This window comes from Zingiber officinale, chromosome 2B (assembly GCF_018446385.1).
Source record: "Zingiber officinale cultivar Zhangliang chromosome 2B, Zo_v1.1, whole genome shotgun sequence".
Taxonomy (NCBI): domain Eukaryota; kingdom Viridiplantae; phylum Streptophyta; class Magnoliopsida; order Zingiberales; family Zingiberaceae; genus Zingiber; species Zingiber officinale.
In genome coordinates this window covers 82,843,486-82,910,601 of record NC_055989.1, presented here as the reverse complement: position 1 = coordinate 82,910,601, position 67,116 = coordinate 82,843,486, and the positions used below count along the sequence as shown (strand labels likewise).

Sequence of the window (67,116 nt, the reverse complement as noted above, 5' to 3'; positions counted from 1 at the left end):
GATGCTGCGATGGTTAACACTGGAAGAACAACTAACAATCATGACTTTGCTAGAGAGAGAACCTGCGGCAAAGTTGTGGTCGTGACACAAGAAAATATCAATCAACTAGTCTCTAAGGTGGTGCAAGAAGTGCTACAACGACACCCGCTCATGTAGTCACCACCAGTGGGAGTTCCTTCTCCCTTGGTAGGCACACCCCCTCCTCCTCGGGGCTAGGTGCCACCACCATTCCTAGGGGCTTCACCAGCTATAGTCTCAATCAACGAGGATGCAACCCTCTCGGATGAAGATTCGCATCAGTGATGAGTCGCTAGCAGGGGAGACACCTCCTCATGGCCGCAAAGGAAAGACACATGCTTCCAAGGAGGGTGGTGCTCAAGGAATGCCCTACTCTAGAGAAGTCCTCGAACAAGAGTTGTCTCACCATTTTCGGCATCCATAACTGGGTGAATACATGAGGTCGTTAGATCCGGAAGATCATTTGTGTCACATCAAAAATGATTACCTACTGCATCAATACACGGATGATGTTAAGTGTCGAATCTTCTTGACTACCTTATTCAGCTCAACTCAACGATGGGTCAATCAGTTTGACGACTTGAAGGTCATTTTTTACACCAATTTACCAACAGTAAGAGGTATCAAAAAACACTTGTTAACATGTTCTCCATGAAGCAGAAGCCTTGAGAGACTCTCCGAGAGTATATCCAATGGTAAACCGAGTCATTTGGGATGTTCCATTGACCCTTCAAAGATCTTAACCAACATATTTTCCCAAAGCCTGGTTGATGGAGATTTATTCAAATCCTTGGTAAATAAATCTCCGATGAATAATGAAAGATTATTAGAACATGCTAAGAAGTACATACACTTGGAAGAAGCTTAACTTGCATGCAGGGGTGACGTCCTCGCGGCCCCTTGGCTGGACAAGAAACCTTTTCAGCTTCCACCTAGGAATAAGATCCTCTAATAGCTCCTTGATAACGATGTCTGTCACACTCGTAAATCAAATTAATAATGTATATTCACTGAACCCCTTAATTTCACAATAATGTTATAGTAATGAGCCCAGGATCGAACCTCGAGGAACCAACGGTAGGATGTAATGTAAGATTATATTTTATTCCTATTTTTGAGGTTTTTAATATGAAAATAGGGGTTTAAACTTGAATTTAAATCTAACAAAAGTAAAGCACAACAATAAAGAAATTAATCTAAAGCAATAGTGAAACCTAACTAGGTGCCAATGATCAAACCATAATGCATTGTCACCCTACGTCATAATTAAACCATCAACACACTTAAACTAAATATGAAATGACGATACACAATTAAATTTGATCTAAAACAAGATGTAAACCCTAACTTAGAACTTAAACATTAAACAATTAACCAAGCATCAAACAAGAATTAAATTAAATTGTATCAACAAAATTACAACTACTAAACATGAATTAAACTTCAACAAAACAAAGAAATGCTAAATTACTTGCATAAAAACATAACAAACATAAAAGGAATCTATTCTAAGCTATAAAACAGTAATAAAAGGAAATAAAATGGTAAACCAATCTATTCTCACAATCAATCCAACAATCCTCACACTCTTGCAGTCACACAAAAGTGCCGAAGTCGAGAACACCCAACTCCGGTCCTCAATGGAGAACCTCAGTTGCGTCTCAGTTCGAGGTATGCTCAACAACGTCGGCGGACCACCTCCGGCGAGCTAGAACAGCCCTAAACCCACTCAAGTGCCTGAAAATCTAGTCTCAGAATCTGGATGCCAGCTGTGGTCTATGGATGGTCGTCGGATGAAGCTTAGTAATGCCGGAGGACTACCTCCAAGCGTCACTGATGGGAATCGGAATCGCCGACTAGAGGAACACCTCCAAATCTGGAGAAAACAGAGGCTTGCCGAGAGAAGACTTCCGCCGGAGGAAACACCCAAAGACGGTTCCAGAGAATCAGGATGAAGCTGCTAAGAAGCCCTCCACCGAGGTTGAAACTTGAGAGGTTGATCGGAGAAGGATTAGGGTCGGAATCTCGCTGGAAAATGCCGCGGGACGAAGCTGTGCGCGAGGACTCGACGAAGCAGAAAGAACACTATAGCTTCCCTTTTGAATCTGATCCAGATCTGAACAGACGGCTGTGATCGATTTGGAGCTTGATCAACGGTGAAAAGTCACCTAAAATCTGATCAGGAGGTGCTGATCTTGATCTAGGGTCTGGATCTACTCTCCCTTAGGTCGGATGGACCAGATCTTCAACGGATGGTTTAGATCTCTCCTGTTCTTGATGAACGACCCATAATACTCCAAAGCTTGATCTTCTCGTTTAAACTCCGATTCGAGGCCAATTTCGGTTCGAATAGATCCAAATCCAAGATCCTTTGATGCCTACAAAATAAGAATCAAATATTAGCATCAAATAATACAAAAATACAATAATTTGTAATTAAGTCCAAAATTTATACAATGCATAAAATGTGATGTAACCATGATTTAAACATATAAAATCAACATCAAACCATGCGTATATGAATCAAAATAATACAGTAAAATCATGGTTATCAAATCCCCCACACTTAGTCTTGAACGTCCCGTGCAAGTAAAGAACTAAAAATCATCTCCATAAAAAATTTCCTAGCAATACCTAGAAGATAGTAAAAGGAATTTAAGTAAGATCATCTAAAGATCATAAACAATCATAAATACAATTCAAACAATAATCAGTAGGTATGGTAGTTTCAATCCAATTGAAAAATTAAGCAAGTTGCACTCTCACAAGAGATTTACCTATTCTAACTCTTACACTCAAAATTCTCAAAAAAAAATTCTCAAAATTTTAATTTTTAATATTAAAAATTTTCAAAAAATAAATCTTCAAAAGTATATTTTTTCTACCGATATGCTTTCTATTTTACATACTCAAAAAATTTTGTAAAATTTTTTGAGCTCAAAATCTATTTTAAAACATTTTTTAGGAAATATACCTCTTTGTAAAGAATAATTATTTACTACTTATATTAATTTTGTTTATTTGTGAAAATTTTATCATAATTCTAGATTATTGTATTTAATAGTGACAAAAAATTTTAAAATTTTTCAAGAAGTAAAAATAATTTTAAAATTATTTTTATAAAAACTAATTTTTTCATAGAAATTTAGTTTTTTCAAAAAATTAATTTCTATATTTTTTTAAGTCTTAGTCACTATTTAGATAACCCTTAGGGTACGTTTGGTTCGGGGTTATCTTTGATAACCTTGGTTATCCATCCAAGGTTATCAACCAAAACCTTATTTGGTTTTGGTAATTGATGATTCCTAAGTTATGATAGATACCTGACACATCAACAATTTGGGCATTTAGCCCGGAATCAGAAAACCCCATAAACCTGGGGTTTTCCTTGATTCCCTGGTTAACCAAAAATTTAAGACAAAATTACCCTTCACTATTTACACTTTGTGACAAAAATAACCTTATAGATTTATCAAATTTCAATCTACCCTCGAGTATAATCAAACCCTCCCGATTCTCCTCTCGCGAACACGCACGGAAACCCGCCGCTCCTCCCTCTCCCGAACACGCACGGAAACCTAGCTTTTCGCCGCTCTTCCTCTCGCGAACAACACCAACCTAGCCTTTCGCCGCTCTTCCTCTCGCGAACACGCATGGAAACCTAGCCTTTCGCCGCTCCTCCTCTCGCGAACAACACCAAAACCCTAGCCTTTCGCCGCTCCTCCTCTCACGAACACGCTGATCCTCCCCCTCACGCACACGAAGCTCAGGCCTTCTAGCGGCGTTTCTCTGCGACGATCCCGACTCGGCTTCTTGGAAAAGGTATGATCTTATACACTGTTAGCGATTGTTGCATCATGATTTGGTCAATTTGAACTGATCTTATACATTGCTAGAACTGATCAACTTTGATTTGGTCAATTTATCGTCCCATCTTGTTCTTGTTTGGATTTATTTGTACCTCCGGGGGCAATTCTGTGGAAATTGTTTGTTTACTAGGTAATTTTTTTTTCTACAAAAAGATAGGAGGAGAAATCAATAAGATTGTGCTTATACATTATAATCTGGTCTTCTTGCAAAACATTTGTTTCTGTTATCCAATTCATTCTTTTATCTTGTATGAATAATCTTCTTGGGCATCATTTTAAAGTTTGTATCCTGCAAATATGGTATTTAGTGCAGTAGGTGCTATGACATTTGAATGATTTAACTTGTTACTTTGAACCAATAAGTTTATGGTTCTCTGTTAACCTCCATAGTTCCTAACACTTACTCATTTATATCATATGCTAATCAGTTCTAAGCTGCACTGCCCTTTCTAGATACGGTGAAAATATTCTGGAAACAAGCAAGAATCCCAATTGGATTGTTACAATGCATACTCAGCAATTAGTTCTGATTCTTCGTAATCTACTTGATGATGACATGAAGGAAGCCTTCAAGGAGAAGCTGATGGTTGTTGGTGATCTCATACTTCATATGTAAGTTTGTATATGCTCTTACTTCTATGCATATTTTACAAATTAGGATTCTGCTACTTCATATGTAAGTTTGGATATGCTCTTACTTCATGATTTTTGCATAAACAATTAACCAAAACGTCCTAAACTTGCATGTAATAACAGGTATTCTATGTTTTTATTTTCTAAACAACATGAGGAATTGGTTGGAATATATGCCTCTCAGCTTGCCCGTCACCTTTGTGTGGATCTTTTTGTCCAAATGATGGAGCTCAGATTAAATAGCAGGAAATTCTGAAAGTTACAAAAAACTAGTTGTTACATTTAAGTTCATGATCATTCTTTAGTGCGCTAAGGATTATGATCTGGTTACTGGAACTTGTAGATTATCTGCTTATCCTTTCAGTGATACAACCTATTTATTTGTCAGGATAAAATATACAAGTCATGTGGCATTTTACTAAACCTCAAGTGACTTAGTTATAGCTATGTTTTTAGTATTTCAATAGCTTTGTGCCTTCCGACTTAGTATTTCAATAGCTTTGCGCATTTTGTGTATTATTCATTTCTATGTGTTTATTTATTTCCTTTAAGTAACTGATGAAAGAATTGTACTGATGTCAAGAATACTTTTCTATTGAAGCTGGGGTAATTAGCTCAGATGAGCACAGTGCAAAGAATGCTGCGGCTAAGAAGGCAAACGAATCGCTTGAAGATGTAAATCCTGCCATTGACAGCATTGCGAGCAGATTAAGAAAGCGGAACATTGGATGAAACATGTTTTTCAAACTGTTTCAGTATCTTGTAGACGTTATTGCACAACTAGGAAATCAGATATTTGAGACAGATGTTTCGATGATTGGCTAATTTTGTGGCTTTTGAAGTTACACTTGTAGTGCCAATTCTGGAAGCATTTCCAGTTCCCTATTTAAATAGAATCGTCTATCAAAGTTTAGGCAGAGAGTGAATTGTACTGTTGTCATATTTGCCGTCATTGCACATTTTAGTATCATCATGAATTTGTAATAGTTCTAAATACAGCTCAGCTACTTGGGTGTAAATTATTTTCTTTCTGTTCTTCTTTAACCAAATAGAGTAAAGCAATTATAATTAAAATCAAAAGATATTTTCAATTATTAAAATTATTTTAAATTACCTTTTATTTTTTAAAAAAATAAAAAATAATTCAGTATTTATTTATTAATTAAATTAAAATGAATTAAATTATTTTAAAACTATTGCTGCAATATCAATTTCACAATTTTAATTTTTTAACATGATATTTATTGATCAAATTTAAATAACATTTGACCCAGTTATTAAGTAATTTTTTATATATAATATTTTTATCAAATTGATTAAAAAAATCATGTATTTTATAATAAGGTGCATTTTTTTGTTTTTTTTAAATAAGAGATATTTAAAATTCTGATAGTTTTTATATTTTAAAAATGGGCCCACTTATTATTATGACAGCGCATCAAAAGGAATACAACATATATATATAAAAACGATCTGGACGCCCTGAGAGGGTCCAGACGCCTGGACATGAAAAAATTCAATCTCGAAGTCGTTGCGAAACCATTGTGTGGAGATAGAGTTTGCCTCGCTGGGGGTGCCCGGAGAGGGTCCAGACACCCGAAGTTGCCACACCAGCAAATGAATAGTTTAGATCAGTGAGCTATAAATAGAGCTTTGGTCTTCTTCACTAAACACAACACTCACTATAATCGAGTTTTCCATTATGTTCTTCATTTGTCTGAGCTGTCAACATTTTGTACGAGGTTTCTCCGCCTCCGACTTATGTTGAAGAAGGAATCAATATATAGAACTTCATTTGCCTTGGATTAGTAACCCTTCCGGTTACAAACCAAGTAACCTCGGTTGTCTCATACTTATTTTATGCATTTGTTTCATTTAGTAAAGTGTTTATTTTAATAAAAGTCGAAAGTTTCGAAAAAAGATATTTTTATAATTTCAGGTAATTCACCCCCTCTTACCGGTCGTACTGGGACCAACACCACGTTTGTGACTTATCCTTACGATAGGCCTGGAACTCCTAGTTCTGAACTAGCGACTCAACCTTACAAGATATTCAAAACCTGTAGCTCCGCGCTCATGACGCAACCTTACGACAGGCTCAGAACTCGTAGCCCCACATTCGTGACTTATCCTTACGATAGGCTTGGAACTCCTAGTCCTGAACTACCGGCTCAACCTTACGATATGCCCGAAACTCCTAGCCTTGTGTTAGCGACTTAGCCTTACGACAAATCCAAAACTCCTAGTCCTACACTAGCGATTCAACCTTACGATAGGCCTACAACTCTTAGTCCTGAGCTAATGACTCAGCTTTACAATAGGTCTGGAATTTCTGGCCTTGCTCTAGCGATTTAACCTTACGACAAGCACGAATCCCTAGCCTTGAGCTAGCGACTCAATCTTACAATAGACCCAAAAGTCCTAGCTCCGCACTAATGACTTAGCCTTAGTAAAACATGGATCTCTAGTCTCGAGCAAGCGACTCAGATTTACGACATGTATGAACTCCTAGCCCCGAGCAAGTGACTCAGAACCTATCTTTCCACCTCTCCAACATCCACAATTGCAAATAGATAATTTCGGAATTAGCTGATCTGAATTTGGCCAAGAAATCTTAAAACCCATTGCAGTCACCTAAAGATCCAAGGAATTCACCCGGCATTCTCCGTTCGTCGACTAGGATCAGTGTAGCAGCAGACCAAGACTGCAGCAGCCGGCTTCGAGCACTCGAAGCAAAAGGCTTCCCACGCATATCAGTCCGTGGCTGCACGGTAGCTTTGCTTCACACTGAGCACTCTTCCGGTAAGCATCACCCATGCTACAAAGAACATAAAACTAAGCACTCACAGTGGACACGGTGCGTTGGCGATCGAGTGCTGTAGGTCTCCGCTTTGGTCCCGATGCGACCGACTGCATGCAAGATTCCATGGCCAGCAAAACCAATCTTCAACGGGAACATCACCAAGAATGAGTACAAGAGATAATGGGGCTCCTTGGGACCACGTTCTTTACCGGTATTCTTCAGGTCCGATCAATCCACTTTATAGTGTGCGGATGAGTACAACATCGATGCTCACGGGCCTTTCCCCTGTCCCTTCTCCTCTTCCTATGCCTCGTCTCTTGTAGTAAACATAGCCTTAAAGTCACTCCCTCACTCACTCTATGAAAACATCAAGCTCCAGCAACAATGAAGCTCACTAACATGTCTGAATTGTTGCTTCTGCTCCTCTTCTCTTCCATGGCTTCTTCCTCTGCCTCCTCCGACGATGACTTCGTCTACGCCGGTTGCTCGCAGCCCAAGTACGACGCTGCCTCCCTGTACCAATCCAATCTCGATGCCCTGTTCGCGTCCCTCGCCAACTCCGCCGCCTTCTCCTCGTACGCCAACTTCACCTCCGCCGCCGCCAGGGGAACGCCGGCGGCCTACGGGCTCTTCCAGTGCCGCGGCGACGTGGCGGTGTCTGAGTGTGCCGCCTGCGTCCACTCCTGCCTCTCCCAGCTCTCCGCTCTCTGCCCCTCCGCCGCCGGCGCCTTCGTTCAGCTGAGGGGATGCTACCTCCGCTACGGCAACGACTCCTTCCTCGGCAAGCCTGACACCTCCGTGCTCTACAAGAAGTGCGCCTCCCCCTCCGCCGGCGGAGGACACGGCGACGACGAATCCGGCATGCAGCTCTCCATGCGCGACGCTGCGCTCGCTGCCCTGCAGACGAGCAGAGGCGGGAGCTACAGGGTCGGCGCCGCCGGGGAAGTGAAGGCGGTGGCACAGTGCGTCGGCGACCAGTCAGCGAACCAGTGTGACGAGTGCACGGCGGCGGCAGTAGCGCGGCTCAGGGAGGTCTGCGGGCTCGCCGGCGCCGGCGATGCTTACCTCGGAAAATGCTACGTCAGGTACTCGTCCGAAGGAGTCGACACCTCCCATGACGACCACGGTGAGTTCATCTGTTGATTTTCACAAGACATCTGTAAATTTTCTTCTTCTTTTTTTTTGAAAAAAAACAAAAAGATTCACAATCCATCAATTTCGATTTTTATTCATCTAAAATTGGCCATTGATTCCTCTTCTATTCATTTTCGTATACATGTGTTCCCTTTATTTTGGTCTTTTAAAATTTAAAATTCGACGGTTGAATCCGAACATTTTTTTCTTGTATTTTTTTTTTTTCAGGCGATGAGGCAGGAAAAACAGCGGCCATCATAATTGGCCTTATTGCAGGAATTGCTCTCATACTCCTCTTCCTTTCCTTCGTCAGAAAAGCAGGAAATCAAGGTAGTTTTCATTATAATTTTTTTCTTCATTTCTATATGCATTTTAGTTTAATCATTTGAATCCTTAATTTGCAGGTAAATAAATATTAGTAAAATTGAGGTGGCGGTATTCTCCGACTTGTTTCAGAACCTTTTATTGATCTGATATGGATGAGAAATTTCTTTGAAAGAAGTGAAGTGGGGAAGTTGCAGAGATTAATGGAGATGAGCTGATAAGATTCCAAACAAATAAGCCCCACAGATTTCTAAGCTGCATTATTATTGATCTCTATCTGTTTATCAAACTCAATTGTTATAGACTTATGAACTGAGGAACAAGTAAGAAAACAGATGGAACAAGATTTATGTTTGAATATTTGATGGACTTTTAGTTTTTGTTTTTCAAAATTGAATCAGAAAAGGAAAAAAAAGGAAGTCTAGAGAAAGGCATATGAATCTTTTTTGATCTCCTCTATCCCAACAAACATCTTGCTCGAGTCGATCCACATCGACACCTCCAGCACAACCGATCGCATCACCAAGAAATCATGCTCGAAGAGAACTTGGATCGCGAGCAAGTATCTCGGGTGGTTGTAAGGATCGAGATTGAGCGTTGTTGGAGGATTGAGCAAGCAGCCTCACAAAACGGTCATAAGGATCAAGTAGGCAGCCTTGTTGTAGACAAAATTGTCATGAGCGATCAGAGGGAAAGAGAATCCCAAGTTGGAAAAAAACAAAATTTTTAATCACAACTAAATCAAGAAAAATAATCAAATTTTTCTATAATTCTTTTCTAAAAGATAGAAAATAAATGGACCTTTAATCATTCAAGCAAATTAAGACACGTCGTTGTAATATAAGCCTTTGATTATATGATATTCGAATTCGACTTAAGCGAGTTAAATAAATATAAGTACCTTATAAAACAGTGTCTATCGCTTCACTGATTGCCTTCTTCAGTCCTTTCGTATACAAAAGAAAAAAAAAAGTTACTGAATGATAAGGACAAAGTGATGAGCTAAATAAGATGGATATGCTATGGTGCATCACTGATTGCCTTCTTCAGTCCTTTCCTACAAAAGAAAAAAAAAGTTACTGAATGATAAGGACAAAGTGATGAGCTAAATAAGATGGATATGCTATGGTGCAGCGATAGAGATACTCCCTTGTTGTCTAGGTGGATCTAGGGATCCACGATTTGATTTCTAGTTATGACGTATTTGACATATGGAAAACTTCTATAGGACAGAACCAGTCACCCTAGGCTCAACGTTGTTAATTCTCTTGACTCCATTAGACCCCTAGAGCTATGGTGCAGCGAAAGGAGCGTCAAGTTATCACTCACACCCATGGTTCGATCCCCAAATACAACACATTTATAGAGATTTTTCTTTTAAATGAGGTATGCAATCACATAATGTTTGACTTCTAGGCTAGGGCAGTAATCGAGCCGAGCTCGAGCTCGAGCTCAAGTTCATGCCAGCTCGAGCTTGAGAATGTTAGGGTTCAAATATGCTTGGGGGGGGGGGGGGGGGGGAATAGCTCTTCGCGCTTGTTGATCTGCTTCTTCGATGATGTGCAACGGAATAAACAACAAGAAACACACTCATAACGCTAACACTAAGGATTTACTTGGTATCCACCTCAAGAAGAGGTGACTAATCCAAGGATCCAACCCTCACTTACTCATCCACTATAAAAACACTCCTTTACGGTAACTACCGAAGGCGGAGAAGCCTTGTACAAGCTTACACACAAAGATATACAAAAGAAAAAAATACAAGCTAATACAATATCAAATCTTACAAGATTTACACGGCAAAAACCCTAGCTTGCTTTTCTTTTTACTTGAATACACCTCTTGACTTGCTTAGAAGTGCAACAACACTCCTCTCTAAGCCTCCAAGATCTGGTGTGTGTCGGTGAGTTCGGTGGAGAATAGATCGTGAAGATCGGAGAAGAAGCGCTCAAAGCCGTGTCGAAGAAGTCGCTCACAACAGCTTTAAACCTATGCAACGGTCGGATCACAATCGATTAAATGACTCTCAATCAATTGGGGAGACTTTGAATCGATCGATCGATAGATTCAGAGCGCTTCTGTGCTCTCTGGAAATGGCTGAATCGATCCAGCCTTTCTCGCGTCTGCTCGTGAGAAATCCAGTCTCCAATCGATCGACCGATCGATTGGAGATGCCCAATCGATCGGCTGATCGATTGGGAAAGGTTTTGTGCTTGCAACAATTACTCCAAATCGATTGACCGATTGATTTGGCCAAACCTTCTTCGCGACACACATCCAATCGATCAACTGATCGATTGGACTACGGTTCAATCGATCGGTTAATCGATTGACTCACCTTTGACTTGCCTAAATCAAGTACAAGGTTCTCAAACCCAACATCCGATCAACTGTGACCTGTTGGAACCTCATGCCTAGCATCCGGTCAACCTTGACCTGCTAGGTCTCCTTCACCAAGTGTCCGGTCACCCTTGACCTAATTGGACTTTTCTCCTCGTGCCAATTATCTGATCAACCTTGACCCACTTGTACTTCCACTAGATGTCTGATCACCCTTAGCCCATCTGGATTTCCTCATGCCAAGTATCAGGTCAATCCTTTGACCTACTTGGACTTCCACCAGATGCTCAGTCACCCTTGACCCATCTGGATTTCCACGTGCCTGGTTTCACTCACCAGGACTTTCACCTAACTTCACTCACTACGATTTTCACCTGGCTTCACTCACCAGGATTTTTCCACTGCCCAGCTTCACTCACTAGGACTTTCATCTGCCTGACTTCACTCATCAGGACTTTCACTTAGCTTCACTCACTAGGATTTTCACCTGGCTTCACTCACCAGGATTTCCCATTTGCCTAACCTCCACTTAGGACTTTCTCAGTCAAGTATTCAGTCAGCCTTGACCTACTTGACTCTTCTTCACATCAAACTGGTCAAACTCTGACTAGAGGAGAATTGCACCAGTAATCTCCCCAATAGAACGATTGCACCTGCAATCTCCATATATTGTCAAACATCGAAACTCAAACATTAAGACTCAGCTTGAGCCAACTCAAGCCTAATCAACCCGGTCAATTTTGACCCGGGAGATATTGCACCAACAATCTTCCCTTTTTGATGTTTGACAATACCTTTAAGTTAGACTAATCCATAACCTCAACTTCTTCCTCATGCCAAAACATGAATGAGGGTTTCCTTCATTCTCTCCCTTTCCTATAGGGCAAACTCCCTCTTGAGGTAATGAAGGCATAGTACAGATCCTACATTCTCTCCCTAACTTTCCTAGAGGGGTAAAGACCTAACTTAAACCCTACATTTCTCCCCCTATTGACACACATAAAGAAAACTCTCCCCCTGAAGAGTGGCCCAACGTTGTTCACAACTTCACATGTTATTCACAACACCACAATGAAAGTCTCATACCCCCTTCATTTGTATCCAATGCTCATCCGTGAGCATTAACCTTTTCGCAAACACAATGAAGGTCTTATACTGTTCATTGTATCCAATGCTCACCATTGAGCATACACAACTAAACAATGAAGATATCCACTCTCCATTATTTCCTAATGCTTAACCTTGAGCATTTGTCCAAAAGAATGATATACCACCTTCCATAGTTTCAGAAAATAATTTCCATGTCTTTAAAAAGTAGCTCCCTCTAAAGACATGCTCGAAACTTCTGTCATTGCACCGACAATGACTTAGAATCCCTAAACCTTTAGGAAACCCAAATTTAGAAGTTTTGAGGTTCAAAAATCTAATATTGAAACTAAACCTCAACCTAAACTTCTACTTAGTTTTCCTTAACCAATCCATCCTTATTTTCATCATGAAAACTCCCCCTAAATGTATACAAATGTGTTTCAAAGGGTTAGAAATGGTTACCTAGACTAAAAATGATTTAAAATGCTGAAATCAGGCTTTCCCAACCAAAATCAGCATTCTCAATCGATTGAAGTTGAATCTCAAACGATTGAGACCATTTCAATCGATCGCTTGATCGATTCCGCGAGCTTTTGTTCACGGAAATTGCCTCTGAATCGATTCAGGCAGGGTGAATCGATCGACTGATCGATCCAGTGAGGCTCTGCTCGCGAAGAAACGCAGTTCAATCGATCGGTTGATCGATTGAGGCTTCTCAATCGATCGGCTGATCGATTGGGTTTCTGAAATTCTGAAATCCAATTTCAACCGAATTTCAGAAATGCCCTAAAAATTCTACAAAATTCTAAAAATCATGAAAATTCTTGTAGACACTATTTAGGATATATATTATCATGGAAAAATAGTTTTCTAAGAAAATATATCTTATTTTCAAATATTAACACAAAATTGAAAACTTGTAAAAACTTCAATGTTTCTTCCAAGTTTGTGTCTAACTCTTTAATGATGATTACTATCAAAAGATAATTTTTACCAAGGTTTTCCAAAGTATATTTAAAGTGTTTTTCAAAATCAATTTCCAACCATGTTCCTTGGGCTCAATGCACATGACTTGTACATTAACTTTCCCAATTATTAGAGTACACATAACTGTGTGTTTAGATGAAATCAAGATTAAAAAAAATGCACTAAATCAACATCTTGAGTCTTGCTCATCACCCTAACATCTCACTTGTATTTAATGTACACTAAAACACATACAAGTCACCTTATAGTCTTTGTGAGATGTAGATTTTGGTTTTGTCCTAAACTAGCGATTATGCATATCTCTATCTAGGCATTTTAGAAATTTTGAACATCCATCTAGAATGTCACTTGTTAGTAAATGTCATTTGTCCTTAATTGCAAGGAATTAAAAATAATGCATGATGAGTTATGACATATATCAAAATGAATAATTTTTAAAAGAAAATATACTATAGCTACATAATGTATGTATGACATGTCATGGTATTTTTGTATTTTTCATGATAAAAATGAATGCTAAATATGATATCATGGCATATAGTGGGCAAACAATCATGACAAATTTTAGCATAAATAAAATATACCTAGATTATCTATCTACGTATCCTTAAACCTTAGCCAACTTAAAATTAAATCCTAGATTGCTCACTTTTTCTCAAAAAAATGTCAAACTCCCAATTTTGACATTTCTTTTGCTTTTCTTAATTTGTGCCAATTTAAATTAAGCATAATTCCTCAAGGTTGGACACATTTTATTCTTTCAAAGAGTAAATCAATAATCCATTTCAAAGGTTAATATAAACCTTGCAAATGCTCTCCGAGTGTCAACTTCATCAAGGTTGGGTTAACTACCCTTCCAATTAGAGTTGACACTCTCTAACCCATCTAAGGGGTAGAGAAAATGCTCCTAGGAACCCAAAATCTATTGATGCTCCTTGGATGCTCTAGGTACTCACTAGGGATAACCTCCCTAGTTACCTTCCTAATGACCTTCCTAGGCTTTCTTAGAAGCCTGGGTCACCTCCTCTAGGTCAACCTCTAGGGATTGCTTCCCTTGTGACATTCTTAGTGGCTTCTTAGAAGTCTTAGTCACATTTATCGTTGCAAAGATATTCCTAGGGATAACTTCCCTTATATCATTGACTTGACCCCTAGACCTAGAGTTGGTTTCATAACTATATGGAACTCTATGGTAAGAAGTTACATCCTTCTTAGCCTTAGGTTTGTATCCCAAACCTCTATGACCATTGGATGACTTTTGTGTTCCTAGCCCTAGGTTGTGCCCATTTTGGCCCTTAAGAAAATCTTCGATTCTCTTTAAGGTCTTTTCCATGTTATCAAGCCTTGACCTCAAGACTTTATTTTCCATTATTAAATCCTTAGTTTTGGATTTTTTTTTTAAATCCTTGAGCATTTCTATTTTTGGGCTTGTATCTACTATCCTTAGTGTTCTTGCCTAAATTTTTATCTACCTTCCTAATCCTAGGTGTGGTAGTCTTGGCATGAAGAGTCATATGATTTTCATTAATTCTATCATGCCTCCTATTTTTATAGTAAATAGCATTAAAATGATATAAATTAGAACTAGCATGCTTTTTACTATGATTTAAAGGGGTAGGCTCAATAGATGATACCTTGGATTTTACCTTGGAAGCTCCCCCTTGACTTGTGCTTCCTCCCTTAGGCTTGACCAGCTTCTTCCCCTTTGGACATTGGCTCCGATAATGTCCTTTTTGATTACATAAGAAGCACACAATGTGCTCCTTGCTCTTCTTTGTTGTGGGGGTGGTCTCCTTGAGCTTCTCCTTGCTCTTTGGTGCCACTTGGCCCTTCTTCTTGGCCAATTTGGGACACTTACTCTTGTAGTGCTCATGTTCCCTATACTCAAAGCAAATAATATAATTTTTGTTATTTACAATTGAAATTGTTATACCTTTGTTTGTAGGGATGACATTTTCTCCTTTTGATCCGGATGTAGAGGTTTCCTCTTGATCTGACAATGATGATCCTCCAATTGATTTGACTTGACTTTTGGAGGTAGAAGCTTCTTCATCTTCATCCCTTCTTGATTCAGAGATGGAGGCTTCTTTTTCTTCTTCATCCTCTTGTACATAAAATAAGGAATATGTTACCTCCTTACTCTTTTGGTTGCACTCCTTTGAGAATGAAACTTCTAGGACTTCTTCTTCTTCCGATGTTGAGCATCTTTCAACCTCGGAATCCTCCTCTTCTTGGTCTTGCTCCAATGAGTTGCCCTCTTTAGATTCTTTTTGATTTTGTACAGTGGAGGGGACTTCATGGATTTTTGCCAATTTGCTCCATAGCTCTTTGGCGTCTTCAAATTCTCCAATTTGCTCTAAGATGTTGCTTGACAATAGATTGATTAATAGTTTGGTCACTTTATCATTGACCTCACATCTTTGGATTTGCTCTTGGTTCCACTTGCTCTTCTTGAGAATTTTGCCTTTGCTATTTTTTGGAACTTGGAAACCTTCCATTAGAGCAAATCATTGCTTTATGTCCATCATAAGAAAGTTTTTGATCCTTGATTTCCAAGAATCGAAGCTCATCATTGTGAATGGTGGAGGTACCCTTGTATCGAATCCGAGTCAATCTCGAAATTCCATCTTGAAATTGAGCTTTTTGAATTATTTGATTTTGATGAACTTGCTTCAACTTCTTCATCCTCTAGCCTTGTTGCCCCTTCCAGCGATGGTTCCGGTGAAGAGCGACCTTACTTTGATACCACTTGTTAGGGTTGAAATATGCTAGAGGGAGGGGGGGAGAGGGGTTGAATAGCTCTTCGCGCTTGTTGATGTGCTTCTTCGATGATGTGCAGCGGAATAAACAACAAGAAGCAGACTCACAACATTAACACTAAGGATTTACTTAGTATCCACCTCAAGAAGAGGTGACTAATCCAAGGATCCGACTCTCACTCACTCATCCACTATGAAAACACCCCTTTACGATAACTACCGAAGACGGAGAAGCCTTGTACAAGCTCATACACAAAGATATACAAGAAGAACAAAATACAAGCTTATACAATATCAAATCTTACAAGATTTACACAGAACCCTAGCTTGCTTTTCTTCTTGCTTGAATACACCTCTTGACTTACTTGGAAGTGCAACAACACTCCTCTCTAAGCCTCCAATATCTGGTGTGTGTCGGTGAGCTCGGTAGAGAACAGATCGTGAAGATCAGAGAAGAAGCGCTCGAAGCTGTGTCGAAGAAATCGCTCACAACAACTTTAAACCTACACAACGGTTGGATCCCAATCGATTGAATGACTCTCAATCGATTGAAGAGACTTTGAATCGATTGGTTGATCAATTCAGAGCGCCTCTGTGCTCTCTGGAAATGGCTGAATCGATCGACCAATCGATCCAGCCTTTCTCGCGTCTACTCGCGAGAAATCTAATCTCCAATCGATCGACCGATCGATTGGAGATGCCCAATCGATCGACCGATCGATTGGAGATGCCCAATCGATCGGCTGATCGATTGGGAAATGTCACGCCCCAGGTAGTCCCTGTCAGAAGAAATTTCGGCAGCATCTCCCCTGTACGGGTGACAATATGAAGCTCAGTATACATATATCTATACCTCGGCCACACTCGGCCGGAACAATACATACAAATAGTAAACAATCCATGCAGTTATATTCAACATTTCTATACAGATATAATATGAACAATCCACGCAGTTATATAAAGAAAAGATGATATAGAAATCAACGAAGCTATACGTACACATCCTACTCCACTACAACGAAGAAACGAAATCCACGAAGTAATGAAATATTCGCAGCGGAAAACAATAGTAAACCCAATGTGCGTCATAAAGTCCACAATACAAACCCACATCACAAGTATACGTATAAAAGCGAATACAAAAAACGATATCTAGAAATCCTCGCGACCAAGGGGCTAGCGACTGGAATCTCTCCTGACGGCCTCAACCTGAAAAGTAGTAACAACGGGGTGAGTTCAAAGAACTCAGCAGGTAATCCAATAGATATGTACAACAACATATAACTACTAGCAATATCCTAAGGTACAGTCTCCTAAACCATAGGATCTATAGTACAGTTTCCTAACAGTACAATCTACGGTACAGTCTCCTAACAGTATAACAGATATGCATAGCTGAAATAAACTGTAATAACCAACAAAAGATATAAAGTACAGTCTATAGCAAGAATAATAAGAAAATGCATAACTGAAATAAACTGTGCTTACCTGCGAGGCTTGGGCAACTGACTGTCAACATACAGAGATAAAAATAGTCAGAGCAAAAGCATGTATCCTGTATGCATGTCAATCATATGCAATCACCAAAATGCATCAATCATAACGATGCAATCCGTGCATATGATGCAATATGACATGGTCACCCCTGTCAACCAGTCAGCTATCTCACACACAATGGTGAGATCGAGTGGGTAGGGCTGTGACACCGTGCACTCTGCCATCACTGCCCCTGAAGAGTGACCGAGTGGACGGGATGCTGTCGGAGTACACCTATCCTCCTACCTCAAACATAGTGAGGGAGCGCAATGCTCTCAACTCCCGGTACGCGATGACGGGGAGGGATCCCGGCTGTAACGCCGCTGTATCGTGCTACCCATGAGCACTCCAGCGGTGCACCACCGAGCAACCTGCCATACACACCCCGAGTGCTGTGTCACTACCCATGCAGTGGTCACGCTGTGTGCAGGCCCTCATGTAGCAGGCCAACGAGCTCAACAATAATGGAGTCGTCAATCACCCAGCATGCAATCATGCAATATGGTGCGTGCGGCTACAGTATGTCATACCTGAACATATCCTCCTCCGTAGGTGCCAAAAAGGTAAACGCATATATAACAGAGATATAAACAACATAAATCCAACAACATATAACAAGTACCTACAGCAACTAGTCCAGTGGCAAGTAACACTAAATGTACCTATCCATCTCCATATACATATATACACATGGCAAAAGATAAAAGCATCCAGTTCTAAGGTAAAACAACTAACAGAAGAAGCATGTGATAGGTATCAACTAAGCTAAGACCAAGTAAGAGATAAATCTACCATCTACCACTAGTAATTATATATAAACTATACATATCATAAGACAGTATCAAAAGATAAGTCAAAGGGTACCCGCCTGCAGGTATCGAATAAACTATAACCGGGGAAGTGATAAATCTACCAATCACTAGTAAGTATGTAACGACCACTCTCCTTACTGCTACCCTGAGGGCGACCGTTACCTAATTACTCATTCTACTAAACTAATATTGCTTTACCTTAAAGATAATAAACTTGGCATGATATATATATTGTTTTTTTTTTTTTTTTCTTCTGTTGGCATGCTGTATTATTACTAACTATTTCAGTACTGCCATTAACCAAGCTTATCAATCATACCAAAGTGTATTAGCATGTTTCCATAATAGCATTTAAAACTTGTATGCCTGTATAAACCTTTGCATAGTTCGGTCATGGCTATTCCTACTAATACTGCATGCATAACAATTCATTAACAGTCAAAACTTTAACCAATAATAAGGAAACATTAAACCAAGCTAGTGTGAAACCTTAACAACAATTCCGATAGGAGTATCTGTATCAACACGGCATAAACAAGCCTAAAATGCACTTTACTCATTTCAAAGCTTGAAAACAATTGCAGCACAGTTATGAACAAATGCAGGTTACGGATGTATCATACAATTCTCTATTTGGTACAGCAACTGAGCATGCAAATCTTTCTGAATTTAATCATGCTGATCATAGAACCAAATCTTACTGCAGAAATTTCATGCTATAACAGAATCTAAAGCAACTGAGCATACCACTTCACACTTCTAACTAAGTTTGCAAACTAAAAATCAGATATGAACTTCTTATATAAAAATCAAACTCAAATCAGATATGATCTTATTTCACACTTGCTGATCCGAAAGAAGCACTTACTGCAGAAATTCCAAGCAGCACTTAACCATAACAAAAGAATCATTAAAACAAACCAAATACAGCAATTGAATCTATCTCTACAGCAGAAAAAGTCAAGATGAACCATACGGCAGATTCTTATTGAAGCAGATCTCACTTCACAAAACTTGAAAACTAATCCAGAAATAAGGAAAAGAACATGTTCCCAGCATAAACAGTTAATCCAACTAAATGACAGAAAGATAACGAAATTAGTAATGCAAGATAAATTCTACTCTAGCAGTAACAAAAACACCAGCAGGTACGATTTCTAAATTCTTCTAGCAAGGTCCCAAGCTTCCATATCAGCCACCACACACACACCATCAATGTCTCCTTGTCGCCTTCTTCTAGGCCACTTTAGCCTTTCCTTTATTTTTATCCATATCTGCAGTAGGAGGAAAAAGTAGTATCTATAAGCTAAAAGCTTAGTAAGTGCTTTCTACTCACAAAATCCGATACGGAATGCATAAGCATTAAAGAAAGCAGGGAAATACATGCTCAACATGAAAATAGCAAATGGAACTACATCATGCATCTCTAAAGGAAACAACAATTTAATTTGCTAAAATTGGCAACTTTGATAAAAGAACTTGTTCTGTTTGTTTCCAAATTAATACTTGTATACTTTAAAAATAATATTCAACTTTACTTGGGCCCGGCATTGTACCACTTTGCGCGCCTTTCTTAATGAGAATTGAGGTAGCTAATCCCAAAACCATTAAGACACTTCTAGACCTTATGTCTAGGGGCAACTTGGAGCCCATCCCTTGGACATTGTGTCCGGTACATGCCCTTTAAAAGTAAAATACTTTTCTTTATATCCTTCTTTAAATACTTCTTGTAATAAAATGCCTTGGCATTTATTTAAGCACTTAGTGTGCTTTGATTCTAACTTCTGGAATTCAAGATCAATTTGTGACCATAGTCTTACTTTGCTTGTATTTCTCACATATATACATTATGCACGGGATTCTAAAACCATATGCCACTAATAAGTATCTGGATATATCCAAAACAAACTCAATCAGAATTAACAACCCACATGGTCTTAGGAAGCTCACGGCAGTAACAGGTTTCAAATGACAAACTTGTGAAACTAAGCATTTTTGAATCTTAACCATTCTTTAATCATGCCATGATTGGAAAGAAGCATAGCTACTTAGACATGCTTGAAATGTAAGGTAAAAACATCCAAAAAGCATGCTGTGACAATCAAGGAAAACATCAAAAACTCTGTCCGTGCATTAAAATGGCCAAAAGAACTTAACCCAAAAACTTAAACCGAATTGTTAAAGCAAGGGTTGCAATCTAATCCATATGCTAGAATGAAAAGGTTGCTATTGTTCATTTCACAACAAAAATGCAAAACAAAACCCCGAGAGCTACTCCTACCGCAGGTGAGAAGCACTTACATTGGGTTCTTGGACTTACAACCGAAGAGATAGGGCTGCTAGGGTTCGGAGAAGTTGTTTTCCTCAACGATCTCTTGGTATCTACTTGTTCTTCTCGACGAGGGGATCACGAAGGTGTGGAGATCTCGTCGGAAGAAGTCCTCGCCGGCCGCCGAAGACAAGCCCTAGATTCGGCTCTGTTTCCGCCTGAAAGAGTCGGCGCCGTCGCGAGAGAGAAGAGGAGTTTAGGTTTTTGTCCGAAAATCACTAAAGTCCTCTCTTTATAACCTAGGTAATTTGTTCTCTGTTAACCCTTAAATATTGTCCGTTCTCTCCTTAATTAACAATAGCCGCTGGCACAGCTGGTTGGCTGCGTTCTGCTTAATACGCGACTCGCGGGTTCGAGTCTCAGCTGCAACTATTTTTCTTCCTATTTATTCTCTATTCATTTACTACTGCTTAGATATTATTCGCTCCATATAAGGTTAACAAAAATCGTGTAGCTCAGTTGGTTGGTTGGGCCGATTACAGCTTGGGCCCGAGAAGCTGGGTTCGAATCCTAGCTCTTGCACTTTGTTTTTTTTTTAACTTTCTCCACTCGGTAAAAATACCAAACGGACTCCAAAAATTGCATAAAAATACTCTAAAAATTCCTAAAAATCTCTAGAATATTTTAAAAGCATTTTAAAATATTTTTAAAGATATTCAGAACTCAAAATAGGGAAAATTGGGTCGTTACAATTCCCCATACCTTATAAAAAGTTCGTCCTCGAACTTAGAATAGTTCTGGATATTTTTGCCTCATACTGTCTTCCCGCTCCCAAGTGACTTCCTCGTGTTCCTGGTTCTGTCAGACGACCTTCACTAGTGGTACTTCTTTGCTTCTTAGTCTCTTGACTGCTCTGTCCACTATCTGTGTAGGTCTACTCTCAAAACTAAGATCCGCTTGGATCTGCACTGACTGAGGCTCAATCACTTGACTAGGGTCATGGAGGCACTTCTTTAACATGGAGACATGAAACACATTGTGTATTGCTGACATGTCCGGTGGTAAGTCCAGTCAAGCTACTTTCCCAATCCTCTCTTGATCAGGTAAGGTCCTACGTGGCGAGGACTTAATTTGCCCTTCTTGCCAAATCTCATCACTCCCTTCATAGGAGCAACTTTGAGAAAACGAATCTCCTACTTGAAATTCCAAAGGCCTTGTCAAGATAGCTTTTCATCTACTCGGCGCCTCAATCCTCCGTCTCGATTTTCGAATAGCCCGAGTGGTTTCTTCTATCGTCTCGAATGCCCACTCTACTTCCATTTCCTTTCTTTCACCTGCTTCTTGCCAACATATAGGTGATCTGCACTTTCGCCATACAACGCCTCATATGGTGCCATCCCGATGGTGGCTTGGTAGTCATTGTTGTAGGCAAACTCATAAGCGATACTTGCACCAATCGCTTTAAAATCTAATGCACAAGCCCGAGCATATCTTCTAGGATCTGATTTACTCGCTCTGTCTGTCCATCGAGGATGGAAGGCTGGCTGAACTTGAGCTTGGTGCCTAGTGCAAACACACTCCCAAAAGTGAGAGGTGAAGCGCCCATCTCTATCGAAATAATAGATTTGGGAACTCCGTGAAGTCGATCACCTCTTTAACATACAAATGTGCTAACGCTCTATAGAGTGAGACACTTTGATGGCTAGAAAATGAGCGGACTTGGTCAATCATCCACTATCACCCATATTGCATCATATCCATTTGTGGTTCTTGGGAGACCATTATGAAATCCATGGATATGTCTTCCCACTTCCACTGTATTGGAAGAGGTTGTAAAACTCCTCCCGGTCTCCGTGTTCGCTTTGACTCTCGACATGTCGTGCGACATATTTAACTACATCTCTTTTGAGTCCAGACCACCGAACTTCTGTTTCACGTCTCGTACATCTTGGTAGAACCAGGATGCATAGAATATGGCGTACTATGGGCCTCTTCTAAAATTCTCTTTCTCACTCTTCATCATTGGGAACACAAAGGCGATTTCCGATAAAGAATTCCACCGTCTGATAAAATTCGAATTTCCTTCTTCTTGTATTCCTTGCTTGATCTTTGGATATCCGGATCTTCACTTTGCTTTTTCTGATCCTCAGCGGGGTTGACTCTAGGGTCAATGCGAAAGTTGCCCATAAATAATTTCAAGTCCAAAATCGACAACTCTTCTGAGTGGCGGGGCTAATGATGATAAGGACATCAAGGATGCATTTTCGGCTTAATGCATCCGCCACTTTATTAGCTTTACCGGTGGTAGAGGATTTCACAACCATAATCTTTAACTCTAGCCACCTATGCCGTCTCATGTTTAAGTCCTTCCGAGTGAAGAAGTACTTAAGACTCGATGATCTGTGAAGATTCTACATGGACTCCATACAAATAGTGTCGCCAGAGTTTCAGTGCAAAGCCAGCTCAAGATCATGAGTGGGGTAGTTCTTCTCGTAGTCTTTGAGTTGTCTGGAAGCATAAGCTATAACTTTTCCTTCCTGCATGAGTACAGCTCCTAAGCCCATCTTGGAAGCATCACTGTAGATGTCAAAACTCTTGTCATCCTCTGGAACAGTCAGTATAGGAGCACTGATCGGTCTCCTCTTTCTTGAAGCTCTGCTCACATTTATCCGACCATTCAAACTTCTTGTCCTTCCCGGTGAGGGCTGTAAGTGGAGGCTATCCTGGAAAAGTCCTCCACAAATTTCTGTAGTACCCAGCTAAACCAAGGAAGCTTCGATCTCCACGCATTCTTGGGTCTCTTCCATTTGTTGACCGCTTCTACTTGGCTGGATCTACCTGAATACCTTCTTTTGAAACAATGTGACCTAAAAATGCCACTGCTCCAACCAGAACTCGCACTTGAGAATTTAGCATAGAGTTGCTTTTGTCAAGGGTCTGCAGAACTATTCTCAAGTGCGTGTCATGCTCCTCCGAAGTTCGGAATAGACTAGAATGTCGCTATGAACACAATGACAAACTTGTCGAGGTATTCTCTGAACACTCTATTCATCAAGTCCATGAAGACTGCAGTGCATTAGTCACACCAAAAGGCATGACTACGAATTCGTAGTGTCCGTATCTGGTCCCGAAAGCTGTTCTGGGTATGTCACTCTCCTTCACTTTCAACTGATGGTACCCAGAGCGCAGATCTATCTTGGAGAACACTGTTGCACCTTTCAATTGATCAAATAAATCATCGATCCTGGGCAGTGGATACTTGTTCTTGATGGTCACCGATTCAGAGCTCTATAATCTATGCACATCCGCATAGATCCATCCTTCTTCTTGACAAACAACACAGAGCTCCCCATGGTGAGTGACTAGGCGATGAAACCCTTGTCAAGTAGCTCCAAGTTGTTCTTGTAGCTCTTTCAACTCTGCTGGGGACATGCGGTATGGAGCTTTTGAAATTGGACCGGTACCAGGAACCAGTTCAATCTCAAACTCCACCTCTCTATTGGGAGGTAGTCCAGGTAGCTCTTCGGGAACACCTCTGGATACTCACAGACTACTCGAACTTCCTCCTGCTTAGGTCTTTCTTCTTCCTCTGTACTCACAATGAATGCAAGAAAACCAGTACACCCTTTAGCTAACATCCGGTGAGCTGTGAGAGAAGAGAGTCTTCCTCTTTGGCACTCCTATAAATTCAAAGGATGGTTCACCTTCTGGACTAAAGGTCACTTTTCTTCTGCGGCTGTCCACTGAAGCACTGTACTTGCTGAGGAAATCCATACCCAAAATGATATCGAAATCCTGCATAGCGAGGACTACCAGATTAACACATAGCTCTCGGTCTGAAATTCTGACTGGTATAGACCGAAGCCACTGACTAGATTCCATGACTTCCCCAGAAGGTAGGGTTGTCAGGAACTTGGAATTCATGCTTTCTGTAGGTACCTGTAATTCTTTGGCAAAAGGTATGGATACAAAAGAATGGGTCGCCCCAGTATCAAATAGTGCAGTAGCTATATGCTGAAAAATAACTACTTGACCTGTTACGACCGTGGAGGCACTAGCAGCTTCCTCTTTGGTAAGGGAGAATACTCTGGCATTGTCAAAGGGCGAAACTGGTGGAGCTTCCAACCTTCCTTGACTGATCTGAGGTCCTTCCAGAATTGCAGGCATATAATGTAGTTGAGGCTTGGCTCCATATTGTATTGGCTGTGGCTGGGGTGCTTTGAACTTGTTAGGACACTGTTGGCCATGTGTCCTTCTTGACCACAAGAATAACATCCAGTCTTACCCAAGAGGCAGGCTCCTGGATGTGTTCTCCCACATTTAGGGCAGGGAAGGAGCTTAGTCTGTTTGGTTTCTGGTCCTCCCTTCTGGTTACTTCCTGAATCCCACTGCTCTTTTAGTGCCCTTGCCTTTCCAGTTCTGATTATTTAACTGAGATTTTTGGTTTCCCCCAGTCTTAGTCTCCATCTTGATTGGCTTGTGCTGCTCTCTTTGTGCCTTCATGCTGTTCAGGTAGTGCTCCGCTACTAAGGCTCTACTGACCAACTCTTCTCCAACCAGGGGTTGATGAGTCCCACTGCTCACATTAAGTGATATCACAGGCTTCAGCATTCTGAGCATTAGTCTGACTCGCTCCTTCTCTGTACTTACTAGTTCTGGGCAGAGATGAGCTAGCCTGTTGAATCTTTTAACTGCTTCCTCCACTGTCAGATCCCCCTGTCTGAACTCTATAAACTCCTCGTAGTGCTTATTGGTGATCTTTTGACGAAAGAACTCGTCGTAGAATTCTGTCTCAAAATCAATCCATCTCATCTGATTGATTGTCCTCTTGCTCTTTACTCTCTCCCACCACATGCGTGCTCAGTAAGGAGGCACACTTGACCTTCTCGACTGGCAGTCAAGAAGCTCCATGGTGCTCTCAGTGTCTTGAACCAAGCCCGGCATCCTGTGGCTCACGTGCTGAGAAGCTCTCGTTTCGGCCACCATGATAAGGTAAGCTTCTTGTCTCGGGTGCCGTGGACGACTGGTAGTGGAACCTCGCCACCGGAGTCTCCACCATCTTGCTTTGAGGAGTAGGAGGAACGTTGTTGATTTGCCATCAGATTGGCAATTACTTGCTGCTGCTCAGCTACTTGTTTCTGAAGTTGGGCAACAACTTCAGAAAGATTGGGCTCAGTTGAGCCTGGCCTCTCTTCCTCCTGAACTTGGTCCTCAGTACGAGCGGTACGGGGACGTCCTCTTCTCGACATCTAGTTAAACAAATAAGAAAATTTGATAATTTCTCTACCCTTTCTAAACATACACATTTATATATTAAGAAAGGAAATAGCTAAAAACTCTTATCTTACTTAATCACTTATAAACAATCCATCCATACTGCAAATAATAATAATAAAGGAAAGCAATAAAGAAAGAACTTAAATACTTTCTTACTTGAAGACGGCAAGGATGATGCTGATGTGTGTGTGTTGCTGGAAAATGGACCTGCTCTGATACCAACTGTAACAGCCACCCTCCTTACTGCTACCCTGGAGGTGACCGTTACCTAATTACTCATTCTACTAAACTAATATTGCTTTACCTTAAAGATAATAAACTTGGCATGATATATATATTGTTTTTTTTTTTTTTTTTTTCTTCTGTTGGCATGCTGTATTATTACTAACTATTTCAGTACTGCCATTAACCAAGCTTATCAATCATACCAAAGTGTATTAGCATGTTTCCATAATAGCATTTAAAACTTGTATGCCTGTATAAACCTTTGCATAGTTCGGTCATGGCTATTCCTACTAATACTGCATGCATAACAATTCATTAACAGTCAAAACTTTAACCAATAATAAGGAAACATTAAACCAAGCTAGTGTGAAACCTTAACAACAATTCCGATAGGAGTATCTGTATCAACACGGCATAAACAAGCCTAAAATGCACTTTACTCATTTCAAAGCTTGAAAACAATTGCAGCACAGTTATGAACAAATGCAGGTTACGGATGTATCATACAATTCTCTATTTGGTACAGCAACTGAGCATGCAAATCTTTCTGAATTTAATCATGCTGATCATAGAACCAAATCTTACTGCAGAAATTTCATGCTATAACAGAATCTAAAGCAACTGAGCATACCACTTCACACTTCTAACTAAGTTTGCAAACTAAAAATCAAATATGAACTTCTTATATAAAAATCAAACTCAAATCAGATATGATCTTATTTCACACTTGCTGATCCGAAAGAAGCACTTACTGCAGAAATTCCAAGCAGTACTTAACCATAACAAAAGAATCATTAAAACAAACCAAATACAGCAAATGAATCTATCTCTACAGCAGAAAAAGTCAAGATGAACCATACGGCAGATTCTTATTGAAGCAGATCTCACTTCACAAAACTTGAAAACTAATCCAGAAATAAGGAAAAGAACATGTTCCCAGCATAAACAGTTAATCCAACTAAATGACAGAAAGATAACGAAATTAGTAATGCAAGATAAATTCTACTCTAACAGTAACAAAAACACCAGCAGGTACGATTTCTAAATTCTTCTAGCAAGGTCCCAAGCTTCCATATCAGCCACCACACACACACCATCAATGTCTCCTTGTCGCCTTCTTCTAGGCCACTTTAGCCTTTCCTTTATTTTTATCCATATCTGCAGTAGGAGGAAAAAGTAGTATCTATAAGCTAAAAGCTTAGTAAGTACTTTCTACTCACAAAATCCGATACGGAATGCATAAGCATTAAAGAAAGCAGGGAAATACATGCTCAACATGAAAATAGCAAATGGAACTACATCATGCATCTCTAAAGGAAACAACAATTTAATTTGCTAAAATTGGCAACTTTGATAAAAGAACTTGTTCTGTTTGTTTCCAAATTAATACTTGTATACTTTAAAAATAATATTCAACTTTACTTGGGCCCGGCATTGTACCACTTTGCGCGCCTTTCTTAATGAGAATTGAGGTAGCTAATCCCAAAACCATTAAGACACTTCTAGACCTTATGTCTAGGGGCAACTTGGAGCCCATCCCTTGGACATTGTGTCCGGTACATGCCCTTTAAAAGTAAAATACTTTTCTTTATATCCTTCTTTAAATACTTCTTGTAATAAAATGCCTTGGCATTTATTTAAGCACTTAGTGTGCTTTGATTCTAACTTCTGGAATTCAAGATCAATTTGTGACCATAGTCTTACTTTGCTTGTATTTCTCACATATATACATTATGCACGGGATTCTAAAACCATATGCCACTAATAAGTATCTGGATATATCCAAAACAAACTCAATCAGAATTAACAACCCACATGGTCTTAGGAAGCTCACGGCAGTAACAGGTTTCAAATGACAAACTTGTGAAACTAAGCATTTTTGAATCTTAACCATTCTTTAATCATGCCATGATTGGAAAGAAGCATAGCTACTTAGACATGCTTGAAATGTAAGGTAAAAACATCCAAAAAGCATGCTGTGACAATCAAGGAAAACATCAAAAACTCTGTCCGTGCATTAAAATGGCCAAAAGAACTTAACCCAAAAACTTAAACCGAATTGTTAAAGCAAGGGTTGCAATCTAATCCATATGCTAGAATGAAAAGGTTGCTATTGTTCATTTCACAACAAAAATGCAAAACAAAACCCCGAGAGCTACTCCTACCGCAGGTGAGAAGCACTTACATTGGGTTCTTGGACTTACAACCGAAGAGATAGGGCTGCTAGGGTTCGGAGAAGTTGTTTTCCTCAACGATCTCTTGGTATCTACTTGTTCTTCTCGACGAGGGGATCACGAAGGTGTGGAGATCTCGTCGGAAGAAGTCCTCGCCGGCCGCCGAAGACAAGCCCTAGATTCGGCTCTGTTTCCGCCTGAAAGAGTCGGCGCCGTCGCGAGAGAGAAGAGGAGTTTAGGTTTTTGTCCGAAAATCACTAAAGTCCTCTCTTTATAACCTAGGTAATTTGTTCTCTGTTAACCCTTAAATATTGTCCGTTCTCTCCTTAATTAACAATAGCCGCTGGCACAGTTGGTTAGCTGCGTTCTGCTTAATACGCGGCTCACGGGTTCGAGTCTCAGCTGCAACTATTTTTCTTCCTATTTATTCTCTATTCATTTACTACTGCTTAGATATTATTCGCTCCATATAAGGTTAACAAAAATCGTGTAGCTCAGTTGGTTGGTTGGGCCGATTACAGCTTGGGCCCGAGAAGCTGGGTTCGAATCCTAGCTCTTGCACTTTGTTTTTTTTAAAACTTTCTCCACTCGGTAAAAATACCAAACGGACTCCAAAAATTGCATAAAAATACTCTAAAAATTCCTAAAAATCTCTAGAATATTTTAAAAGCATTTTCAAATATTTTTAAAGATATTCAGAACTCAAAATAGGGAAAATTGGGTCGTTACAAAGTATATATAAACTGCACATATCATAAGGCACTATCAAGAGATAAGTCAAAGGGTACCCGCCTCAAATAGAAGGTACAATCTAAATCCGAAGTCGAGACGCCTATCTCGAATCAGAGTCCTGCGTCAAACAAACAATACATATATATTTTATTTAGCTACATCAAATGAATAGCTAAATAAAATCCCTAAAACCAAATTAGGGCAAAACCCTAATCCACGCAATCCCAACCTACCAAATTAATCTAACGGTCAATTAGGGTTAGTTACCTAATCCCTAATCACCAATTAGATTAGAAATCCAATCTTAAATTAAATCCAATAGTTGACTAGGGTTAATTGTCTTAACCCTAATCATTCCATTAATTTAATCTAATCCATTAAACCACAATCAACATAACCCTAATTCAAATCTACACATCATGTATCAACTAATCATGGATTAATCCAATGTATTTCTAATCCAATACATTACAAAATCTCTACACCTTACCTCAAGTCCCAGCTGCTATTGATGTTGGATCCAATGGTTATTCCTATCGGAACCAAGATCACCTTCTCAGATCCTCACTGGTTTCCACATAATATAATCCTCCTTAAATCCTTCCCTATTCAATTGGGTTCAAGGTGAGATCAAGAACACCAACAGTACACAACCTCATCACCTGCGGGAAACAACTGGATCACGAAGGAATCAAGCAAAGCCCACAGATCAACAAGAAATGGAGAGCCCTAATATAGCAATACCTAATTTTAACAAGAACTCACCTCTAACCGGGACCTCAATCAACAACAGGGAGGTCCACTGATCCGATGCTTTCCTCCTAGTCCAGAACTGGAAGACGATCACAATTCCATCAAGGATCAAAACAGGAACAAGCCCTAACCTCCAAGATCGGCAACAACCAGAGAGGGAAAAGAAGGAATCAGTTGCTTACCTTTGAAACCCTAGGGCATCTTCAAGCTGGCGATCAGATCGGGGGAGGAGAGGGTCGGGAAAACCGAGAAGAAAGATCGGGGGAGGGTTGAGCAGAGGAAATCAAGATGATTCGTGCCTCCTTGATTGATCTCCGGCAAGCTCCTAAGATATATCTACACCGGCGATCGTCGGCGTTGGCTCGTCCACGCTCGGCGTCGATTCGTCCCCATGAGAGAACAGAGAGATTAGAGCGAGAAGGAGAAGGCTTCGGCTAGATCTGAGCTAAAGGATCGATGCCGGCAGAAGGAAGATCGCCGGAGCTGAAGCCTTGCTCCCGTCGGCGCCGATCGTCCACGAGAGAGAGAACAGAGAAGGAAGAAGGGGAGATCGGGGAAGGGGAGATCGGGATCGTGAGGGTCAGGTCGGGTGGATCAGCGATTTGGAAAGAAATAAAGGAATTTATATATTAACACATTTCCTCACTTAAACGGGTATCCCAAACAGGCTTTATCCGAACCCGAAATTGATCCCCTCAAAACTCGTCGTACGAGCTCCGAAAAATTCCCAGAAAATTCCTAAAAATTTCGGAAAAATTCTATAAGGCTATTTTCCAAATAACCCTATTAATTAAATTTTCCGAGATCTCACATCCTCCCCTACTAATAAAAATTTGGTCCCCAAATTTCGCTATAACCAACAGCCAACAGTATAATATAACCAAACAGTATAAATGCTGAAAGAAATTCTAACCCACATACCTCAAGTAAAGAGATGAGGGTATCGAACTCGAATCGTATCCTCCAGCTCCCAAGTAGTCTCCTCGTCAGAATAATGCTGCCATTCGACTTTAACCAGCCGGACAGTCTTGTTCCGCAACTGACGCTCTTTATGGTCCAGAATCCGCACAGGAACCTCCTCGTAAGTAACATCAGGCTGAATAGGAACAGATATATCTGACAGAACATGTGCCGGATCGGATATGTATCTCCTCAGCATAAATACATGGAATACATCGTGAATGCCAGCTAGAGTTGGTGGTAGCGCCAGACGGTAAGCTACTGCTCCAATCCCCTCCAAGATCTGGAATGGTCCAATATATCGGGGAGCTAGCTTACCTCAGAGACCAAATCTCTTCACCCCTTTCGTGGGTGAAACTCTAAGAAATACATGATCACCAATGGAGAACTCCAGGGGTCTCCGTCTCTGATCAGCATAACTCTTCTGACGGTCCTGAACCTCAGACATCCTCCGCCTAATAGTACGAACCAACTCTGCCTCCTGCTGAGCTCTCTGAGGTCCTAATAGCTGAGCCCCACCAACATCCTCCCAAAGGGTGGGTGTCCGACAAAGTCTACCATACAACGCCTCAAACGGTGCCATCTGGATAGCCGAATGATAGCTGTTGTTGTAGGCGAACTCCACCAAGGGCAGGTGGTCCTCCCAACTGCCTCCGAAGTCCATGACACAAGACCTCAGCAAGTCCTCCAAAGTCTAAATGGTCCGCTCTGACTGTCCATCTGTCTGCGGATGAAATGCCGTACTGAAACGAAGCTGTGTGCCCAAGGCCTGCTGCAGACTCTGCCAGAATCGAGACGTGAACCGTGGGTCTCTATCCGATATGATGCTCAAAGGAACACCATGTAATCTAATAATCTCACGACAGTATAGATCTGCTAATCGATCCAAAGAATATGTCTTCCGGATCGCTATAAAATGTGAGGATTTGGTTAATCGGTCAACGATTACCCAAATCGCATCATGGCCTCGTCGAGTCCTAGGCAAACCAACCACGAAATCCATAGTAATGTGCTCCCATTTCCACTCGGGAATGGGGATCCTCTGAAGTAAACCAGCATGTCTCTGGTGCTCAGCCTTCACCTGCTGACAGACAAGACATCTAGCTACAAACTCCGCGATGTCTTTTTTCATGTCGTTCCACCAATAGGAACGCCTCAAATCACGATACATACGGGTCCTACCTGGTGGATAGCAAATCTAGAACGATGAGCCTCCTGAAGTAACTCCTCCATGACCGGGTGAGACTGAGGTACACATAATCTACCTCGGAAATAAACAATCCCCTCGTCATCTCGTGTAAACTCGGTCTGCTGTCCGGAAGCTATCTGGCTAAATGCTGATCTCCGGCCTGGGCCTCTCGAATCCTCATCCTGATCGACGACTGAGCAACCATGGTAACAAGAATACCCTGCTCCGTCCGTCCCTGCTCCTCAAGGCCCAACTCGGAGAATCCCTGAATCAAGTTCGTGACTAAAACTCGGTGACAAGCTAAAGTCCCTCTGGACTTCCTGCTAAGTGCATCAGCAACCACATTAGCTTTACCCGGATGGTAGCTAATAGTACAATCATAGTCCTTCAGGAACTCCATCCATCTCCTCTGTCGGAGATTGAGTTCCTTCTGGGTGAAAATATATTTGAGACTCTTATGATCAGTAAGAATCTCAAAAGTAATACCATAAAGATGATGTCGCCAAATCTTCAAAGCAAAGATAATAGCAGCTAGCTCTAAATCATGTATTGGGTAGTTCTTCTCATGCTCCTTCAACTGACGAGAAGCATAGGAGACTACCCTACCGTGCTGCATCAAAACAGCGCCCAAGCCCTGAAGAGATGCGTCTGTGTAAAGTACGAATCCGTCATCACCAGAAGGTAAAACCAAAACCGGTGCTGATACCAATCTCCGCTTCAGCTCTTGGAAGCTGGTCTCACAAGCCTCGGACCACGTGAACTTCATGCCTTTCCGGGTCAGACGTGTCAACGGCATAGCAATGCTGGAGAAACCCTCAACGAATCGTCGGTAATATCCAGCCAAGCCCAAGAAACTGCGAATCTCCTGGACTGACTTCGGCTGCTCCCAGCTGGTGATAGCCTCGATCTTCTGAGGATCTACTGAAATACCTCGGCTAGAAACCACATGTCCTAGAAAACCAACTGAGGGAAGCCAAAATACACATTTGATGAACTTCGCATACAGATGATGTCGTCGCAGAGTCTCCAAGACTATACGAAGATGCTGCGCGTGCTCCTCCTCGGAACGCGAATAGATCAATATATCATCGATAAACACAATAACAAACTGATCTAGGTACTCCAGAAAGATACGGTTCATCAGATTCATAAATACTGCAGGAGCATTGGTAAGCTCAAATGACATTACCAAAAACTCGTAATGTCCGTACCTGGTGCAAAATGCTGTCTTCTGAATATCAGAATCTCTAACTCTCAGCTGATGATATCCAGACCGCAGATCAATCTTAGAATACACTGATGTATCTCTAAGCTGATCAAATAAATCCTCAATCCGTGGCAAAAGGTACTTATTTATGATAGTCACTGCATTCAGTTGCCTATAATCGATGCACAACCTCAGGGTACCATCCTTCTTCTTGACGAATAGTACAGGAGAACACTAGGGCAGAATACCGTGGAGTTCTCCACAAGGACATCGGAATGTTCGTGACTGTGCATACCATATGTAGCTGCTACAGAGGAAGTTGTCCTCTACTGACGATGCGAAGATTGAGCTTTCGGCCCACCTCGCTGAGTCCCGGACTGACCCAAACTGTCCTCCCGGAACAGAAATCCCGGAAGCTACATGCTGAGCCTTCAGTGAACAGTCTCGGCTCACGTGCCCAAGCAGTTTACAATAATAGCAAACTGACTGTCTCATGGTGCCTGCAGAGGTGATGTGATCTCGTGATCCACATCGGGTGCAGTGCCACCGGTGGACTGTTTCCGGTTCTTCTTAGAAGACCGGGAACGTCCAGATGAAAATTGTCCTGACCTCTAGGGTCGTCCCGATGACCCAGAAGTACTCTGACCCGTCTGAGTGCGACTGCTCTACTGCTGTCCAGTAGTCTGTGGCTGCTGACTCTGTCCGGAAGTCCGATCAATCTGCTACCTCTTCTTGTTTGCATTCACTCTCTGATGAGCAGACTCAATCATAAGAGTTCTATCCAGTGCCTTTGCGTATGATGAACTACCAAAACCGGCAATCTTCACCTGAAGATGCTCATCCAGTCCCTAGACAAACTGAAGCATATGAGATCTATCCTCGGTAACCAACTCAGGACAGAATCTAGCCAACCAATTAAATTCGGCATTATACTCCATCACTGAGCTGTTATTCTGTCGAAGACTCAGAAAATTCTACCGACGTGTCATCTGATACGCGCGGGGAAAATACTGACTCTCAAATGCCTCCCTAACTCTCGTCCATGTAATATGTTACTCGCCTATAATCGAGCGTTGCGTGTCCCACCAGATTTCTGCCTCGTCTCGTACCTCAAATACGCAGTAGTAGGCACGACTAGAGGGGGTGCCGGGTATACCGAAGGTGATACCACTAGTGGTAAGTCAAGGTATGTACCTCTGAAGTCGGGACCGTCAGAATCTTATAATTCGACGTGCCTATAATATCCTGACGAGTCTATCCCTAACGGACAGGCTCGACCCTAGCAAATCTCTCTGAAGACTCTGTCTCCGGAGAGTCTATCGGCATCTTACGTGGCCGCCCACGTCTCGGTGCCGGTACACGTGTAGGTGGCATATCTGTAAACAAAATGTTACCCAGATATCACTACAGGTATAAAAACTATAAAGTTACCTAATTTACCTATTTGCCGTCTGGAGATATCCTGTCGCTGCTTAGCCCCAAATAGAACCTCGTCAAAATACCTCAGAATTCTGAAACGATAAAATCGACAGAAATCCGTACAATCCGAAAATATCCAGATAAGCTTGTAAACTCCAGAACACGAGAAACAAGTATCAGAAATCCGCTCTGATGCCAAATAAATTGGTATCAGATAAAATCCCGAAAATCCAGATACGCTAACAAACTCCAGGACACAAAAATCCGAAATCGGAGCCTAGCTCTGATACCAAATAAATTGGTATCAGATAAACCTCGAAAATCCAAAACGAAGAGCAAGTATCGTGAGCCTAGCTCTGATACCAAATAAATTGTCACGCCCCAGGTAGTCCCTGTCCGAAGAAATTTCGGCAACATCTCCCCTGTACGGGTGACAATATGAAGCTCAGTATACATATATCTATACCTCGGCCACACTCGGCCGGAACAATACATACAAATAGTAAACAATCCACGCAGTTATATTCAACATTTCTACACAGATATAATATGAACAATCCACGCAGTTATATAAAGAAAAGATGATATAGAAATCAACGAAGATATACGTACACATCCTACTCCACTACAACGAAGAAACGAAATCCACGAAGTAATGAAATATTCGCAGCGGAAAACAAAAGTAGTAAACTCAATGTGCGTCATAAAGTCCACAATACAAACTCACATCACAAGTATACGTATAAAAGCGAATACAGAAAACGATATCTAGAAATCCTCGCGACCAAGGGGCTAGCGACTGGAATCTCTCCTGACGGCCTCAACCTGAAAAGTAGTAACAACGGGGTGAGTTCAAAGAACTCAGCAGGTAATCCAATAGATATGTACAACAACATATAACTACTAGCAATATCCTAAGGTACAGTCTCCTAAACCATAGGATCTATAGTACAGTTTCCTAACAGTACAATCTACGGTACAGTCTCCTAACAGTATAACAGATATGCATAGCTGAAATAAACTGTAATAACCAGCAAAAGACATAAAGTACAGTCTATAGCAAGAATAATAAGAAAATGCATAACTGAAATAAACTGTGCTTACCTGCGAAGCTTGGGCAACTGACTGTCAACATACAGAGATAAAAATAGTCAGAGCAAAAGCATGTATCCTGTATGCATGTCAATCATATGCAATCACCAAAATGCATCAATCATAACGAATACAATCCGTGCATATGATGCAATATGACATGGTCACCCCTGTCAACCAGTCAGTCATCTCACACACAAGGTGAGGGCTGTAGCAACCGTGCACTCTGCCATCATTGCCCCTGAAGAGTGACCGAGTGGACGGGATGCTGTCGGAGTACACCTATCCTCCTACCTCAAACATAGTGAGAGAGCGCAATGCTCTCAACTCCCGGTACGCGATGACGGGGAGGGATCCCGGCTGCAACCCCGCTGTATCGTGCTACCCATGAGCACCCCAGCGGTGCACCACCGAGCAACCTGCCATACACACCCCAAGTGTTGTGCCACTACCCATGCAGTGGTCACGCTGTGTGCAGGCCCTCATGTAGCAGGCCAACGAGCTCAACAATAATGGAGTCGTCAATCACCCAGCATGCAATCATGCAATATGGTGCGTGCGGCTACAGTATGTCATACATGAACATATCCTCCTCCGTAGGTGCCAAAAAGGTAAACACATATATAACAGAGATATAAGCAACATAAATCCAACAACATATAACAAGTACCTACAGCAACTAGTCCAGTGGAAAGTAACACTAAATGTACCTATCCATCTCCATAAACATATATACACATGACAAAAGATAAAAGCATCCAGTTCTAAGATAAAGCAACTAACAGAAGAAGCATGTGATAGGTATCAACTAAGCTAAGACCAGGTAAGAGATAAATCTACCATCTACTACTAGTAATTATATATAAACTATACATATCATAAGACAGTATCAAAAGATAAGTCAAAGGGTACCCGCCTGCAGGTATCGAATAAACTATAACCGGGGAAGTGATAAATCTACCAATCACTAGTAAGTATATATAAACTGCACATATCATAAGGCACTATCAAGAGATAAGTCAAAGGGTACCCGCCTCAAATAGAAGGTACAATCCAAATCCGAAGTCGAGACGCCTATCTCGAATCAGAGTCCTGCGTCAAACAAACAATACATATATATTTTATTTAGCTACATCAAATGAATAGCTAAATAAAATCCCTAAAACCAAATTAGGGCAAAACCCTAATCCACACAATCCCAACCTACCAAATTAATCTAACGGTCAATTAGGGTTAGTTACCTAATCTCTAATCACCAATTAGATTAGAAATCCAATCTTAAATTAAATCCAATAGTTGACTAGGGTTAATTGTCTTAACCCTAATCATTCCATTAATTTAATCTAAGCCATTAAATCACAATCAACATAACCCTAATTCAAATCTACACATCATGGATTAATCCAATGTATTTCTAATCCAATACATTACAAAATCCTTACACCTTACCTCAAGTCCCAGCTGCTATTGATGTTGGATCCAATGGTTATTCCTATCGGAACCAAGATCACCTTCTCATATCCTCACTGGTTTCCACAGAACATAATCCTCCTTAAATCCTTCCCTATTCAATTGGGTTCAAGGTGAGATCAAGAACACCAACAGTACACAACCTCATCACCTGCGGGAAACAACTAGATCACGAAGGAATCAAGCAAAGCCCACAGATCAACAAGAAATGGAGAGCCCTAATATAGCAATACCTAATTTTAACAAGAACTCACCTCTAACCGGGACCTCGATCAACAACAGGGAGGTCCACTAATCCGATGCTTTCCTCCTAGTCCAGAACTGGAAGACGATCACAATTCCATCAAGGATCAAAACAGGAACAAGCCCTAACCTCCAAGATCGGCAACAACCAGAGAGGGAAAAGAAGGAATCAGTTGCTTACCTTTGAAACCCTAGGGCATCTTCAAGCTGGCGATCAGATCGGGGGAGGAGAGGGTCGGGAAAATCGAGAAGAAAGATCGGGGAAGGGTTGAGCAGAGGAAATCAAGATGATTCGTGCCTCCTTGATTGATCTCCGGCAAGCTCCGAAGATAGATCTACACCGGCGATCGTCGACGTCGGCTCGTCCACGCTCGGCGTCGGTTCGTCCCCGTGAGAGAACAGAGAGATTAGAGCGAGAAGGAGAAGGCTTCGGCTAGATCTGAGCTAAAGGATCGATGCCGGCAGAAGGAAGATCGCCGGAGCTGAAGTCTTGCTCCCGTCGGCGCCGATCGTCCACGAGAGAGAGAACAGAGAAGGAAGAAGGGGAGATCGGGGAAGGGGAGATCGGGATCGTGAGGGTCAGGTCGGGTGGATCGGCGATTTGGGGGAAGAAAAGAAATAAAGGAATTTATATATTAACACATTTCCTCACTTAAACGGGTATCCCAAACAGGCTTTATCCGAACCCGAAATTGATCCCCTCAAAATTCGTTATACGAGCTCCGAAAAATTCCCAGAAAATTCCTAAAAATTTCGAAAAAATTCTATAAGGCTATTTTCTAAATAACCCTATTAATTAAATTTTCCGAGATCTCACAGGAAAGGTTATGTGCTCGCGACAATTGCTCCCAATCGATCGATCGATTGGGCCAAACCTTCTTCGCGACACACATCTAATCGATTAACTGATCGATTAGACTACGGTTCAATCGATCGATTGATCGATTGAGTGAGTTGGCTTCACTCACCAGGATTTCCCATCTGCCTAACCTCTAGTTAGGACTTTCCCAGTCAAGTATCCGATCATATTAACAATGTACAGTGGTCAAATAGGACCATTTTCTTCTTGAGACCTTTTACTTTTTTTTCATGATGTGGGAGTTAGAATTAATTCCTGTTTATTTACTTTTATCCATGTGTGGATGAAAGAACCGTCTCTACTCGACGACAAAGTTTATTTTGTACACGACGAGGGGCTCCATTTTTCTTTTAATAGGGGTTTTGGGTATGAGTTTATATGGTTCTAATGAACCTACATTAGATTTTGAAAAATTAGCTAATCAATCATATCATGTGGCATTGGAAATAATATTATATTTTGGATTCTTATTACTTATGTCGTCAAATTGCCGATTATACCTCTACATACTTGATTACCCGATTATACCTCTGCAATCTCCACATATTGTTAAATTTCGAAATCCAAACATCAAGACTCAGACTTGAGCCAACTCAAGCCTAGTTAACCTGGTCAACTTTGACCCAGGGGATATTGCACTAACAGAGAAAACTACATAGGCTTAACTTGAGCTCGAGCGAGGTTGTGAGTTCGAGCTCAAGTCAGGAAAAATAAATTAAAAATCTATTCAAGTAGGGATTCGAACCATAGACCTCAAATACACCAAGGGCGTGTTTGGTTCGGGGTTATCGTGGATAACCTTGGTTATCTGTCTATGGTTATTTACGATAACTATGTTTGGTTCGAGGTTTTTTTGGATTCCTAAGTTTTCCTCGATTCCGAAACGTCAGCACACGTCATCAATTGGGGCATCCAACCCGGAATAGAAATACCTTTGGCTGCCTTGGTTTTTCTTGATTCCTGAGGTTATGAAATTTTTTGTCCGAAATTATCCTTCGATATGACCAGAGCACGAAGGTGGCGGTAGTAGGCTGTAGTAAAAGGCGTCGGGCGGCGTGGGCAGCGGTCGGCTTCGTCGGAGGTGGCAGCAGATAGCAGATCGGCAGGAGGTCAGCGATGGGCGGCAGGCAACGAGAGACGGGCAGGCGGTGGGCAGCGAAGGCGGTCGGCTGCAGCAATAGGCGTCGGGGTGCGGTCGGTGGGCAGCGGTCGGCGTCGTCGGACGTGGCAACATATCGTTGGATGGCGGCACGACAGGCAAAGGGAGACGGGCGGGCGGTGGCCAGTGAAGGCGGCTTGTGGGCAGCGAAGCGGCTTGTGGCGGTGGGAAAAGGTCGACGGGAGGCAAGCGGTGGGCGGTAGGCAAGGGGAGATGGGCGGGCGGTGGGCAGCGAAGGCGGCTTGTGGGCAGCGAAGGCGGCTTGCGGCGGTGGGCAACGCGAGGCGAAGGCGGCTTGCGGCGGTGGGCAACGACGAGGCGAGGAAGAAGAACAACTTTACTTTTATCTACAACCTTTTTTTTACTTTGCTATTTTAAGTTAAATGTTACTATTTTAATTAAAACTTTATTAAATGAAAACAAATTGTAAGTAAAACTTCATTATTAACTTTAATAAATTATTTAAATAGATTATAAAATAAAAAATAAAATATTATCTAATTTTCTTTATTTATATTATTGAATATTAATATTATTAATTTAATTTATTTTAAAAAATAATCAAATATTAAATTGATTTAGTTATAAAATATCTTTGATGGAACAAAGGATAATACCGTAAATATAAAATTAGGTTATGCATTAGAACCTCCAAACAAACAAGTTTGTGTTACATTTCTTGGAATTAAACCAAACGACATTAGGTTATGTTATATTCCCCATAACCTTGGTTATATGATTACCTGGTAATTTTATAACCAAGGTTATAGATGATGACTTGAACCAAACACGCCCCAAATGACATAGTTTAACCTCAAACTTCTCCTAAACTTATCTTTCATTTTAAAAGTAATAATAATTTTAATTATTAAAATATTAAATTAATTTGGCTTGACAAGGCTCGACGAGCCCTTGAGTCAGTGTTAATGAACTCGAGCTCGGCTCGAATGTTAAACGAGCCGGCTCAAGCTCAGTCAAATTCGAGCTCGAGTCGAGCTTTGACCGAGCTACTCGCGAGCGACTCACGAACGACTCGGCTCATTTGTACCTCCATTCTAGGCCATCCATCGCATACGCTTCCTGATTTACGCTAACAGTTGATGTGAAATTTAAATAGAACTAGACCAATTATCTAAATTTAGTGTTATCTGATTCATTTTTTTTTTTTATCTTTTTTCTCTGGACTCCATTGATAAACCCCAATGAGATGAAGGTAGAGAAGGTCTTTTCAGTGTTCCAACTTATCAAATCAAATAAAAAGTTATGGATGGTATTGTCTACATGTTTTGCAGAGTAGCTCGATTTATGTGGGGCGAAACTTTTTGATTTAGCGTTTTCTTGGCATCTTGTCGTGTCCTTGCAGTCATAAAGATGGTACAAGTGTCACATGAATATACTTTTCTCCCTTTCATTTCACCTCAAATAACAATAACAATAGCATCACAACAAGAAAACAAGTCATCGTTTATGGATGCAAAGTCCAGGAGAAGAATTCAATTACTCTAGACAAACAACTTAGTATACATGAGAAATCCAAAGCATAATTTTTGAATCTCAGATAAAACCAAAGGTAGAAGATACAGTCAATAAGATCCAGAGATGATTTACAACTATTGAATCTAGAATAATGATAATGATGATAATTAGCAACAATAATAACAATGCACAAATTACCTTTGATGACCAAAAATGACCGAAACTGAATCAGCGTCCGTCTTCCTCCGAATCAGTCTCCACTCTCCAACATAACAGCATCTACGATTAGAAGCCGCACATATGTGACCTGCTCAAATCATGCTCCAAAGTCCAAATCTAGATTTCTAGATTTTGTATTTACCACCACTTGAACTAAAGTTGAAGCATTCTGCACGTTAGATTCAAAAAAGATAAACCTTAAGATGATGATAACTATTACTTGCCTGCAAAAGTTGCCATCCGTAAACAAAAGCATGCACAACAGGTGCCCAGTCCTTTTCCTCTGGATTAGGGACAAATGATCAGAAGTTAATTCTGAACAATTCTTGATTACATGCTCCAAAAATACACTACAATAACATCTGTCACGTGGGAATTTATTATATTATGATGATCAATAGAATCATTCACACATTTTCCGGACATTCAAATGCATAAACTGATTTATTTAAAGCCAGCAGTTTTGATCTTTACCAACTTGGTACCAAGTTGGCACTTTCATATACATAAACGTATGTTACTTGATACTTGAGACTCCCCATTCTTGATGATGGACTTTGGATTTGTCATAAGCCACTAGTCCTTCTGGTTGTAAGAATTATTGATTTCACTTGATGAAGATATGCTTGACATATTGCTACTTTCTAAGCCACTACCATTCTCGCGGTTCATTTTGGAGCAAGAGTAGGGGATGGCACTGGTCAACCTAAACATAAGCAGAAGAATTTTAGGTAGACAAGAACTCTACAAGTTCTAATTTGTAAGTCTACAAAGTCCAGAAAAGTCCAAGTAGCAAAGAGGAAGATGATAACTAGTGCTTGAAATAATAAAGAATTGAACTTAACACAAAAAAACCAACCTCTCCTTGCGCTTTTCTAAGAATCGAGCTAGTGATGCCTTCCGAGCTTGAGGAACAGCTGCAAATAAACAACCAGCATTATCTTATTAAAACTGCAAGCTAATAGTTAGTTTTACAACATAGGAAAAGAATAATTGCAATGCCAATATTGGTCTCTGCTGATAACATTTGTCATGTAATAAATAATAAGTATACTCAGAATAGTGATGGGAATCATGAACTGATGAACCAGATTACCTTTTGGCAGGGTAGTTCCTGCAGTTTCTGAGCTAAAAGCAGCAGATAAAGTTTTGAAGGCCTCTTGCTGGCTTGCTGGAACCAACTGGACAGCACCTTTAGAATCTGCTGCATCACTATTCATTCTCAAGCCACCTCTAGAGCTAGCCGCTGAATGTGATGTACCTGATGGCAAAACACCTGAGTTCGGAAGCATCGACATAGGAATTATGCCCTCCTGCCTCTTTGTCCTTGAATCAATTGATCCTGTCATTCTGATTGGAGCCACTAATGTGGCTGGTCCGGGTGCATGGGTTGTTTGATTCATAACATTTGGAGTCATATTAGATCCCTGGCTTGCTAAAGAAAGAATCTCCTGTACCTGAAAGTCCAAAAGACACAACGATATAGATTCATAACCATGCCATCTCTTACTTCACACAAATTCCAAAGAACATAAATATTAACCTTGTCTGATGAAACATCATCATACACATTAACATATCCATCATGAAAGATAGTTAGCTGACCGGTCATGTTAATGGGCCAGAAAATATTCCTAATGAACAAATCAAGCATACCATAATGTCACCAAAATATGAAAAGCTAATGCTGAAAAGAACAGTAGAGAACTTGTACCAAAAACCTGAACATGTCTTACAAGCTGCTAGGTTCACCTACAAAGTTACAGTGCCCAATTTGATCATCAAGAAATCGTTGCTTTGGAGAGGCAACTGTTACATTATGTGCATGTTGAATATTGGAGAAAGGACTGCTGCCAGTACCAGGAAGACCATGGTCTGAGAAGGTGGAGATCATTCGGATTTCATCCAGATGGGGGAGTGAACTAGCAAAAGAATCGGAGGTAAAAGGCTGATATGCACACCGAGGATATTGACTGAAGCTTTGTTTATCAAGATCCACACATTTCTGCAAAAGCATGGCATCAAATTTTGTCACTTTGGATAGATATAATTAGAGTGATTCATGAATCATGATATATAAAACTAGTATGTAAATCATGGCACACCTGAGCTGCTAAACCATGAGGAGTTTTCAGGTTGACATCAAGGCCATCCATGGAAATATGATTCAATCTTAAAGATGAGTGGTTATTAAAAACATGTTTTCTAGGCTTTTCTTCTTGTGGAGTCTTGGGAAGAATGTACTGTGGTGTGGAAGAGACCATGCTTGAGAAAGGCCACTTCACAGATGGGAGAGCTGAAGCTCCAAAATCAAAATACACAAGGCAATTATACGACATAATCAAAATCACTGATCATAAATCCTGTAATACTCGATCATTTGTTAAAGGTTAACACAAATGATGAGGACAAGTCGCCATAAAACAAAAATGAGAGAAACATATGTGGATTATCTAGCCAAATGCTCTCTTTTTCAACAATGATCCTTTCAATTTAAAATAGATAATCAGAAGCAAATTGATAGCAATAGAAACTAGAGTACCAAGAGATCATAATTAGCATGCAAAAAATTCATAAGAACTAAGATAAAAAATTCTCATCATTGCTTTTTGAACTCTCAAGTCTCAAGATAATACACAACTTTAATAGAAAACAGGGTGATCTATCTTTGAGAAAATGGAAACAAACTACATCCATAAAAAATAAAAACATGCAAACATAACTAGATAAAATATCACTATAGTATGAAAATTTTCCATAACCATCCCATTAACAAGATGCTAATCCACCAATAAAGGTAACCTAATATATAGATAATCAACTCCAATCAATCAGGACTACTCCCATAATTATTCTAGGTAAATACCTTTGCTGAAAATGAAAATACCTTAAATCATTCCATGAAGTATCACAAAATCATGTCTTTAGCAAACCTAGCGCCAGCCTCCAAAATCACGTACAACAAGATTATATTTGGTAGATTCTTAGTATAAAGCAATTATTTTGACAGGGCAATCAAATCTTTCAGAAAATGGAAAGAAACTACATCCACAATAATATAATCCACCAAACTTAACTGGAGAAATAACTAAAAAATCTTGTCGTATTTAACTTGTAACCAAGAGACTAATATTTCCATAACCCACTCCAAAGTCCAAAAACTAGGACTATTTCCCATCAGTAGTCACATCGTTAGCCAATACATTTGCCGAGCATGAAGAATAACTTATATCGTTTCATCAAACATTACAAAATCACATCTTTAGCAAACCTAGAACCCCAACCTCCACAATCATGTATAACACTACTATATTTGTTAAATTCTTAGTGTAACACGACAATTTTGATAGGGCAGTCAAATCTTTAAGAAAATAAAAAGAAACTACATGCCTAAAAATAAATTTCAGCAAACTTAACTAGAAAAATCAGTGCAATAGCTCGTAATTCTCTGGTAAACAAGAGGCTAAACCACCATAAAGAAAGCACATCCCTAGCTAATGCATTTGCAGAACATTAAAACACCTTAATCATTTCATCACACGGTATTACAAAATCATCTCTCTGGAAAGACCAAAACGCCAGCTTCAGAAACAAACGGAAAGAGGAAACATATGAAGAAGAAATCCAGCCGTAAGCTCATAGATCCAACAGAAACGCTTATAATAAGGAGAAATTCACGCACCTGCTTCATGGCGGCTCGCGGTCGCGTCATCGCCGGAGTTTCGCCCGAGGATTCCGATGAAATCCCTCTCCATCGCTGGATCGGGTTGCAAAATAAACCTAGTCGACGCAAACCTTTCCTTATCTCAACCTCTCCTCCTCGCGACGCTACCGAATCCTACGAAAAGCTTCGAAACTGTCAATTTCCTTTCTTTTTATTTTCTATTTGTTGGTTACCGGGTGACGCCGGTTGAAGCCCGCGTGCGCGCAAAGGAAAGAACAAAGCCGGTATCGACGCGAAATGACGACACGTGCTCTCAAGGATTATCGGCGTCGGTCGGCTTGAGCCGATCAATCGGCTTCAGTTTAGGCGCCAGTCTGCCAGCCGGCCCGATTAGAAAATTCCATGCGGTACTAGATTGTTTTCTAAATTACACTTTAATCCTCAACTTAATGCAATGGAGTACGTTATAGTTTAGGAAGAGAAGATGTAAAATTTCACTTTACCCGTTATAGTGTACTTTCGTTACTTTAAAAATATCTTCTAAAATTTGCAGTCATGGCTTTATTTGGGCTTCCTTTGTTTGGCCCCGAATCTGGGGACCTGGCGACCTGTCCTATTTAGTTCGCTCGTCTTTGGGCTTCGATTTCTGTTGACGGAAGAGATGGGAAAAAAGCGAGAAAAGGTTTTGATGCTGCCTCGGAGCGATCCGAAGAGGCGTCAGCTCGAAGGTTTCTCCCTCGACTCCCTCTTTTTTCATGAAACAGATGGTTTTTAGTGGCATTTTTGATTGAAGTAATGGAAGAAATTAGGTTTTTTCCAACTCTAAACTTGTTTCCCTTTGTCTTTTTTGAAATGCTTGCCCTACTTAAGTTAGCGAAGAGGTTTATGATTTTATCACCCTTATCCATTGGCTTTATGCATTTGTCATTTTTGGTAGCTATTTGATAGTGTTGATTTACAATGAAGCGATCAGAGAAAAGAGTTGAAGAAAGATACTAGAAGAAAAAAAGTTTTTTTTTTTTTTTTTTAAGTCAGTGTATCCTACTATTTTGGTTGTCCGTTATGAGCATCAGTTTCGTTCTTTGTTTTGGTTGCTACTTTGGGAGTTAACTTTAGCTCTTGCAGCTGAGTTCTAGAGTAATGCAGTCAAACCAAGGAGGGAGCTTGTCAATAGGAAACATTTGATTGAATTTTAAGTTTCTTTGACTTGTCATTGTCGTTTGGGATCATTACAAGCTTTTGAACTCCCATCCTCACATTGTTCGTTCCATTTTCACAGCATAGCTGTAATATAAATAGTAAAACCGCACAATTTGTTTTAGTGCTATACTTGTTTGGTAAGTCTACCACACCAACAAACGGAGGGAACAGAATATGTTTGTAAACTGAGGATAGTTATGCTGATAGGCCATTGTGGTGTTGCGTCTTTGAACACAATGGAAAAGTTATCATGTATGACGTGAATTAGTGATTTAAATGGCCTCTACATGAGAATGCATACGTTGAGCCTATCTAAACCATGGAAAAAAATGACCTCTACATGAGAATTTACACAATGGAAAAAAAATTGCATCATTAAGTTCTTCCCTTCTAAGTGAGCTTCTTCTATTCTGATATCAAACCATGGGTTTGTGACAGTTACTGCCTGGATCCATACTGGTGGTGAGTTTCTTCCCTCGAAGGCGACACTGATCTTTCAACTGAATTATTAAGTAGAAAACATTGAATGTGATTAGGGTTATTCGGTATATAATTACACTTATTTGTTCTTAATTTTCTTCCATGAAATTTAATATAGAAATTGTATACTCAGATGCTATGTGATTGTAGTTTTCAATTTGTACGAGGGCTTACATGAGTGTCCTTCCCTATCTCAGGAGGCATTGCAGGAAGGAATTGTATTCCTCGCCATCTTTCAAACGAGAGATCTCATGATTTCTGAGATGACCCTCCACCGCGTCGACCTGTGCCTGTACATCCATCTGAGGAAGAACTAGCATTGAGGCATGATGAAATCCATAGGCTTCATGCTGACAATCAGCTGCTGATAGATGGAAGTGTTAATCTCAGGAGAAGGTAACTTTCGCCAAAGATGAACTCCATCAACTTAGTCAGGCTATATCCAAACTCTGGGCTGATAAAGAACTTGAGGCGATGGAGCTGATCTAGAGATATCTTAAATTGGAAGCTGATTTTCATGTTGTTGAGCCCCTCGGGGAAGAAGTCATGCAATTAAAATCTGAAGCACAGAAGTTGAGCAGATCGCGACAAGAGTTATCTGGAAAGGTTCAAGCTTTGCAACAGGATCTGAAACATTTGCAGTTGTAGAATGAACAAATACCAACATTACGATCTGACATTGATGGATTTAGACAGGAATTGGTTAGAGCCAGGTCTGCAGTTTCCCTATAATTTTTTCACTGCCATTTCTTTACCTTTCTTGATGATCAAAATATGAATACCTAAATAGGTAATATGAGAAGTGTAGAAAATAATCAAATCTTTCCTTTTCGGAGAGTCAATCAAATCATGGGTGAAAAAGGATATAATCAATTAGATTTATTTGATTGAGAATAATTTATTTTTGTTAGAATAGATTTTTCTTTCTTTAATTATTCTTTTCCTTTTTTTTTCATTAATTCTCATTGTAAAAGTGTATCCGATTTTCATGAATAAGAAGTGTGAGAATATTTTTAAATGGTATCATAGTAAGGTTCCTCTCTGTAAACAAACATGCATGAGTCTTCTCCGAAGACAATCACGATGTCCACCAATTCTTCCACTCAGTCTACTGATGAAAATACCTCTGGCGTTGTCTCTTCTTTTTTCGGAAGCAACATCTCATCCTTGCAAATTACAATCTACAAGCTGAATGACCATAATTATTTGCAATGGGGTTAGTAAAGATAGTTATTTGCGGCGGAGGAAAGTTGGATTATCTTATGGGCATGCTTGCCTGACTAATTAATTTCATTGAACCCAACATTAGTCGTCCTTATCTTGGGTTCAAGGCGACCAAGGATGTGTGGGGCGTGCCTCAGAAGATGTATTCCGATCTTGACAATACTTCTCAGATTTTTGAGTTACGATCAAACTAAAAGATTTGAAACAAGGTTCAAATTCTATGACACAATAGTTCTCTAATCGTCAAGATATTTGGCAAGAACTTGATGTATTCCTTGAAGAAGATTCAATGTGCATTGATTGAATTGTCAAAATTCATCGTAATGTTGAAAATTAGCGTGTGTTTGATTTTTTGGCCGGTCTTGATCATAGTTGTAAAAAGCGGTCGCTTCGATCGCTTAAGCGCGAGGCGCAGCGAGGCACAGGTGTCACGCTTCTGTGAACTCGGAAGCGCAAGCCTTCCAAGAAGCGTGCGCTTCGCTGCGCGTCGCGGCGCTTCCTTGCGCGTCGTGAAGCTTTCGCTGCTTTTCTTTTTTTGTTTTTTTTATTTGTTTTATTTATAAGTTTTTAAAGCCCTAAACAACCTCATTAATGTTCATATGCTTCAAATTGCTGTTGCCTCTTCATCTTCCTCACGTCGCAATCGTCCCTAGATTTCAGGTAAGCTTCGTCTTTTCCTTGCTTCGCCTCTTCTTGTGAAAATTTCCAACTTTGTCGGTGAAATCCTGCGCAAAGCTAGGACTCGTGGAATTTGTGAACTCATCTGGATTAAAAGAGTGATGAAAGACTTAAAAATTCAATTTGCAGATACTATGCTACTCATTGTGATAATAAATCAGTCATTAGTATAGCTCACAACATTAGTATAACTTGCAATCCAGTTCACCATGATCCGACTAAACATGTTGATCTTCTTACAAAGGATTATCTAAACGCTTATTAATTTCTTGAAGATAAGCTTAGTCTATTCAATATCTACAACCAAGTTTGTATAGCTTGTAATCCAGTTCACCATGATCTGACTAAACATGTTGATCTTCTTACAAAGGATTATCTAAACGCTTATTAGTTTCTTGAAGATAAGCTTGGTCTATTCAATATCTACAACCAAGTTTGAGATGGCGTATAGAAAATAATCAAATCTTTTCATTTTCATAGAACCAATCAAATTATGGGTAAAAAAAAATGATATAATCAATTAGATTGATTTGATTGAGAATATTCTTTTCTTTTTTCATTAATCTTATTGTATAAAAGTGTAGATGTGTGAGATTATGATTATTATTATTTATTTTTTACGTCCGAGGAAGAACTAGCAATGAGGTGTGATGAAATCCATAGGCTTCATGCTGACAATCAGCTGCTGATAGACGAAAATGTTGCTTTGATGATAGGTACTATATCAACTTAGTGAGGCTATATCCAAACCCCGGGCTGATAAAGAACTTGAGGCGAGGGAACTGATCTAGAGGGATCTTAAATTGGAAGCTGATCTTCATGCTGTGGAGCCCCTCGGGGAAGAAGTCATGCAATTAAAATTTGAAGCACAGAAGTTGAGCAGATTGCGGCAAGAGTTACATAGAAAGGTTCAAGCTTACCCGTAATGAAGTAAAATCAGGTTCTATGAGTTTGTCTAATTTTATGATTATATTTATATTTTTCAAATATTAATTTGACCTAATATATTGAGAGCAGTGATTTTTTAAACACGAATTAGTTTTTTTGACATATTCGTATTTAAAAAATCACCGCTCTCAGTATATTAGATCAAATTGATGTTTGAGAGCATTTTTATAATCAGGAGAATTAGATGAACATATAAAAACTAATTTCATATCATTCAGTAGGTCCATCAGTCGATTTCAACCCTCGTGTCTTTTTGAGGTCTTTAGGTCTATTGGTCAGTTTCGATTGAAATCGGCTGATGGACTTAGAGATCTCGGAATGACACGAAATCAATTCATATGTACTTATTATTGGTGCAGCGGGGTTGGCAAGAGGAGGTGGATTGTCTAAAAAAATAACCGTTTCTTGTTCTTTTGATTTGATTAGTAGCACAATTAAAATAACAATAATAAGAGAAACAACAACTTAAAAAGAGTAGTGATGCGGCGATAGGAGGAGGCCCACCTGGCACGGGGTCACCTGACAAGGTGGGGGGCAAAGTCAAGATCAACGCCCAAGTGTCAAAAGGTTAAACAGAGGATAAATGCAACGATCGGTCGGGATAAGTAGGGCTCGATCCACGGAAGACATGTCTGGGCAGACAAATCCTTCCGACTCGGGAGAATATCATTGGCAGACGTTCAAGTCATATTATCAAGACGCCGAGGGAGATCAGATAGTTTGTCCAAACGAAGGAAGTCAAGTTATTACACAGACATTACACGGAAGAGCAACTGAAGTTCACAGATCGGAGGACTCTTGGTCGAGCGGATACTCGCTCAGCCAAGTAATGAGACCTGACCATGGACAAAGCGGAGTCTTGGCCGAGCGGTTGATCCACTTGGCTAAGCAATAGGACTGTGGTTCTCACGACATCGTATCATAGGAAATCATGGAGGATGTGGCCACGAACATATCGAAGAACGTGCCCATGCTTCGAGGAGTGTGCACGTCGCTCACCAAGACTCTATATAAAGGGGGTCCATCATCTACGGAGGTACGCGTAATTTACTATTTAGGCATAATTCCATTGTTTCACTTCTTCTTTGTATTTCGATAACTGACTTAACCGTCGGAGAGCTAACGCGGGGGCCCCTTCTCTAACTCGGCATCGACGTCCTCTATTTTGCAGAGAGGAGTGGAATTCATATCCGGTCAGTGAAGCCGCCATATCCTAGCTTTTCACTCACCCGCTTTCGGACACGATCATTTTGACGCCATCTGTGGGAGCGTAGCTTGCATCCGAAATGAGGAGATGGAAGACGTTGGACGACACCACACGGTGACGCTGATGCAAGAAGAGCTCGACGCATTGATACAAGCCTGAGCAGCAAAGATAATGGAGCAACAACAGCAACAAGCGCTGGCCTAGCGCCAAGCACAGGAACCTGTAGCAGCAACGGGTCGCCAGGCTGAGTGAGAAGACCGAGCTGAACGAGTATCCATTGGGGTCAGACCGAGAAATCGATCGGCAACTGTGAGGAAGCCCCTAACGTGCCAATCCCATTTCATCAGGTGTTGTTCCATACTCTATCAGAAGAGAGGGGCTGAACGGATAGAGATCGGGGATCTTTTTCGGATGATGCACCTGCCCGGAACGCACGAAAAAGAAAAGCTCCAAGGGAAAAAATTATTCGCTTGAACGGGTCAGTCAACAGTTCTCACAGGGGATTCTGGATGACTCTTTATCGAAGCATTACACCCTGCTGACGGTCGGAAAATATAATGGAGCAACCGACCTGGACGACCATTTCGCCAAGTTCGATAATGCGGTCATACTTCACTAGTACACGGATGGGATAAAGTGTCGGGTCTTCCTCACCACGTTATCTGGATCGGCGCAACGCTGGTTCAAGCGGTTGCCGAGCGGCTCGATCCACAGCTTCAAAGACTTCCGAGCGGCCTTTCTGCATCACTTCGCGAGTAGTCGTCACCACCAGAAGACGAGCGTCAACTTGTTCGTCCCGAAGCAAAGGCCCCGGGAAGCGCTGAGGTCCTATATCTATGCTTCAATCAGGTGGTGATGGATATCCTGGCGGTCTCTTCAGACATGTTGGTGAATGCCTTCACCCAGGGACTCACTGAAGGAGAGTTCTTCCGATTGCTCATTCGCAGGCCGCTGCGGGACTTCGAACATCTTCAGAGGAAAGCCACAGAGTATATTAACGTGGAAGAAGCCCAAGCTGCAAGAAAAAGGGAGACACCCGCCGAGCTAGCAACCACATCTGAATGGAGGCCGCCGAGCAGCCATCAACCTCCGAAGGGGCCCTGATCGGGTGGACCCCAAGGCCACCAAGAGCCCAGGACTCACATCGTACAACATGTGGTGGCTGATCGCTTGAAGGTTGCAAAAGGTAAGGTATGGACGCCCCTCTTCTGCTCCTTCCACCAGTCGACGACACATAACATGCGGGACTGCTACGATTTGAAGCCGGACCTGCCCTCGAGGATATCATTGTCGATCACCATCTCCTGATCGACGACATCGAGGACGAGCTACAAGGCGAAGGGAAGAGGAGAGGAGGACGGCTGAGCCACGCCATCATTAATCCCCTCCGAGGACCGTCCCAGCTTCTGCCGAGCGGATCAGACCATTAGAATGGGATGAGGAGAACCGGAACAACGCCGCTCGGTGAGAAATAGGAATGATCGTCGGTGGGCCTACCGGCGATGATTCTAACCGAGCGAGGAAGTCGCACGCTTTGTGACTCGAGATCCATGCTGTTGGTTATAACAATGAGAAGGCCGAAGGACCTGAGATTAGCTTTGGCTCGAGAGATTTAGAAGGAGTGGAAATTCCTCACGACGATGCACTGATCATCCGAGCGATAATCACCAATTATACAATTCATTTAACTTTTGTTGATATAGGGAGTTCGGTGAACATCATATTCAATAAGGCGTGCAATTAATTGCAAATCAACCAGAGCGAGCTATTGCCGATGACGACCCCGCTCTATGATTTCGCAGGTAACGAAGTGTTACCGATCGGCCAGACCAAGCTAACCTTCTCACTCAGAGAGGAACCACTAAAGAGGACAAGGACCACAAACTTCATTATGGTAGATGCACCGTCGACCTACAACGTCATATTAGGCCGACTAACCTTCAATGAATTCCAAGCAGTAGTGTCCACCTACTGTCAGAAGATTAAGTTCCCGATGGACGGCAAGGTGAGAGAAGTCAAAGGTGACCAATTGGTCACTCGGCGATGCTACGTCAAGATGGTCAGATCAGAAGCAAGGGTCGCTTGGAAAAACTCGCGCCTGGAAGTAAATGCTATCACGAAAAAGCCTCCTATACTTGTTTATGAAGAAAAGGAGGAGATCCGGATCCACCCTAGTTGGTCGAAAGCAATCACCTTCAATGTCGCCGATCCGAGGAGCGAGAAGAAGGCAAAGCTGGCTACTTGCCTTAGGTGAAATCATGACGTGTTTGCTTGGTCGACCCATGAGCTCCCGTCAATTTTGCCAAGCGTGACACAGCACGAATTTCATGTCCGACCGAACACCCGACCAATGAAGCAAAAGAAAAGGGACTTCAACGTGAAGCAAAACTTGATCATCCGGGTAGAGATAGAGAAACTGCTGGAGATCGGTCATATATGGGAAGACCAATTCCCGAGCTGGCTCGCTAATGTGGTGTTGGTCTCCAAACTAGGTAACAAATGACGAGTCTGCATCGACTTCCGTGACTTGAATAAGGCGTGCCCGAAGGATTTCTATCTGTTGCCAAGGATAGATCAGATGGTGGATTCCACAGCAGGCTACGAGCTGATCTGCATACTTGACGCATATCAGGGCTACCACCAAGTACCGCTCTCCTGAGAAGATCAGGAGAAGGTTAGCTCCCTCCGAGCTGTCGACCTTTGTGCAGATGTCGACAAGACGTGCCAAACTCTTAGGGCTTATGGAATAAAGTTGAACCCAAATAAGTGCTTGTTTGATGCGAGGAGCAGTCGATTCCTGGGTTACATCGTCACCGAGTGGGGGATCGAGGTGAATCTGAGTAAGGTGAAGGCGCTGTAAGACATGCCTCCACCACACAGCTTAAAGGAGGCCCAACGGCTGACCGGACGGATCATAACATTGTCCAGATTCATATCAAAGTCATTTGACCGGAGCCTACTGTTCTTCAAGGTGCTGCGCTGAGTGACAAAATTCTAGTGGGACGCAGAGTGCGACCGGGCGTTGGAAGACCTTAAGGATTATCTTAACTCCTTGCCTGTGTTAGCTAAGCCGAGCGCTGAGGAGCTGCTCTGGATCTATCTGTCGTCCACCAAGTATGCGGTCGGATCGACATTAGTTAAGAAGAGCGACCAGGAACAACAACCCGTGTACTTTTTAAGCCATATATTAAAAGATGTCGAGTTCCGCTATACTGGTCTTGAAAATTTAGTTTACGCATTGGTACTTGTCGTGCGGAGGCTCCGCCCATACTTCCTTGCACATCCAATCATCGTGATGACCAACAGCGCCTTGGGGAGAGTCCTCCTTAACCTAGAGACGTCTGGACGGTTGATCAAGTGGACAACCGAACTAAGTGAGTTCGACATTCAATACCAGCCCCGAACGATGATCAAAGCTCAAGCCTTGGCTGATTTCATCATAGAGGTCCAAAACGTCGAGCCGGAAGCTGTTTGGAGAATATATGTTGATGGTTCGTCCACTTGATAGGACAACGGGATCAGCATTCTGCTCATTTCACCTTGGAAAGATCGGATGCAACTTTCCGTTCGGTTGGATTATTATGCCACCAATAATGAAGCCGAATATGAAGCCTTGATAGCCGACTTACAGGCAGCGCGACATGTCGGATCCACAAAAGTCCTCATTCACTCGGACTCTCAGTTGGTCGCCCAGCAGCGCGACTCAAGTTATATGCAGAAGCATTCGAGAAGCTGAAGGCAAATTTTCAAGAGGTCACTGTACAGAAAATCTCCCGATCGGACAATCAAGCAGCAGACGAACTGACTAAGTTAGCTAGTTCAGTGTCACCGGTCGTGATTAGCCAGTCGATCGAACAAGTTTCATTGGTTGCACACATTGATCGGATGGAGGGAGTGATCTTCCTGAGCGATTGGAGAACATCGCTGATTGAATTCCTCCAATCGGATAGCACGCCGGTCGACCAGGAAGCAACTCGACCACTAAAAAAGAGGGTTGAACGATTCACCCTGATCGGAGACCAGCTTTATAAGAGATCTTTCTCAAGGTCGCTGCTCAAATGTGTGGGTCCGGAGGACATGAAGTATATACTCCAAAAAGTACATCATGGCTCCTGTGGAAGCCATCCGGGTGGTCGTTCGCTGACCCGAAAGATTCTCTTGGTTGGATAATTTTGGGCCACGCTCCAAGAAGATGTCGCTCGGACAGTAGCCAACTGTTTGTTCTGTCAAAGGTATCGCAACATCCTGCACTGATCGATCGAGGAGATAAAGGCATCCACAGTGTCTTGCCCGTTCGACTAATGAGGCATGGACATCGTGAGACCGTTTCCCATGGCAATCGGTCAACGGAGGTTCCTGCTCGTCGTGGTGGACTACTTCTCAAAGTGGGTGGAAGCCGAGTCGCTGACAAAGATAAGTGAGCAGATTATCATCAAATTCCTCTAGCAGAATATCTTGTGTCGGTTCGACATCCCTCACTGGCTCGTCTCGGATAATGGAAGGAAATTAGTCGGTCGAAGGCTACGACATCCAGCAAGCTTTCACCTCAGTAGCCTACCCCCAAAGCAATGGCCAGGTGGAAGTCACGAACCGATAGATTCTCAGGGGTCTACGGACTCGGCTCGACCACACAGGAGGAAGTTGGGTTGATGAGCTCCCAAGCGTCCTTTGGGCACTTCCCACGACTCCAAAAGAGGCGACCAACGTAACACCATTCCAACTGGTGGATGGAGGCGAAGCAGTGGTCCCTGTGGAAGTCAGAGTGGAGTCCGATCGGGTACAACTCTATGATGGCGGAAACGTCGAGCGGAGGTTAATAGAACTCGACTTGGTGGACGAGGTGTAGGATAAGGCTGTCGTTCGGCTCACGGTATACCGGCAGCAGATGAAGCAGAATTATAACAGAAGGGTGATCCTGAGATCCTTCCAGGTCGATGATCTGGTATGGAAGAGAACAAAGCCGGTCTGAGACATCACCAAGCTCGAGGCTCCCTAGGGAGGTCCCTTCGAGATAGTACAAAAGCTCTACTCGGGATCATACTACCTGCAGGATGAAAATGACAGATAGCTCGAGCGACCTTGGAGCGTGAACCACCTTCAACCTTATAAAGCCAGGTGAGGTGCGTGAATGGGTTCCAATGTAACTGCATGTGTGTGTGCCTTGTGAATGCATGAAAACTATGAATGAAAGATACCAACGTATTGCAAACTCTTGTTCCTATCGTCCAACTCTTCATCAACGGTCGAGTGGTGACCTTAAACTCATGTCTACGCCATTAGGCGATTGAGCGGCGATCTTAAATCCATGTTTATGCCATTAAGCGGTCGAGCGACGACCTTAAACCCGTGTCTATGCCATTAAGTGGTCGAGCAGCGATCTTAAACCCATGTCTACGCCATTAAGTGGTTGAGCGGCAACCTTAAACCCTGGTCTTCATCAACGGTCGAGCGACGACCTTAAACTCATGTCTACGTCATTAAGCGATCGAGCGGCGACCTTAAACTCATGTCTATGCCATTAAGCGGTTGAGCGACGATCTTAAACCCTTGTCTACATCAATAGCTGAGCGGAGGCTACAAACCCGAGATCGACAAAAAATGGCTTATCCCAGCAAGTAATACAACATTGATCGGCGGGTCAAGGAGCCACACTGGGAAGTTTTTCGCATTATGGTAAGCGGTTCGTAGTCTTGCTTGATCCTGAGCGGTAGCGTAGTGAAACAAATCAGAAAATATGAAAAGGAACAGTCGAACATTGAAGAAGGATCGACATTAATAACAAAGGTCTGCCAAACGAGCAACCATTCATTAAAACTTGCATAACTTTTACAAGTCCAAAAAAGCAGTACAAAAAAGAGACGGGATACGTGGGAGCAGGCTCACTCAAGATAGTCTTGAGCATCGTCGGGTAGTGACTCAGTCAGCTTATCCCGGCTGATGACCTTGTTTGTCAGAACGGTTGGAATGTAGTCGCCGCCCTTCAGTTGATCGAGCGTCCCATCGATAGCAAGGTTGAACAAACAAAGTGCCCGATCGGCAACCTTATCATTAAAGACGTCCGAATGGATGTAGGCTCGCTTCATGAGCTCAAATCTACTAGACTCGGCCTCTTGATACGTCTCTAGGGCCACTTGGGAGGCTTCCAACTCTATCTTCAACTTGGCCAACTCTTCATCTTTGGCGTCGAGTTGGGTCTTCACAGCAAAGCGTTCGGCCGACCGGCTCTCTCGCTTGGCGTTAAGAGACGCCTCCGTATCCTTGAGTTTCTGAGCCAACACCTGAAATTCCTTATTTTTTATGTCCAAGTCTTCGATGGCTCGGAGCTTCCTGTGTTTCCCGAGTTGATCATGGACTCGAAGGAACTGGCATGTTTATTAAACCTAGCAAATTGTGTAGCCTGCTCGGCGCTTTTGCCCCTCTCCGCCTCTAGCTGCTCGGAGCTCTTACTCAGATCGGCTCTTAATTGAGTCATCTCAGGCTCATTTGCTCCAACTGCGCCTGAGAAGCGGACGATTTGCCCTTCGGAGCACGCACCTGCTGGACTTCATGCTCCAGGTAGGCGAATCTTTGACACATGGCCAGACTCTCCACCCAACTATGAAGGTTGAATGGAAATAAACAAGTACTTGCGAGGGATACTTACCCCAGTGGACATCTGGGTGTGACTGTCGGCAAGAGCCCCGGGAGGCATGACTGCCGCACGAACCCGGGCATCGGCCCATATCTAAGAGAGAGACCCTTGAATAATTATTTAGTGCTCGGGGGTTCGAGATGCGGCGTCATCAGAGTCGCGCCACTCGTCTGTCGGCAGATGGATGACTGCCGTTATGTGGCGCTGGCCACTCGAGCCAGATGGGGCGGAGGTCTCTCGGCTGGCCAACTGAGACGCATGGCTGGCCGGATGCGTGATTTCTGGGTTACTGGTAAAGAGGGAGGCGGTATGAAAGCGACCGGCAACGCGCAGATGGTTCCTTGTGCAGTCCGGACAAGGATGACGTCCGAAGTATGGAGGACAGTCACCGCTTGTTCGAGAGGAGCGGGTGTAGAGGTTTCACTCCGCTCAGATGGAGGACGTGAGATAGCTCGAGTTAGGGTCTGCATGGCGGAAGTAGCAGATCGAGATGTGGTTTCCGCATGGTGTAAAATATTGAAATTGGACGGATCACCATAAGGGAATTTTTCGAAAATTTTGGAAAATTTTTGGAGACCGTATGGTGTGAGTTACGGGGATAAATATTGGGCCCCGGGGAAGCTTGTTTGGACTACCCTAGTTAAATGAGGAAATATTTATATATTATATATATTTATACTTCTTTTCTTTTTTTTTCTTTTTCCTTAGTTTCTTACTTGACGTCGATTTCTCCAAAACCGCCGAGTTGCGGTTCCTTTCTCCTCCTCCTATTACTTTCCCAATTTTTCTCTTCCACGCTGATTCTTTTCTCTTCATTTCTTTTGCCCGACGCCACACCTCTTCCGCCACAGATCCCCTCTTCTTCTTCCTCACCTCTCTGCATCGCGCCGCCAGCCATCTTCTCTTCGGCCTTTCTTCTTCGTTTTGACCATCGCGCCGTCGGCGCAGATCTTGCCTTCTTCCACCGGATCTGGGAGAGGAGACCTAGTTCAGATTTGTCACCATCGGATCGCCAGTACCCTAGATTTGGGTTCACAGTCGCGACGCCTCATCCCTACTGTCGCTAGTGACGCTGTGCCCTAGGACTAGTGTTGGACCATCGTTTTGATCGTCGGCTGCTAGCTTCCCTCTGCCTGTGCCTTAGATTCCACTGCCACCAGTGACACCAAGCTCTAACTGCTGATTCTCCTCCGACACCCTCTGCCTAGCCTCTCGCCATGTTCCCTAGTCGATCTTGGAGGTAAGTTGGTTGGAATTAGGTTATTGTTTGGCAGTAATCCCCACTCTTGATCTTGATCTTGATCCTCTCCTTGCTACTAATCTAGGTTATGGATTGGTGAGGAAGTGGGCTCTGTGGCATTATTTGTTCAGCAGCAGAAGACCTTAATCCACAGTAGTGAGGGCTGTGATTTTTAGGTAAAGGGTGGTGATCTTGATACATTTTGTAATTTATGTGGTCTATGAATTTAGCATTTGCTTAGTTGTAGATCATGTGTATTGGATTTTGTTAGATGATTAAGTTTACATGTTGGATTAGGTAGGGTTAATGTTATATGATTAGGGTTTTTACCCTAAATTAGTCTAGGGGATTTTATTTAGTTATTTGTTTAAATTGTAGCTAAATAAGATATATTTAAATTAGTAATATAGGACTTTGACGCGAGACGAGTATCTCGACGTCGGATTTGGACCGGATACGATCCTTTTTATTGGAGGCGGGTATTTTGACTTATCTTTTTTGATTTGTCATTTGATATGCATAGTAATGTTTTTAACAAATAGTAATGATTATGTTTTATATCTACATCGGTATGCATTTATCCATTACCTGCGCATGCTTGATTGTTTACTGTTTGCATTCATGTTTATACCTTCAAATTACTTATGATCATAAAGGTAATGACATACCATGCCATAGGATATACCAGACTTATTTGACACCATATCTGACCTGTGTACCTAGATCTTTTGATATGATCCATGTATATTTTTGGTACATATTTTATGGAGGTAAATATGGTCAGGACTTTCATGCTTCATGCTTAGTATTATGCATCATCTCGCATGATTGCATGCTGCGCGATAGTCGACTCCATTATTGTTGTATACATCGCCAGTTACATGGATCTGCACACACCATCACTCATGGGTTAGTGGTATATCAGGCAGGGTGTGTGGTAGTTTGCTCTGTCAGTGCTCCGCTGGTCCACTCATGGGTAGCGTGATGCAGCATGGTAGCACGTCAGGGGTCTCTCCTCTGGATTGTCTCAGGGAGATGAGAGCATTGCGCTCCCCCACTTATAATTTGGGGTAGGAGGATAGGTGTACTCCGACAGTATCCCGTCCACTCGGTCACTCATCAGGAGTAGTGACGGCAGAGTGCACGGTTGTCACAACCCTACCCACTCGGTCTCACCATCATGTGTGAGACGGTTGACTAGAGAGTAGGAGTGATCAGGACATGTCATTGGCATCATACGCATTGATGCATTTATTGCTTGTGTTTGCTGTATTTATTTACTGCATTTGGATAGATGCATATGATTGACATGCATACAGGATTTATGACACTCTTGGTCTGACGACCTTGTGATCCCTACCAGGTCCCGGTTAGTACAGTTTGCTTCTGCTTATTTCAGTTGCATTTATCATTCTTATATCAGGAAATTGTACGCATGATTAGTGCTTGTTGTTATTTTCTTACTATACATGTCAATATTACCCACTGAGGAGTTGACTCACCCCGTGGTTATTAATATATTTCAGGTTGAGGCTGTCTGGAGGAGTTCCAGTCGCTAGTCCCCTATAGGTCGCGAGGATGTGTTGTTTCGGTCTTTTGGTTTTCTTATAATAATATCTAAACAATGTTGTAGGCTTGTTCTGGTTTTTGACACTTGGATACTGTATGGTTTTGTTTTATTGTCGATGAGTTTTATTTGGATGTGTTTTTGCTACATGTCTGCCTGGATGGCAGAAGAGGTGAGTTCGTTGTGATTTGTGCTTTATGGGTGTAGTTGAGTAGGAATATGATTTAAGTTTTATGGGTTTGTACGAATTTCCGTCGATTTTCTCATTTCAGAAATTCCGAGGTTATAAAAATGGGGACTGGACAACGACGGAGCATCTCTAGACGGTAAATAGGTATAAAGGTAATTTTATAAATTTTATACTTGTAATAATATCTGTGATGTAACTTAACAGATATGAGGAGATCTACACGAGTAGCTGCGAGACGTGGTACTGGACGACCATGTATGAGGACTTTGGAATCTCTGGCAACAGACTCGCCAGAGATCTCTACTGGGGTTAAGCCTGTCGGTCAGGGACAGACTCAAGATACTACGGGTGCGTCGAGCTCTCAGACTCTGGTGGCTTCATTGGAGGTACCCACCCATACTGTACACACTGTACCAAACGTGGCAAACCCGATACCTCCACCAGCAAAGCCTGCGGCGTACCCGACACCACTGCCACCTGGACCTACCGTGTACTCGACACCATTGGCACCCGTGCCCCTAGTGCCTACAGTGTACCCAGCGCTCGCACCAGCGGTATCGGTTGCTTTATTTTCGGTACCACCACCTACCGTACCTCCAACTACGACCACCCATATCGGCCCTGCAGTACCACCAGCAGTATATGCTCCAGCTTATGCAGCAGCACCGGGAGTACCCCCCCGGTCTATCCAGCGGTACTACCTGTAGCACCAGCTCCAGTGGTTCCGTCAGTTCCTGCAGCCGTCCCTACACACCTCATGGATATTGTCGCGGCACGAGCCCGAATCCCAGCGTTGGCATAATCGATGAAGAGTCGATTCACACTCTTCCGAGGAGAGCTTGATCCGAGCGTGGCTTAGTCCTGGATAGAGATCATGGAGCGGATCTTCTTCTACATGGCTTGCTCCGAGTGGGAGAAAGCAGAGTTGACTGCTTTCCATCTACGGGATGAGGCCAACACCTGGTGGGTTACACAGCGTTCCATCATAGGCGAGCAGAACATCACCTGTGCCAAATTTAGAGAGGCTTTTGACAGCCGCTACTTTCCACGGGCCTATCAGATGACTCGCCGTTAGGATTTTCTGAGTCTGCGACAGAACCACCGCTCGATGACCGAGTATAATATAGAGTTTAATCGATTGACCAGATTTTGTCCAGAACTGGTTGCTGAGGACAGTTCCCGTATGCTGCTAGTTTATTCAGGGGCTAGATGGACATCTGCAAGTAAAGCTTGCCGGCTTTGGGAATTTGTCTTACATGGAGTTGTTGAACAGAGCTCTTATGATTGAGTCAGCGCAGTAGAGAGCATATCTGGACAAGAAAAGGAAACAGACAGATCGGACATCAGGACAGATCCAGCCGACACAGGCTACACAACAGCAGAGTGGTCGCAGCCGGCCAGGTCAGGGTACTTCTGGGGCATCTAGTCGGCCTCAGAAGTCAGGACAGTCTTCCTCAGAACGTTTCCGATCTCCTCAGCAGAATCGAAAACAATCCGCCAGCGACATTCATTGTTTACGATGTGAGTCCAGAGACCACATCACCTCAGTCTGCTCTCTGGGACAGTCAGTTTGCTATTATTGCAAACTGCCTGGGCACCAGAGCAGAGATTGTCCGCTGAAGGCTCAGCATATTGTCTCTGGAATTACTGTTCAGGGAGGACAGCACAGTCGGTTAGGGACTCGGCGAGGTAGGCAGAGAGCCCAATCTTCGCGTCGTCAGCAGATGTCTGCCCCCCCCTGCAGCAACTGCATATGACATGTATGGACAAGAGCATCCCAGTGCCCTCATAGTACCACAGAGCTCTATTCTGGGACCACAGTATCTGACTCAGGGGCAGTGTCAGCCACAACCACTGGTTCAGTACCAGTCATCGCCCCAGCCGTCGATCCAGTATCAGTCTTAGCCTACCTATCAGTCTCTGGCTCAGTACCTAACGCCGTCACAGTGGCAGGCTCAGACTCAGGCGCAGCAGCCTTTGACAGCACTACCACCTCCTCCACCGCAAGAGACTGGACGTATTCATGCGGTGACCAGAGAGGATGCGCAACAGGCCGACGGATCCGTTTTCCGCGGTACGATTTCTATTTATGCCTTATCTGCTGATATGCTGATAGATACTGGTAGCTCGCATTCTTTTATATCCCGTACCTTTATGCGGGAGATTGGTAGATTACCCACTTTCAGATCGCAGCGACTGACTGTCTCTCTACCGTTCGGTGATACCTTAGACGTCACTCAGGAGGTCAGAAGTTGTCCTTTAGATTTTGGCAACATGATACTTACGGTAGATCTTTTAGTATTGGAAATGGTCGACTTTGATATTATTCTTGGCATGGACGGTTTGTCAGCATATCATGCCACTGTTGATTGTCAGACGAGGGTAGTCATATTCCGGCCTCCGAACCAACCCTCGTGGGATTTCACTGGCATCAGAGACGACGACATATCGATCATTTCGGCGATTCAGGCTCAGAAGCTGCTATTACATGACTGTTCGGGTTTTCTGTTATCCTTGATTCATACTGAAGACGACAGTAGTTCTCAACTCTCCGACGTTCCAGTAGTCCAAGAGTATCCGGATGTATTTCTAGAGGAGCTACCAGGTTTGTCTCCCAGAAGATAAGTGGAGTTTGCTATTGAGTTGATTCCGGGGACCGCGTCAACATCGAAAGCTCCTTATCGTATGACACCAAAAGAGTTGAACGAACTAAAGGTTCAACTCCAGGAGCTTTTAGACAGGGGATTTATATGCCTTAGTGCTTCTCCATGGGGGTCTCCGGCATTATTTGTCAAGAAAAAGGATGGTACACTGAGGTTGTGCATTGACTACAGACAGCTAAATGCAGTGACCGTCAGAAATAAGTACCCCTTACCATGGATCGAGGATTTGTTTGATCAGTTCAGAGGTACATCAGTGTATTATAAGATTGATCTGCGATCCGGATATCATCAGCTGAGAGTCAGAGAATCGGATATTCAGAAGACAACATTCCGTACCAGATACGACTATTATGAGTTTTTGGTAATGCCATTTGGGCTTACCAATGCTCCAGTGGTATTTATAGATTTGATGAACCGCGTCTTCTTGGAGTATCTTGATCAGTTTGTTATCGTTTTCATCGATGACATATTGATCTACTCGTGTTCCAAGGAGGAACATGTGTAGCATCTTCGCACAGTCTTGGAGACTCTTCGACGGCATTAGCTGTACGCGAGGTTCAGTAAGTGTGCTTTCTGGCTATCCTCAATCGGTTTTCTGAGACACGTGGTCTCTAGTAGAAGTATTTCAGTAGACCCTCAGAAGATCGAGGCTGTCACCAGTTGGGAGCAACCGAAATCAGTTCAGGAGATCCACAGTTTTCTGGGACTAGCTGGATATTACAGACGGTTCGTCGAGGGTTTCTCTCGGATTGCTATGTTGTTGACACGTCTGACCAGGAAAGGCGTGAAGTTCATTTAGACTGAATACTACGAGACCAGCTTCCAGGAGCTGAAGCGGAGATTAGTGTCGACTCCGATTTTGGTTTTACCCTCCGGAGAGGACAGATTCATGTTCTATACCGACGCATCTCTACAGGGTTTGGGTGCTGTTCTGATGTAGCACAGCAAGATAGTCTCCTATGCTTCTCGACAGTTGAAGGAGCATGAGAAAACTACCCAGTACATGATTTGGAGCTAGCCTCCATCATCTTTGCTTTGAAAATTTGGCGGCATTATTTGTACGACATTACATTTGAGTTTCTCACTGATCATAACAGTCTCAAATATATTTTCACTCAGAAGGAACTTAATCTTCGACAAAGGAGATGGATGGAGTTCCTGAAGGATTATGATTGTACCATTAGCTATCACCCGGGGAAAGCTAATGTGGTTGTCAATGCACTCAGCAGGAAGTCCAGAGGGACTTTGGCTTGCCACCGAGTTTCAGTCATAGACTTGGTTCAGGGTTTCTCCGAGTTGGGCATTCAGGAGCAGGGACAGACAGAGCAGGGTATTCTGGTTACCATGGTTGCTCAATCATCGATCAGGACGAGGACCCGAGAGCCTCAGGCTGGTGATCAACATTTGCAGTTTATTGGCAGCCAGATAGCTTTCGGGCAGCAGACCGAGTTCACACGAGATGAGGACGGTATTATATACTTCCGAGGCAGATTATACGTACCTCAGTCTCACCCGATCTTACAGAAGCTACTTCAGGAGGCTCATCGCTCTCGATTTGCGATCCATCCAGGTGGGACCCGCATGTATCAAGATTTGAGACATTCCTACTGGTGGAATGGTATGAAGAAAAACATCGCAGAATTTGTAGCGAGATGTCTTATCTGTCAGCAGGTGAAGGCCAAGCACCAGAGACCTACCAGATTACTTCAGCGGATTCCTATTCTTGAGTGGAAATGGGAACACATTACCATGGACTTTGTGGTGGGTTTGCCGAGGGCACGACGATGCCATGACGCGATTTGGGTAATCGTTGATCGATTAATCAAATTCGCGCACTTCTTAGCGATTCGGAAGACTGATTCCCTGGATCGATTGGCAGATCTGTATTGTCGGGCGATTATCAGATTACATGGTGTCCCTTTGACTACTATTTTGGATAGAGACCCTCGGTTCACGTCTCGTTTCTGGCAGAGTCTGCAGCAGGCCTTGGGCACTCAGCTCCGTTTCAGTACAGCTTTCCATCCGCAGACAGATGGACAGTCAGAGCGGACCATTCAGACTCTAGAGGACTTGCTGAGGTCTTGTGTATTGGATTTTGGAGGTAGTTGGGAGGACCATTTTCCATTGGTAGAGTTCGCCTACAACAACAGCTTTCATTCGGCTATCCAGATGGCACCGTTTAAAGCGTTGTATGGTAGGCCTTGTCGGACACCCACCCTCTGGCATGAGGTTGGGGAGGCCCAGCTGTTGAGACCTCATAAAGCTCAGTATGAGGCAGAGTTGGTCCGTACTATCAGACGAAGGATGTCAGAGGCGCAGGATCGTCAGAAGAGTTATGCAGATCGGAGACGGAGACCCCTGGAGTTTTCTATTGGCGACCATGTTTTTCTATGAGTTTCACCTACGAAAGGGGTGAAGATATTTGGCCTCAGAGGTAAGCTAGCTCCACGATATATTGGCCCTTTCCAGATCCTGGAGAGGATTGGAGCAGTAGCTTATCGTCTAGCACTACCACTGTCCCTGGCAGGCGTCCACGACGTATTCCACGTATCTATGCTGAGGAGATACGTACTCGACCCGACACATGTGCTGACAGATATCCCAGTTCCCCTTTAGCTTGATGCTACCTACGAGGAGGTTCCGGTACGGATTCTGGACCGGAAAGAGCGTCAGTTGCGGAACAAGACTATCCAACTGGTTAAAGTTGGATGACAGCATTATACGAACGAGGAGGCTACCTGAGAACTTGAGGATACGATCTGAGCTCGATACCTCCATCTTTTTACTTGAGGTATGTGATTTAATTTACCGTTCAGCATTTATACTATCTATTTATTGTGAGTACTTGCTGATGGTAGACAACGAAATTTAGGGATCAAATTTTTTATTAGTGGGGAAGAATGTAAAATACTGAAACTAGACGGATCACCATAAGGGAATTTTTCAGAATTTTTAAAAATTTTCTGGGAATTTTTCGGAGACCGTATGGTGTGGGTTACGGGCATAAATATTGGACCCCGGGAAAGCTTGTTTGGACTACCTTAGTTAAACGAGGAAATATTTATATTATATATATATACTTATTTTCTTTTTTCTCTTTCTCCTTAGTTTCTTACTCGACGTCGATTTCTCCAAAACCGCCGAGTTGTCGTTCCTTTCTCGTCCTCCTATTACTTTCCCGATTTTTCTGTTCCACGCCGATTCTTTTCTCTTCATTTCTTCTGCCCGACGCCACACCTCTTCCACCGCAGATCCCCTCTTCTTCTTCATCACCTCTCTGCATCGCGCCGTCGGCCATCTTCTCTTTGGCATTTCTTCTTTGCTAAGCACCGTGCCGCCGATGCAGATCTTGCCTTCTTCCTCCGGATCTGGGAGAGGAGACCTAGTTCAGATTTGTCGCCACCAGATCGCCAGTACCCTAGATTTGGGTTCACAGTCGCGACACCTCATCCCTATTGTCGTTAGTGACGCTGTGCCCTATGACTAGTGCTGGACCATCGTTTTGATCGCCGACCGCTAACTTCCCTCTACCGGTGCCTTAGTTTCCACTGCCGCCAATGACACCAAGCCTAACTGTCAATTCTCCTCCGACACCCTCTGCCTAGCCTCCCGCCGCGTGCCCTAGTTGATCTTGGAGGTAAGTTGGTTGGAATTAGGTTATTGTTTGGCAGTAATCCCCACTCTTGATCTTGATCTTGATCTTGATCTTGATCCTCTCCTTGCTACTAATCTAGGTTACGGATTAGTGAGGAAGTGGTGCCCTGTGGCGTTATTTGTTCAGCAGGAGAAGACCTTAATCCACAGTAGTGAGGGTTGTGATTTTTAGGTAAAGGGTGGTGATCTTGATACATTTTGTAATTTATTTGATCTATGAATTTAGCATTTGCTTAGTTGTAGATCATGTGTATTGGATTTTGTTAGATGATTAAGTTTACATGTTGGATTAGGTAGGGTTAATGTTATATGATTAGGGTTTTTACCCTAAATTAGTTTAGGGGATTTTATTTAGTTATTCGTTTAAATTGTAGCTAAATAAAATATATTTAAATTGGTAATATAGGACTTTGACGCGAGACGAGTATCTCGACGTCGGATTTGGACCAGATACGATCCTTTCTATTGGAGGCGGGTACTTTGACTTATCTTTTTAGATTTGTCATTTGATATGCATAGTAATATTTTTAACAAATAGTAATGATTATGTTGTATATCTGCATCGGTATGTCATTATCCATTACCTGCGCATTCTTGATTGTTTACTGTTTGCATTCATGTTTATACCTTCAAATTACTTATGATCATAAAGGTAATGACATACCATGCCATAGGATATACCAGACTTATTTGATACCATATCTGCCTGTGTACCTAGATCTTTTGATATGATCTATGTA

General features: G+C 42.2%; 3 protein-coding genes and 2 long non-coding RNA genes across 6 annotated transcripts; 2 read left to right on the top strand and 3 right to left on the bottom strand.

Annotated features, from left to right (window-relative positions):
• The first annotated feature begins 7,608 nt into the window (after nucleotides 1–7,608).
• LOC122049243 (plasmodesmata-located protein 6-like) lies at nucleotides 7,609–9,141 on the top strand. Its single transcript, XM_042610653.1, has 3 exons — nucleotides 7,609–8,449; nucleotides 8,686–8,787; nucleotides 8,862–9,141. The coding sequence occupies exons 1-3, from the start codon at nucleotides 7,708–7,710 to the stop codon at nucleotides 8,867–8,869; spliced, it is 852 nt and encodes a 283-aa protein (XP_042466587.1). The 5' UTR covers nucleotides 7,609–7,707; the 3' UTR covers nucleotides 8,870–9,141.
• A 17,781-nt stretch (nucleotides 9,142–26,922) lies between these two features.
• On the bottom strand, nucleotides 26,923–30,337 carry LOC122046065. 2 transcript variants are annotated; one of them, XR_006130170.1, is made up of 4 exons: nucleotides 29,920–30,337; nucleotides 29,750–29,816; nucleotides 29,475–29,659; nucleotides 26,923–27,236 (listed from the first exon to the last, which is right to left on the bottom strand). It is a non-coding gene; the product is annotated as an uncharacterized LOC122046065 (long non-coding RNA). The 2 variants fall into 2 exon arrangements; XR_006130169.1 differs by having other exon boundaries at nucleotides 29,475–29,646.
• Nucleotides 30,338–37,047: 6,710 nt separating this feature from the next.
• Nucleotides 37,048–37,646, bottom strand: LOC122046067. Its single transcript, XR_006130171.1, has 3 exons — nucleotides 37,499–37,646; nucleotides 37,329–37,395; nucleotides 37,048–37,238 (listed from the first exon to the last, which is right to left on the bottom strand). It is a non-coding gene; the product is annotated as an uncharacterized LOC122046067 (long non-coding RNA).
• Nucleotides 37,647–41,376: 3,730 nt separating this feature from the next.
• LOC122046063 (protein TIFY 6b-like) lies at nucleotides 41,377–44,906 on the bottom strand. The gene is made up of 7 exons (XM_042606568.1): nucleotides 44,713–44,906; nucleotides 43,136–43,326; nucleotides 42,767–43,035; nucleotides 42,574–42,664; nucleotides 42,127–42,487; nucleotides 41,890–41,947; nucleotides 41,377–41,736 (listed from the first exon to the last, which is right to left on the bottom strand). Exons 1-7 carry the CDS (start codon nucleotides 44,783–44,785, stop codon nucleotides 41,607–41,609), a joined length of 1,173 nt encoding a protein of 390 aa, XP_042462502.1. The 5' UTR covers nucleotides 44,786–44,906; the 3' UTR covers nucleotides 41,377–41,606.
• Nucleotides 44,735–47,271, top strand: LOC122046064. Its single transcript, XM_042606569.1, has 3 exons — nucleotides 44,735–45,101; nucleotides 45,248–45,422; nucleotides 46,572–47,271. The coding sequence occupies exons 1-3, from the start codon at nucleotides 44,769–44,771 to the stop codon at nucleotides 46,634–46,636; spliced, it is 573 nt and encodes a 190-aa protein (XP_042462503.1). The 5' UTR covers nucleotides 44,735–44,768; the 3' UTR covers nucleotides 46,637–47,271.
• The last annotated feature ends 19,845 nt before the right edge of the window (nucleotides 47,272–67,116 follow it).

What these genes read in the sequence shown, in the direction of transcription:
- LOC122049243 (XM_042610653.1), top strand. Translation starts at nt 7,708, where the DNA reads ATGAAGCTCACTAACATGTCTGAATTGTTGCTTCTGCTCCTCTTCTCT. An exon ending in CACCTCCCATGACGACCACG is followed by an intron (nt 8,450 to 8,685) that starts GTGAGTTCATCT and finishes TTTTTTTTTCAG; the next exon opens with GCGATGAGGCAGGAAAAACA.
- LOC122046063 (XM_042606568.1), bottom strand. Translation starts at nt 44,785, where the DNA reads ATGGAGAGGGATTTCATCGGAATCCTCGGGCGAAACTCCGGCGATGAC. An exon ending in CGCGAGCCGCCATGAAGCAG is followed by an intron (nt 43,327 to 44,712) that starts GTGCGTGAATTT and finishes TTGGAGCTTCAG; the next exon opens with CTCTCCCATCTGTGAAGTGG. An exon ending in AGGAACTACCCTGCCAAAAG is followed by an intron (nt 41,948 to 42,126) that starts GTAATCTGGTTC and finishes GTTTATTTGCAG; the next exon opens with CTGTTCCTCAAGCTCGGAAG.
- LOC122046064 (XM_042606569.1), top strand. Translation starts at nt 44,769, where the DNA reads ATGAAATCCCTCTCCATCGCTGGATCGGGTTGCAAAATAAACCTAGTC. An exon ending in CGATTAGAAAATTCCATGCG is followed by an intron (nt 45,102 to 45,247) that starts GTACTAGATTGT and finishes TAAAATTTGCAG; the next exon opens with TCATGGCTTTATTTGGGCTT. An exon ending in GAAGAGGCGTCAGCTCGAAG is followed by an intron (nt 45,423 to 46,571) that starts GTTTCTCCCTCG and finishes TCCCTATCTCAG; the next exon opens with GAGGCATTGCAGGAAGGAAT.